Below are 72089 nucleotides of genomic sequence, written 5' to 3'. Positions count from 1 at the left end.
AGAAATCAATGGAATAAGATACAAATAAACAAAAAGATTGTGAAAAGGTCTGGTCTACCCAAAGCTACATAGAGATTTAGTGCAATCCCTATAAAAATGTCAATGGTAATTTTTTACAGAAATTAAAAAAAAAATTCTAAATTCGTATGGAATCACAAAAAAAATAAACCAAAACAAATAACCAAGACAATCTTGAAAGAGAAGAACAAAGCTAAAGCAATCACACTTCCCAAATTCAGACTGTTTGCAACCAGTGAAAATCAAATCAGTATGATATTGGCATAAAAACAGACACAAAGTTCAATGCAGTGGTACAGAGAGCCCAGAAATAAACCAATCCATATATAGATAATTAATTTTCAACAAAGTCGCCAAAAATATAAAATAAAAAGGTAATAACAAAAGATAATCTTCAAAGTAAATGCTGTTGGAAAAACTGGATGGCTATATTCAAAAGAATGACACTGCATGCTTATCTCATATCACTTACACAAACCGACTCAAAATGGATTGAGAACTTGAGCATAAGACCCAAAACCATAAAATGCCTGGAAAAAAAAAAAAAATGGAAGTAAGCTTCTTGTATGTATGTTTGCAATGAGATTTTAGATTTGACTTCACAAGTAAAGGTAACTATTGTAAAAATAAATAAGCAAGACTACATCACACTAAAAAGCATCTGTGCATCAAAGGAAACCATCAACAAAATGAAAAGGTAAATTATAAAATGGGAGAAACTATTTGCAAGCCATGTATCTGATAAGGGGTTAATATCTAAATTAAACAATGAAATCATACAAGTAAATAGCATAAAGAACTAAATGGCTCTATCAAAAAATGGGCAAATCACCTAAATAGTCATTTTTCCAAAGAAGATATACAGGTACATGAAAAGATGTTCAATATCACTCATCATCATGGAAATGCAAATCAAAACCCCAATGAAATATCCCTTCACCCCTTTGCAGATGACACTATCAAAAAAACAAGAGGTAAAAAATGCTGTGAGGATGTGGGGGAAAAGGGAAGCCTTCTACACTGTTGGTGGGAATGTAAAATAATATAGCCACTATAGAAAACAATGGAATGTATGGAAGGGTTGAATATGGAGGTTTCTCAAGAAGTTAAAAATAAAACTATCCATATGATCAGACAACCCCACATGAGAGTTTATATACAAAGGAAGCAAAATCATTATTTATTTTTTTAGTGGGAGAGTGCAGAGGGAAAGGGAGAGAGAGAATTTTAAGCAGGCTCCACACCCAGTGTGGAGACATAGGACCCCATGCAGGGCTTAATCTCATAACCCTGAGATCATGACCTGAAACAAAATTTAGTGTTGGATGCCTAAATGACTGAGCCACCCAGGCACCCCACAAAATCATTACTTCAAAGAGATATCTTACTCTTGCATGCATATACATATGTATATGCTTATATTTATAAATAAAATATTTAACCTCTAAAAAGAAAGAAATTCTGCCATTTTTTTTTACAACATGGCTTTGGTTGAAACCAAAGGACATTATGCTAAGTGAAGTAGTCAGAGAGAGAAAGACAAATATTGCATGTTACCTTTTTTTTTTTTTTTCCTTTAAGTCAAACTCAAAAACAGAGTAGAATAATGTTTGACAGGGACCAGGGTTGGGCAGTGGTGAGGAAAACAGAGAGAGATTGGTAAAAGCGTACAAACTTTCAGTTATAATATGAATAAGTTCTGAAAATTAAATGCAAAACATAGTGACTACAGTTGATAATTCTGTATTATAATTCAAATTTGCTAAGGAAGTAAAACTTAAATGATCTTACCAACATAAATTTTAAAAAATAGCTAAGTATTTGAGGTGATGAATATGTTAGGTAACTTAGTGATGGGAATCCTTTTACAATGTGTAATATATCAAATCATCATGTTGTATGCTTACCATATATTACAGTTTTGTCAATTATTCCTTAATAAAGGTAAAAAAAAAATCATCTAGGGCCAATTTTGAAAATGAACTTCTTGGCTGCTTTTTTGTATCTCTAGGGAAAAAATGCATGTGAAAAAATTGAAATGATCTTTTAAACAAAGTGTGAAAACTACTGGCATTTTTCTCTTCCTGTGTCTATACTAGGATGCTGAGATTTGACAGGCCTAATTTTACTGTATAATCTCCTATACATAAGATTTGGCAGGTCTAACTTTAGTTTTTGCTTCATTCTGCATAAACAAGGAAAATGGCATATGGCATTAATACTGGTTTCATGAAAAACTTGTAAGAATTTTATAGGTTTATCTTACTCCCAGTTGATGAGTTCAAAAATTCAGGCCCTTCATCTGCCACTAACATGACCCTGAAATTAGCTTGATCACCTAGTAAGTTCAGATAACACTTCACTCCCTTCTCAAAACACAACCTGGGAGGAAAAACAAATTTGAAACAGCTTCAATGTTTGGTTTCTTTTAGAAGATGCCCCAAAATATGAGTGGATGCCTCAGTTTGTCCAAATTATTTTTCTACCGAAATGCAACATAATCATTAATGCATGAAAAAGTGTCTTTTTGCCTACAGTTCCCACACATGCTGTGCCTTAAGGAAGAAGATGAAAAGGATGAGGGAGAGAAGCCTTGGATCTGTTAGTTCCCTCACTTTGAAAAGCCTCAAATCAAGAAAATGACATGTAACTTCTTTTACAGTGGGATCAAAAGAAACCTACAGACAGCTGTGTTTTTGTGCACATGTATTTTTTTAAGCAAGTTTATAGTGTGAATTTTAGGTTTCAAAGACCAGATGTTGGTGATAATAGAAGCTCCCACATATACTTGAGAGGAAGAATGAAGGAGAAAGGAGATGCTTTATCCACTGAAAGCATATTTATTTATTTTTTTAAATCACAAATGGTAACAGTAGAATATCACACAACAAATAATTATTTAAAAACATGAAAATCCACCAAGCCCTTGGTTCCCAAAAACACACAGGCAGAGTCACACATAAAGGGATAAGATGAGGGGTGCCTGGGTTGCTCTGTCAGTTAAGCTTAGGACTCTTGATTCCCACTCAGGTCATGATCTCAGGGTCCTAAGTTTGAGTCCCACATTAGGTGCCACACTCAGCAAGGAGTCTGCTTGTTCCTCTCCTTCCTTCCTGCTTATGTGCTCTCTCCTTCTAAAACAAGCAAGTAAGTAAGTAAGTAAGTAAATAAATACTTAAAAAAAAAAAAGGATAAGAAGATATTAGCCACAATTTAAGCAGGTAGGTAGAATTGTCAGTAAGCGTGGCTTTGGACTTCTGCATAAGATAGGACACACTTAGGTTTTATTTATGTGTTCTGCTGTGTGCTTTTTTTTTTTAACCAAGAAAGAAGAAAAAGGATCTGTCCAGATGAATTCTTTCCAAATTTAGGGGGTGACATGAGAAAAGCTAGGAAGAAGAGAAAAAAAGAACAAAAGCACATATTTAAAGTCATAGGGTTGCAAAGAAGAGAAAAGACAACTGGATAATAAAATGGAAGCAGAGTTTGGAAGGGAGAAGTTCAAATTTTGTAAAGGATCAAAGGTGAGAACAGCAACAGCTTGGATGTATAACCATGGGCAGTTTTAAAATGGAAACAAAAGAATATCTGTTTTTTAAAACCCTAACATTATTTTTATTCCCTATCTTAAGGATGGTGAGTGCATCTTGACTTAATTTGATTAGCAATGCAACTCAAAGATAGAGAAATGATGTTCGAAAAAACATTCCCACAAGATGCTGTAATTTTGATTAGCATCAAATTCTTAGATCTTCACTTTACCTTTCATAGTTTTATTCCATATGTACATACAAAAACACTTATGAAAATACACCTCCATTAGACTTGAAAGTTGCCTTCTCAATGTATTTCCAACATATTATAATATTTTCATTGAAGGCCTGAAAATTGGATAACTATTACATACAAATGATACCGTCGTTTCCCTTAGGAACTAGAGGAAAATGTTTACTCTTCAAGGAGGAAGGAGCAAGGCAATATATTTGGTTTCCTATGCCTCCAGCATCATTAACTTTGTTTCTTAAACCAACTGCCAGACTCTGAGTTTCCATGTGAGTAGTTCTTAATTTGCTGGAAGGTTGGCTTACATGCTAATCAAGGTTGTTAGAAAGAGTAAATTAAAACAAAACAAAACAAAAGCTGGGAATATGCCTTGGAATCAGAAACCATTGTCCGTTATTATATAGGCACTTTATGATTAACAAAGGAGAAGGTTCACTGATGTTTGACAATATCTTCCATGATATTTAACACCAAGAACTATGTTAAATAATAATAAATAGACAGGAGGGGCTTCTGAATGGCTCAGTTGGTTAAGCATCCAACTCTTGGTTTTGACTCTTAGGGTTGTGAGCTCAAGCTCTGCATTGGGCTCTGCATTCAGCGTGCAGTCTGCCTGAAATTCTTTCCCCCTCCTTCCCCCTCTGCTCTTCCCCCTGCTGGTGCACTCTCTCTCTCTCTCAAATAATTAAATAAATAAAATCTTTAAAAAGATAGATATTATAGGAGACAGGTGGACAAATGGACAGTCACATAGATAGGTGATAGACAGATAGGTGGATACAGATGCTGATATAGGTATGTGCCATTTTATTCCCATCTGTTTAGGTAGTAATTTATTGGGGAGACTGGAATTTAGGGAAACTCAAATCTTAACTTTCTCAATTTCACGCAGCTATGAAATGAATAAACTACTTATCCCTAAATTCCACTGTCTTTTCTTAATATCATAGGAGTCAGAAAGTAGGTTCAAATAGCACACATTTGTTATTTCTTATGATTCTCTGGGGCAGCCAGGTGGCTCTCTGGGACTGGACTGGTTCAGTTGGCACATAGGTGGGGTTCACCTGGCAAACTGGGTATGCTGGGCTAGCGGGGACAGCCAGACACCCCTTCGTGCAGTTTCAGGCCCATCTGAACGCATTCCCATGATGGCAGGAGACTTCCACAGAGAAGCACAGTGGCAAATCTCAGTACCCAAACCCTTTTCAAGGTTCTGCTTGTGGGGCGCCTGAGTGACTCAGTGGGTTAAGCCTCTGCCTTGGCTCAGGTCATGGTCTCAGGGTCTTGAGATCAAGCCCTGCATTGGACTCTCTGCTCAGCAAGGAGCTTGCTTTCCCCCTCTCTCTATCTCTCAGCCTGCCTCTCTGCCTACTTGTGATCTCTTTCTCTGTCAAATAAACAAATTAAACTAAAAAAAAAAAAAAAAAAAAAAAAGCTTCTGCTTGTGTCACGTTCGCTAGTGTCTCAATAACCAAATAAGTCAGAGGGTCAAGCCCAGGTTCAAGAGCAGAGAAACAGACTACCTTTTGATGGAGAAGTGGCGATTGGATGGGAGATGTCATGGTCATTTTTGAAATCTACCAGACATCGACAAGACCACGAAACCACACTTACGTTTTGGATGAATATATAGGTTTTGTACATTTATGTTTACATATTGTATATTTCTATGTGTGTTTTGCTTAGGGGGCTTATAAGACAAGGAAAGGAGACAGGGGAAATGTTTCCAATATCTTGCATTGACATATATAAAAGAACAAAAGTCAGTAAGGAAGCTCACACTGGAGTCTCATGCCTAGTACTTGAAACGTCCCGGCGATTGTGCATGCATGCTTGTTTTTGTCGTTTCTTCTTTTTACTCCCCAGAGAGCTGGCCCACACACTTTTTATTTTGAATTATTGCTAACATTTTAAAAATATGGAAAGTACATGTAAAAATCTGGATTCCTGGCCTTGTTTGAAATATCGACAGATCTGGCAACACGGGCTCATATGGCCACATGACAACAATTCACTGAAGATGAGGGTTCTTTAAATGAGGGGAGAGACCCATTTTACCAGCCTCTGAAACATTTCCTTTTATTATCCCACTCCCATGGAGGCTGAAGATTTTATCTTATTTTTTTTATTTTATTTTTTCTAAAGATATTATTTATTTGACAGAAAGAGAGAGAGCACAAGCAAGAGGAGTGGGAGAGGGAGAAGCAGGCTTCCTGCTGAGCAGGGAAACACAAAGGAGGCTGGATCCCAGGACCCTGGGATCATGACCTGAGCCGAAGGTATATGCTTAACTGACTGAGCCATCCAGGAGCCCCGAAGCCAAAGATTTTAGAAAAAGGGCACACATGGGTGACTAGAGATTGTTTTAAAATGCATTTCTAGCTTCAGTGATTCTTGCTGTAATTATCATTAAGACCAGAAACCCCTTACCCCTGACTTAAATAATACTACATGGTTTGTAATTAACATCTCTTGAACTTGGCATCATCAATTTATTAAAGGTAAGGTTTTGTTCTCTTGGGAATTAGTAAATTGCATATAATAACTCTTCTGTGCTCCTGCCAGTGGAGGGGTGGAGAAGATCACTTCATAGAGAGGCAGGAGATGAGAGCTTCCAAAAAGTTCTGCCTCTGTCAAATCTGAGCAAATCACTTATCACTAGCCTATTTCCCCACCAGTTAAATAGGAATAATAAAAGAGACTTCATAACCTTCCAGGGATGACTTTGGTCTTAAAAAAAAAAAAAAGATGGAATGCACATATTTTGGGGAAGAGGGGAAGAGGGAGGGAAGCTGAGAATCTTAAAAGTGTGCTCAGATTCTGTTAGGTTTAGTCATGCTATTTGAACTTAATGGCAGAATGAACATAAAGAATCTTTACCAGCTTCTTGGCTTGTCAAACTGTGCTAAGCAAAATAGCGAGGCTTATCTGATTGCACCCAGACTCAGGTGCATAGGTACTAAATTGCCAGACAAAATCAGAGGTTTGTTTTTTGTTTTTGTTTTTGTTTTTTTTTTCCATTTTTTAGGCCTGATGCATGATAAGACAATTTCTTACCCACATCCCCCATTTGTTTTGTTTTGTTTTGTTTTAGCTCTACTGTTTACTTTCTCAGCATTACAGAAAGATGACAACATTCTAAGGCTAAGTATGTGGGCTCATTCTGTAAGTCTATCTCACTGGTGAAATGCACCCATATGATATAGGGTATTTTTGAACAATGTATTCCTTTCATTTGAAATAATTGTTTATTTTAAATAAGACTATGATTATTTATATAATCATAGTCTTAGCAATAATACTAAAATATGTACTATATATATTTTAATATATTATATATTATCTAATATCATATCTATATCTATATCTATCTATCTATATATCTTTGAGTCTTGAAACTTGTGTATCTTTACACGAGCAGTGTTTAAATAGAAGTCAAAAATCAAACTTGGAGAAGCAAATATTTGCTCTCTAGGGCTAACTTTTTATCTGGTTTTGGTTTCTTGAAGCTGTGGTCGATTAAAGATGACCCCCAATTCTTTGCTACTTACTCTTGAAAAAATGAGCCTTCCTCTTGGATTTGGGCTGCTTTGCTGACTGGTTTTGACTAACGGAATGGGGTTTTGACTCTACAGAATTGCAGCCAGGTCACTCTTAAGGTCAAGCCTTCAGTGATCTGAAATGTCTACTCTCACCCTTCCTGGAATGCTCCTTCTTGAAACCCAGCCACTGTGCTGTGAAGAAGTCAAAGAAGCCCATAGAGAGAGCCATGTGAAAGACAACAGAGGCTCAGCCTGAAGTCCTAGCCTGTAGCCAACACCATCTGTTCAGCATATGAATAAGGCCACTTGGGACCCTTCAGGAGTCCTTGTGCCCCAGCTGATACCACATGAAACAGATGATCCACAGAGCTGGGACTTTGCCCACATTCCTTACCTGCAGCATCATGAACAAATAAAATATTTGTTGTTTTAGGCCACTCAGTTCAGTAGTAGTGTGTTACACAGAAATAGAAAATGAAACCCTCCTCAAAATGTTTTTTTGTGGGGGCCGGTGAGAAATTGGTTGCAAGAAGGTGATTCTCATTTCTATAAATGGGATGGTGGTTACACTTTATGTCTCCTCTTATAGGAAGGCACAAAGTGGTTGATCTTCATACACACTCTGTATTAAACTTACGAATCTGACAAAGCAGGTCCAAGGAATTCTGGACTTAAGAAGGATAGTTGCTTTAATTTACTCAATCTTTGAAAAGGCATTCTTTTTTTCTCATGCAAGCTAGTATGTCTTGAGGAGAGGAGGAGAGGACCAGTGTGGGAGGAGGAGAGGTTGGCTCACGCATTTCCAAAGAGTAGCTCAGTTTAAATGGTCCTCTGGAGACCCATCTGCCGGGACAGGATTGGGACCGTCAAATCAGAAATGAGCAGTCCTATTTTCCTATATCTTCTTTTGGCAGCAATCAGCAAAACAAAGACCCTTATTAGTAACTCCTGTCTGAAATGCGTAAGCTTACTGAAAGAAATCTGAAGGCCAGCGAAGGTGTACAACAGTTCTGTGAACTCACACATTTCTTTGCTTGCAACCAGTAAATGAATCACATAATCATCTTTCCTTTTATATGAACATTTCAGCTGAGAATAAAACACACAGGGGTTCAGGCAGAAATTCAGGATGTAAATTTTTTTTTTTTTTTTCCCAAAACATAGTATTTCCAGCCTACGTTGTGGCATCTGTGTTCACCAACTCAAAGCATAACTTGGCAGTGAACACAAATACATTCACATAAGCAGACGAAGCCACAAGCAGGAACAGGCTGATTCAAAAGCAGGGTTTTCAGATAATGGGTGTATTTGGTGTAATGTTGATGTCTACATTGCACTGGAAACTGTGGTTTCGAAATTACTTTGTTTTCCTACTGCTGTAAACTCTCTGACTCGGCAAAACCCTCAGAGGGACAATACTTCTAAAGTAGGTTTCAGATATTAACCGGGACTTGTCAATAATGGAAAGTAGAATCCTTTTATAAACCAGAAGGCCGAGGCACGGGCAAAGGTTTGACAAAAGGAGTTGGTGGCCACAGCCAATGAAAAGAAAGAGTGTTGGGGAAAAAAAAAAAAAAAAAAAAAAAAGAAAAGAAAGAGTGCTTCTAACAATTTAGATTCTTCTACTTTATCTATTAGAGCTCAGAAATTGCTCCCCAATTGACCATTTCTTCCTAAAATCCACGCACTTGTTTGTTGATGACTCTAAATAAGTTTATTATCTCTTTCTTTTACTGAGCAATAAGCGATTTTACCCTCTCCAACCTAGGGATTAAAATTCTCTAACTTTCATTATCGACAAAACTGGAGTTAAAAATCAAGGGTGTAATTAGTCTTGAATAATGCTTTAATTATAAAGTACAATATGACACCCAACAAAAGAAAGAAAAGCTCAGCCTGGTTTTAACTTTCTTATCTTTTTAATTTGTTAATAATGAATTAAATAAAAATCTTATTCAGATCCACATGGCATTTAATTGTATATTAGGAATGCTTTAGCCTAAGAATTTATAATACTACATAACTTTTCTGAGCTTTCACTATGCACCAATTGTTTTATGTGCTTTTTCCCCCTCGTTAATTCTTAATAAGAATGCTTTCAGAAATTGTTTTTGTCTTTTCTTGTCCATTGAGGAAACTGAATCTTCACAAGTTCAAGTAGCTTGGCTAAGTTACTCTCAGTAAATGACAGAGTTGCAATTTGAACACAGACCTCCTGACTCCAGGATTATTATCCTAAGTCTCATTCATACTCACTGCCTCCCCATTGCTAGCATGGACACTGGGTAAAACGCTAGGCTTCTCCTGGTTCAGTTGGCAAGTGAAAACAGTTATTTTTCACCCAAGGTATGTTAAAAAAAAAAAAAAAAAAAGAATCACTGATTGTTTAGGAACACTTGAAGATAACTTGATGCTTCCAGAATGGAATCCTACATTCATTGAAAGTGGGATACTGAGTAGTTTGGAGACATAAGACTTTGGAAGTACAATTTCAGTAACCATTTTAGCAAAAGAGTGACTACATGTGAGCCCAGATGTATTTTCTGTGTTATTACATGAGCTCACATGGAAATACCATGTCCTAGAGGAGTTGAGACCTGCTGCTGGAATTCCCATGGGCACTGACTCCAGGCCCCATCCCGCTGCTCCAGATAGCCTTCCAATAAGCTGCCATGCGGCTCTGGGGTGGTGCTGACCTCCTTTTACCTAGGGCGAAGAACCATGTCTGTGTTTGACATCATCATTATTTTAGACTTGGTTATTTTCAGAATGATGGGGTTAATCTGGCAAAAATTCAATCGGGCATGCCATGAATCCTGGTAACATTAGGCACTTGAAACAAATAGAACAACTTTGTGAAATCTGACCAGTCTGGTGAGTGTGTGAGCATGTCAAGTGGAACACTTGTCCTTATTTGCCCCTTTCATTGTGTCTCATCAGCAACATGAGCTGTTGTTTAGTAGCCTCTTCTTACTCTCATTGTCATTGCCTAGAAGTAGAGCATCCAGCTGGCAATTTGAACACTTGATGTTTATAACCAACTTTACTGCTCTTTGATGAGAGACAAAAAGAAAAAGAAAAAGAAAAAGAAAAGAATACATGCAGAAAACTAGTAACTGAACAGAAAGGATATCCATTTTGGTGAGAGAATATATCCCAGTTCTTAATAAGCAGTCAAGGTAACAAGGTTTTAGATACTTAGTTACAAGTATATAATAATATACATACTCCCCTACATTGCAAATTAACATAATTTTAGTGTATTCTCATTTCACATGCTTAGTCTTGAGATTAAGAGGCTATGGCCTGCTTCTGTATTATTTGAATATCATCCAAACACTGAACTTGTCTGTAGTCCCTTGTCATCCTCACCCCAAACATCCAAACGAACTTGTGTCAGTGGGCATCAGCCCTTCGTCAGGTGGCTTTCATTGGAGGATTCTGCAACTGTAGGACTTTCAAGGCACATCCCTTCATGCTAAAGTAGCCTTTGTTTTAGACAGCCTTTAGTTCTGCAATCATCTAGGTATTCAGTGTTTAAGGTACCGCTTTTGCTTTAAGTGCTCAAGATCCAAAACATCAAACTTCAGATTAACCAGTAATTCATGAAGTGGGGAAAAAAAAACAAAAACAAAACAAAACGAAACAAACAAAAAAAACCCTCGAAACGGTGGCTGACACACAATAGGGATTCCAAAAGTATATGTAGCGAATAGATGCTTTTTATATAAATAAATAGGACACTGTCCTCATTATTCTGATACAGGAAAGGGGTGAAGGAAAGAATAGGAATGGGTACTTCTGCAAACTGCGTTTTCAGAACAATGAAGAGTGGGCTTGGTGGAGGTGGGAACATTTGAGGAGATGACTCAAAACAGGCATTCCTTTGGCCCCTGTGATTGACCAATCTGACTCTTAATATTCCAGAGAGTGCTGACTATCTCTAATGCATGAGTGATGGTTCGGCCAGGTGTCTGAAATGATTATCAGAAATTTTCTGTTCAAATGAGTTTTACCAACTTAAAAAGATAGTGGAGAAGTCAGGGAGCCCAGTGCTTTAACACTTACAGAGGTTGGCACAATGCCATGGATGATGAAACACTTATTTCTATAACATTTTGCTAATTTCAATGAGCTCACATACGTTTTTTACTCTCAAGTAACACAGGGAAATAAGCTGAAAAAATATGTATGTCCTGTGCAATGAAGGAAGAAACTGGGGGGTCAAGGAGTTTGGACGTAATGAGTTATGTTAGGTTATCACAACAGGGAAAATATGAGAGGTATTTTCTTACTGATTAGTAGGATAACATGACAAATGATGGAGAATAAATTAACCCTTAGACATATCTGATGATATTTTATTATTTTTTAAGGATTTTATTTATTTATTTGACAGACAGAGATCACAAGTAGGCAGAGAGGCAGGCAGAGAGAGAGGAGGAAGGAAGCAGGCTCCCTGCGGAACAGAGAGTGGGGCTCAATCCCAGGACCCTGAGATCATGACCTGAGCTGAAGGCAGAGGCTTTACCCACTGAGCCACCCAGGCGCCCCTCTGATGATATTTTAAATGAAGAGATTTTTGCAATTTAGATGTTGACAGCCACAACAATAAAATAAAATAAATGTGACAAGTCGAATCTATACTTCAAAGTGTTCCTTCCAGAGAATTCATTAATTGAGAATGAGACAAAATACAAATGTTTGTCCTACTTAAAATATATGTTTTATCTCACATTTCATCTGCTCAAAACCTGTAACAGTTTCCCAACTCAGTTGGAGTAAAAGTGAATGTTTTACAAATTGGTGCTTCTTAACCACTAACCTTGTTTTCTGTTATTCCCTATTTTTATGAGTGTTGTGGTGGTTAACTTTGTGTCAATTTGACTGAGCTAGGAGACACCCAGATAGGTGGTAAAACATATTTTTGGGTATCTCAGCGAAGGTATTTCGAGACAAGGTCAGCATGTGATTCAGCGGACTACATAAAGAAATTCCACCCTTGCACTCTGGATAAGCGTCTTCTGTTGAGGACACAAATACAACAAAAACAGAAGGAATGGTGAATGATTTCCTCTTTTCTCTTCTTGATGTGGGGTGTCCATTTTTTCCTGTCTTTGGACATCAGAGCTACTGGGCTTTTAGACTCTGAGATTTACACCACTGGTTCCCAGGTCTTCAGGCTTAGACTGAATCATACTGCAGGCTTTCCTGTTTCTCCATCTTGTAGGCGGTAGACCATGGGACTCCTTAGCCTCCATAAACATGTGAGCCAATTCCCATAATGCATTTCCTCTTATATATATCTAAGGTATGCCCTGTGGTTGTGTTTCACTGGAGAAACCTGACTAATACAAATGTCAAGCGGTTACAAATATTAACTCACTAAATTTCATAATAAAATAATCATGGTCTAATTATTATTCCCATTTTATAGATAAATAAACTGAGGCACAGAGCAATTAAGAAATTTGCCTGAGGTCACCCAGCACATGAGAGATTGACACAGGCACAGCCAATCTGTCCGCAGAATGCATGCTCTTTGGACCCAGCAGCACTGTCTCTATAGCAGTTAGCTTCTCCAGCTATACTGGACTTCTTGCTGCTGTTTAGACATACCAGACATCTAAACTACCATTCCTTCTGTCTGGCAAATCCTTGCTTCTACATACCTTGTGGGAACACGCCCTCTTCTTCATGCCTTTGTCTCAGTGATGTCTTCTTTTGTTATTCTATCTGAAATGAAAATCTCTAAGTCCCTCTCCCTCTAGTAGGAGTAGACAGGATCAGTTCACAGTTGTATCACCAGTACTTAGGACAATTACCAGGTACATAGTAGACAGACAGATATTAGTTGAATGAATTAATAAACTTGAAGATGCTACAAAGTCTTTCTCCAGAAATTCTGATTCAGTATGTCAGAGGCTGGCCACATATATTTGGGTTGAAAAACTCAATGAAACTAAACATCAGCCCAGGTGATTCAGAAACAAGTGATCCACATGTTATAGAACTTCATGTATAGGCAAAAACAAACAAACAAACAAACAAATAAATAAATAAATAAGTGAAATCAATTAAAAAAGAAAAAAAAAGGAAACTTTCTGAAAAACAAAATGTCAACTCCACTTATGTTCCTGTCTCTATGTTTGGGTTTTCTTACACAGCTTTTTTAAAAATAAGGGCCTGATATAAAGAATTTTGATTAGCATACAAATAGAGTAAGAGCACTTGATTTGGCATTTAATAGAGAGATTGTCCCAATGCCTTAGTTGTACCAAGTAAGATTTAGTTATTTCTGAAAATACCCATGAATACCAAAGGAAATAAGCAAAATTTCCTAGAACTAGTTCTTTGGATTCAAAATTAATTTAATGATTATCTAATAAGAATCCTTTTTTCCCTATAACTGAGGGCAATTGATGAATTTTCAGTCAAAACTATAAGTAGGAAGTCCATATTGTCTGAAATTGTTAGCAATGATATAAGATTACATCCAGATTTTCTCAAAAACTATGAGAAGAACTTGTAATAATCAAAAGAATGCCCTAACAAGGGTAAATAAAAAATCCAGGGGGAGGGGTGTGCATGATGAAAAGAAAAATTGAGTGGACTAGAGAACAAGCAGCCAAAGAAAATGAAAATTTTTAAAGAAGAAAATTTATAATAGATTGTCTTTTAAACATTGTTATAACACCAAGTTTAATTTATCACTTTTAAGATACTCAAGTACCATATAAAATTAGGATCTGACCCACACGGAAGACTTAAACAGAATGAAGTTGCTAAAGGTTCATATTTCCCCTGAGACGCTAAGGGGCTGTAGAGTAGAGGAACAGGGAAAGTTTTGCCACTCATCTCAAGGAATGGGAGGTAATATTTTTTTGTTTTTGACAAATTAAGCCCCCACTTTCAGTTTGGATCATAAGCAGAAAGTGATATTTCTCTTCATCTCAACTTGTAGAAATCTAACCAGATATAACAAAACTGGGAACATGGAGCACACATACAAGATAAAGAACAGATAGAGAGATAGAGAGAGGAGACCACTACACCATTATGTATCCACACTCTTTAGTGAGTACTTGTTGAGTCTTAAAGTGGTTGGAATCATATAATGGAATACAATCAAAGACTTCCATAAATAACAACTGGGAAATGCTTGATAGTTATTGAACAAGTGTATATATTCCACGGAGGACTTATTAATAAGTAAATCATCTAAAAAGTGGCTTCAAAACAGAACAGTTGGTGATAAAGTTGAGGTGAAGGTCATTCTGTTGGCCAGACTAGTTGAGAGATACAAAATTTCATAGGGAGGGGAGCACAGAGATTAAACCAAAGTCTACTGAAGGCTTCCTTTTTAAAAATGTGTATAAATGTGGGGCACCTGGGTGGCTCAGTCTTTAAGGATCTGCCTTCAGCTCAGGTCATGATCCTGGGATCCTGGAATCAAACCCCGCATTGGGCTCCCTGTTCAGCGGGGAGCCTGTTTCTCCCTCTCCCACTCCCTCTGCTTGTTTTCCCTGTCTTGTTGTCTCTTTCTCTCAAATAAACAAATAAAATCTTTAAAAAAAAATAAAATGTGTATAAATGTATGATCTAAAATACATATATATGTAAATGGATACATAATTCTCATTCCAGAATTTGACTTCTGTCTTATTTGATAAATCATCTTGGTAGCTTCTTGATAAGAAATTTATTCTACCACCTGAACAGGTGGTGGGTGATGGGGAGGGCACGTTTTGCATGGAGCACTGGGTGTTGTGCAAAAAGAATGAATACTGTTACGCTGAAAAAATTAATAAAAGGGGGAAAAAAAAAAAAAAAAAAAAAAAAAAGAAATTTATTCTAAAGAAATATCTTTTGAAGTGGGCATATACAACTTATTTTTTTTTTTTTTTCATTATAACAACTTAGACCAAACAAAAATGAACTGGTCAACAACCAAGGAGTTTGGAGAAGACCCTCATAGCTCAGAAGAGAGTATGGCTCCAACTAACACTTTGGTCATATAAGACCTTGTTATGGGCTAAATAGTGTTCCCCCAAAATTTATGTCTTAAAGCTCTAACCTGTAGTACTTTAGAATGGGACTGTATTTGGAGACAAGACTTTAAAGGGAAAATTACATTAAAATGAGGCTGTTAGGAAACATGATCAGAATCATCATTATCAGAAGAAATTAGGACATAGGAAGAGACACCAGGGAGGCATGTGTCCTGAGAAAAGACCATGTGCAGATACAGAGAAGATGGCTATATGAAAGACAAGAAGAGAAGCCTCAGAAGAAATCATGGCTTCCAACACCTTGATCACAGACTTCTAGCCTCCAGAATTATGAGAAAACAAATTTCTGTGTTTTGGTCTACCCAGTGTGTGGTATTTTGTTATGACAATTTCAGCAAATGAATGCAGACCATGAGTAGAAAACCCAGTTGAGCTTTACCCATAGTACCTATAGAAAGTATGATATAATTAAAGAGTGGTGTTTAAAGCCATTAAGTTTGTGATAAGTTATGCAGCAACAGAAAACTAATACAACCATAATCTCTTGGGTCTTACAGTTTAGTAGTACATAGTAAATAAATAGGCTTTTATTAATGTCAGCCCCTAAGACACAGATGAGAAAATTACATTGGATATTAACTCACACATCTAATAACTAATACTGTTAGAATTGAGATTTGGACCTTATCTTTTTAACTACTATGTATGTGTGTAACCACTATGTACACATACACATGAATGAGTGGATATATAACCATTTTTCCTTCAGTAAGATGAGACATTAGTTTTACAATGTTTGTATATTGTTTGGGTTCTAAAATTCCACCTTGGGTATTTTGTCATAATGGCTGTTTTGTCAGGTAGCATTCTATTAATCAAGACTCTTTTAATCATCATTCTGTATTAGTGTAAGAATATACATAATTCATAATGTTGACCTTGAGACATTGTGGGATGTTTCACATCTTTGAATACCATAAAGACATAAAAATTATATTCAGTAGAACTTGTACATAAGCAAATGGCGATAGATAACCTTTGTTTTAGTATATGGGATAATTTAATTAGCAGGAATATGTGATTTTTGTAATTACACTGTATAATAGAAATATGTTTATGTTTGTCATTAGTTACTTCAGAAAAAGAATCTTAAGAAGAAGGGGCTAGCACTTTTTGGAAGCCAATCTGCAGAGATAATTTTCATTCTAACTATGACCCTCAGAAGTAGCTGAGTACAATGACCAATATGTATTGGGTACTTCAGTGGATTAAGGGATGTGCTGAGAGTTTTGCTTTTCAATCATGCCAACAGTCATATGGGCTTGACACAATTAATATCACCAGCATTCAGATGATGAAACAGAGTCTTAGAAAATTTCAGGAATGTTTCATTGCTGGTAGGTGGTTACCTATGTAACACATCTATCTCTATATCCAAATATATCTGTGATTAATGTTGGAAAAATACCAGAATCTAGAAAATACAGTCCTCTAAATGTTTAGAAGTCATCCAGAATTTGGTACAAAAAAAAAAAAAAATCAAGTGTAACAGCTCCAAATTTACTTGATCATTGGCTTTTGAAAGCCATGCCCGAGACCCCATTAGCCAAAGGCTATAGAGTACCATTCTGCCTTTGAGGAGGAAGCTGAAATGTTTTCAGAAGGAAGACTAAATCATGGCTCCCTTCAGCTCACCCAAACAGCCCTGTGCACCATCATCCAGTTACCTGGAGGCTCACACATTCAGAGAGCGGCCGTGAATGGGAAAGGATGCCTCCCACGCGTTGGTCAAACCAAATGTTCTGAGCGTAGACAGAGACTCTGTAAAATTGGCCTAGGAATTTGGAATTTTCTTGGAGCAGTTTTTCAAATTACCTCTTTCCTTTCTTTTGTTTAAAAAAGGCAATGCAGATATAATTCTACAGAATTCATTTCCCTCTAAAACTTAAGAGGTTTTACCAACCAGAGGTATTTGAAGGAAAGGTTATCCTGTGAAAGAAATAATTGTCCCTTTGAAAGATTTTTTTTTTCAAAATTCCTTATTGTAGAAAAAGCTCATTGAGCACTAGTTTCTCTCTAAAGAAATTAAGCTCTGATAGCTTATGAATTCAAATGCAATGCAGCAGACTCCCAGACATTTTAAGATCCATTAGGTTATCGAGCTTGTCCTTCTGTAGCCTGCTTTAAATTCTCTCTGCAAGGTGATTAAAAGTAACATTTAATAACAGGTCAGTTGACGAGTAATTATTTAGCACCCACGGGGTGCAGAGCTCTATACAAAATGCTCTGAATTAAAACCTTTAAAGTTACATAATGGGAAGGGAGACAATAATGTCTTTTTCTCTGAGCATAAGAACATATTCAGTCCTATTTTCTCTCATATTTTGGGAAGATAAGCTGTCAAAAATTATGCAAAAAGTTAATAATAACTTACACTTTTACAGTATTCTCTCTTTTGTCAAAATTCTCTTACATTTTCTGGTAGGATCAAAACATTCTTTCTATGAAGTAGAGAAGGCATTATATTCCCATATGTCAAATGAGGAAACTGAGGCACGGAAGGATAGGATGACTTATACATACACACAGATGGGAAGTGACCTGGATTCTTGTCTAGTCTCTAGTTCTCCTTCCAGCTTCCTTAGATGATAGGACACGGTAGTGCACAAGAATTTGTAGTTGCAGTGAGAGGTCCACTTGCCCTTTGAAACTCTTCTTGAGCATGATCTGGAATCCATGCTCCACATACCTTGGCTCTGGTTGATAGTCCCCTGCTCTGCAGTTCAGCAGTGCCTTGTGTGTAAACCTTGCTGTGTCACCATCACCCTGTTTCCTACTGATGCAGCCTTGGTGCAGTATCCTATGCACGGTCTGTGTATGCAAGATGCGGTGTGTCCTTGGGATGCAGGAGTCTCCAGACTGCCCTTGCCTTTACTCTTGTTTCTTTCCTATCCATTCCTTTTTCCTTCTGGGGGCTGCAGACATCTTTTAAATGCAAATTAGATTCTCAGACTCCTCTGCATAAGGGTTGAGGGCTTCTCTAGAATTTTAAGATCAAGATGAAGATCTTACAGAGGGCTTCAAGGCCGTCCTTTGCCTGAAATGCTGATCCCTCTACCTTATTCTACTCCCACTTCAGCCCCACATTCTTACAAGTCCCAGAGCCAGCAATTTCCCTGACATGGATCTCCCCATCCGCAATATCCCACTTACCTGCTTTTTCATCCAGCTCCTTCCTAGTCAACCTTCCACTTGATGAAGCCCAAAAAAGATCAGATGATCCCATCTATTCTGAATTCCCTTAACACACTGCTTTTTTTTATAAGTATTTTTTTAATAAAATATTTTATTTATTTATTTGACAGAGACACAGTGAGAGAGGGAACACCAGCAGGGGGAGTAGGAGAGGGAGATGCAGACTTCCCGCTGAGCAGGGAGCCCCATGTGGGGCTTGATTCAGGACTCTGGCTGGGATCATGACCTGAGCCAAAGGCAGAGGCTTAATGACTAAGCCACACAGGTGTCCCTTTTTTTAAAGTACTGATCATTGGCGTGAAATCGATTGATGTGCTTGGCTCAGGATAAAGGACCAGAATGGCAGGGCAGGGATCATCTTTTATGTTTTGCTCACTTTTGCTTCTCAGTGCCTAGCAAAGTGCTTGAAGCCTTGTAAGATTTCAATCATTGACCAAGAAAAGAGGCAGTGCTGAAATCGAACAAAAGCATGTATTTGAGGTCTTGGAACTGCAGCTCATGGAACACAGATTCAAGTAGCACCCAAATTGTAACCCACTAGGGAACAAAAGTCAGGGGGTTTTAAAGACAAAAAGGAAATGATTGTACATGTTGTTTACCAAGAATTCAGATTGGTATTAGCAACAGAAAACTAATCTTGGCCAGATATAATTGGTTGCTAAGGTTATCAACCAAGCAGAAGTCCATTACTATAGCAAGTTGAAGGTTTCTGTGCAGAGACCTTGTACTATTTGGTGTTTTGCTCATTTCAAAAGTTCAGAGTTCTACCCAGTGAGGACGTGCATAAGATCCAATGCCTTAATGGCCTTCCAGTTCCTTAATGAAGTTCCTTAATATGAGTGATTTTATATTTTATTTTATCTTTCACATAATAAATATGGTTGGAATGTTTAAAAAAATTGATCACCATGGTTTTGACTCCAGTTGGGCTGCAAGTTATAGAAGGCCCTAAATGTCTGTTTTACCTAGTCTATTGGCACATCTCCTGTTATTCAGTGTAGGGGCCTGGTTGGGGGAGGGAGCCCTTTTGTTGTGGGCTTGGATTGACCCTGCCCCTCCCGGAGGAACTTGCTTGCAGACCCAGGATGTAGGGGCGGGCCAGCTGGATGGAGATGTCCAATCAGTGGGGCACACACATATTTGCTGTGGTGGATTGGAATTCTATTGGCCTCCTGTATTGCTGACCGAGCGTGACTGTGCAATTTTCCCTATGTGTTGCAGTCTCATTGGCCATATGTGTGAGCCGGGCTCAACCACCTCTTTAAAGGTTAGTCTGTGAGGCAGGGGAGGGGTAGTAGGAGTGATAGCATCGGAGCGTCAGGAGTGTCGGGAGCAGCAGCGTTGGGAGCATTGGGTTCATCCAGAGCAGCATCATAGGGGAAGCATAGTCATCGGGAGCGGCCTCGCCAGGAGCATCATGAGCGGCCTCGCCAGGAGCATCATGAGCATCTCGGGGGAGCTGCCTCGCCAGCCAGGGAGTGGCCTCGCTGGGGAGAAGCGCTGCCGGAGTGTCAACGGGAAGCGGCCTCAGTCAGGGAGCAGTGCCGCCAGGAGTGTTGTCGTCGGGTAGGGGAGCCATAGGGTAGCGGCTCGGCTGTCCTCGGGTAGCTGGAGTCGTCGGGTAGCAGGGGTCTTTGGGTCGTGGGTTCGTCGGGGAATCCTCGGGTAGGGGGAATCATGGGGGAATCATTGGGTAGGGGGAGTCCTCAGGTAAGAAAAGTAGTCGGGGTCGATATTCTGGTCATCCTTGCCTCTTTGTAAGAGACAGCCCTGACTGGTTGGTTTGATTTTCGATGTTTGGTGCAAAATAAAGCTTTGCTTGACTTTCGCTTTGTGTCAGTCTTGTTCCTTTGATCACGGACCCTAACATTCAGCACATTGAAAATGCCCAATAAAACTTTGTTTAACGAATGCGTTAAGGTTGAATGCATTTCCCAAATATAATACTCTAGTAAGCCTATCAGAAAAGGACATGTGGGGGCGTCTGTGTGGCTCAGTGGGTTCAAAGCCTCTGCCTTCAGCTCAGGTCATGATCTCAGGGTCCTGGGATCCAGCCCCGCATCAGGCTCTCTGCTCAGTAGGGAACCTGCTTCCTCCTCTCTCTGCCTGCCTTTCTGCCTACTTGTGATCTCTGTCAAATAAATAAATAAAATCTTAAAAAAAAAATTAAAAAGGACATGTGGCAAACCTGTTTGCAGTAAATTTCTGCTAATGGGTATTATTTCCTTGTTATTTATTTATTTATTTATCTATTTATTTATGTTTGAAACATATGCAGTTATCTTTGGTATACATAAAAATTGTTGAACATGGGGCAGGGATGGCTGGGTGGCTCAGTAGGTTAAGCATCTTCCTTTGGCTCAGGTCATGATCTCAGGGTCCTGGGATCGAGCCCTGCATTGAGCCTGCTTTTCCTCTCCCTATGCCTGCCATGCTGTCTACTTGTACTGTCTCTCTCTCTCTATCAAATAAATAAATGAAACCTTTAAAAAATTTGTTGAATATGATCAATTTCATCTAGTTCATCAACCTAATATTTTCTACCACCCACTTAATCTACCTGTTATAGTGTATTTGCCAACAAAATGGAAAAAACATATGCCACACTTTTGTTAGAACTATAGGATTGGAAAGTGAAAAATCGTGGACAAGGAGGGGATCTCCAGTAGATGAATGGATTCTGTTTTATACTGTCAGTAAAATAGATAGGGTCTTAACATGACTAAACTGAGCTCTGAACTTTCTGATGAATAAGACAAGAAAGAAAAGCATGATTTAAAAAAAAAAAAAAACAAAAGCCTGAAAAGCAAAGCATGATAGATTCATGCTCCCTTTAGAGATCAAGTTCAAGTGTTCATATCCCAAACCAATAAATAATCCTTTATAAAATGTTGTGGTGTTTAAATATTAAGTTCTACATCCATAGCCTCTCCCTTTGCAGTGGACTTTCTCCTGGAAATCACGTTTTCTCCAGAAATCTCCCAGAAATCAACTCATAAACAAAACATTGAACTCGAAATAATGCTCCAGATATTAGTACTATAAAAATCTTTTATTGAGACATAGGTTTATTTCCTGATGAGCTGATTTGGCTTTATTGTTCACAAATATGACGTTCACCAGATAAATTTATAATTTTGTTTTGGCTCATCATCTTTACCCAAATATTTTAACAGAACTAGAAAATGTTCTATAGAGTCATGGACCTAAAGACCATGAGCTATGCTTTGAATTGCTTCTCACAGTAGTCCTACCTTCTCAGTAGCAGTTGAATTAATCTATTCCTCCAAGGAAGATTTAAAGCCTCTAATTTAACCCTCAAATTTAAACCTTCAAATCCCAATCTTCTCCCATGGTAAAAAATAAGATGTATACATTTTTACAATATGATGTTACAAGATGTGGAATGCTTTTGAAAAATTAGACATAAAAGAGGCTCAAGAAAAAGAAGAAAAAATATTCAATAGAAATGCATCCAGTTGGATAGTGTTCCCTCTGAATTATGCCCACTCAAAAATCTATGAATGCGACCTTATGTGGAAATAGAATCTTTGCTGACATAATCAAGTTAAGATGAGGTCATACTGGGTTAAAATGGTTCTGGATAGAATGACCAATGTCCGTATGAAAGGAGGGACATTTGGACACAGATGCACACAGACGAAAGATGGCCATGAGAGGACAAAGGCAGAGATTAGGGCTGGACTTCTATAAACCATGAAACACCAAGGATTGCCCAGGGACCACAAGCTAGAGGAAGAAATGCAGGATTCTACCCTAGAGACTCAGAGGGGTGCCTGCCCCAGCCAACTCCTGAATTTTGGACTTCTGGCTTCCAGAAATGCAAAAGGATAAATTTCTGTTGTTTAAAGATAGCTCGTTTGTGGTAACTTGTCAAAAATGGCTTTAGGAATGTAATACAAGGAGAAGAAATTGAAATTGTACTTTATTTTCTTTCCTTTTCATAGATTTCAAGACGAGAAACACTTCTAAGGCACATCAGGTCTTTCTGGATCTCTACACACGAGAAGAATCACTGATAATTAGAAGGGCACAGATATACAAAAACAAAACAAACAAACATTAAAAAAAACAAAACAAACAATAATAAAAAAAAAAAAAAACTTGACCCTGAGGTTATAAGAATGGATCTTTGAAGCTGTTTCTTAGATTTATTGTAATTCCTTCCAATTGGTGGCACTTTCTACTAATTTGATCCTTGAGGCACCCTTAGATGAAGATAAAGCAGATAATAAAATTCTCAAGTGGCAAATGAAAAAACAGGTTCAGAGAGATTAAATGACTCGTCCAAGTTGTTCAAAAAATCAATATAAACACTGGAACTTGAACCTAGATCTTCTCACTTGGTGCTTTATTTTTATGATTCTGCCATGAATCTCACAAATGGGTATGAGTAGCTTATGATTTTCTGACATTACATTTGACCTTCTCTTTAAAACTTGGTACCAGCAAACGTGCAAGCTGAGTTGCTTAACCAGGGAGGCCCTTATGGGGTTACAGAGGGAGTAGGGGATTCCACTCTTTCTGTCGACTCACACACATTGAGAATCTGTTGTAAAATATACTTGAAAGCACTGCAAAACGCATGTGGGTTGGAAATTAGATCCCTACAACAGGCAAAGGGCATTGAGGAAATGAGAGTTTAAAAGAAATGGAAGAAAAGAGTTTAAAAGTTGTTGAAAGTGCTCTTGGGAATATGATTTATGGCATGAAACATAAAAGGCCCATAACAAACAACAGAATAAAGAACAGTGGCTCCCAAGTGTCAGGCCACGGAAAAGTGCCAGGCTAAGAACAGGAGAATTTTCTGAGGAATTTATTAAAAATAACAAGACCAGAAATCCTGTCCAGGGGATTCTGACTCAATGGATCTAGAGTCAAGTCCCTTGGGGGATTCTGATGTCTAGGTAAGTTTTGACATTATTGGTTCAGAAGAGGTATCAGATTGTATCTGTAGCTTACCTGGATTGTTCTAGTCACATTCCTCTTGCCCTCATCTATACTTTTTGATGATTGCCTAATACCCTCCCCATGAGCCAGGGCCCAAGAAATGTCAGATACATAACAGCAAATGATAAGGAAACTGAGGCTGAGGATTTAGTCTGATGTCTTTCACATCAAGTACAGAGGTAAAAATGTCTGGGTTTCCCTGTGCAATGTCTCTAGAAGCCTTGACTTTCCTTTCCAGTAGAACTGAGAGGTTCTGGGAAGGCATTCTTTGTCTAAAATCAGTCAGTCAGTTGGTGAAATTGTAAAGCAGGAAACATATAGGACTTGTCAATGACCACTTCCACTACAATTCTTCTGTCCAAGTTCTCTCCAGCCTGCCCTTCAGAGTACTGGATGGGCAGGCAGAGTAAATGCAGAGGACACAATATAGTAGGACTGATTAATTAGCTCAAAATAGGATATAGTATCATTAGCCTTTGGAATTTACTAGACCTATGCAATCATTTTATTCTGCTTAATACATGACAGGGGTGGCAAAATCTTTTTAGCTTTTATGGGTTCTAAATATCATAATCAAGGCTATTCTTTATATCAGCTGCCAGTTTCCAGATCTTCTGGATCAGTCTCTCTGTTTTCAACTGCTGCTTATGTTTTCAAAGTATCTCCACTCATTCTGAGATGAAATTAGCTTTGAATATTATTTAATAAATCAAGTCATTTGGAATAAATGTCATAGACTACTTCTTCCAGAGGTGCTTGTCGTAGGGTGCTTTTTCTATTCCACCACAATTTTAGGCATAAGTGGCAAATCTGAGGAAGAGCTGTCCTCAGGCCTTCTTGCTTTCCATGGGCTCCTTAAATTACACTGACAGACAGCTGTCTATCTTAGCTATTTTGGAAGCCTCTCCCAACTACTACAAGGGGGGAAAAAAAAAAAGAAAAGAAAACTTCTGCCTCACTTTTTTTTTTCCAGTTTTTATTTTTTTTCCCTCATGCTAATGAGCTTGCTTTAGTTGTATGTTGATTTATTAAATGCTTAAATCGATCTCGTTGAAGCTCTTCTTCATACTTTCTTTCCTTCTTTCTTTCATTCTTGCTCTCTCTCTCTTTTTTTTTTTTTTTTTTTTTTTTGCTTTGCTTTCAGGAGCTTCCTTTCATTTTTATTTATTTCTTTATTTTTATTATGTTATGTTAGGCACCACCATACAGTACACTGTTAGTTTTTGTTGTAGTGCTTCCTGATTTATTGTTTGATTTATTGTTTGCATATAACTTTCATTTTAATTATTAACTTCCTTCAGTATTGCCTTTCCAAGGATTTGAAATGATTTTGTAAGAGTTAAAAATGATAATCTAGGGACTTGAATATCTTCTGAGAAAGCCCTAGGGCTTTGATATTCTTCAAAACTTCCTGTCTGCAGAGCCCCTGCCTCTTAAAATTTTTGCGGTATCTACAACTTCATTGGAAAACAGAATAATTTATCTTGTAGATTTTCATCTTTTGCTGCTGGTCCCAGTCAGAACAAGAAAACAAAGAACAGAGATTTAATTTGGTGTTAAGAAGCACAGAAGATGCTTGGTATGGAATTACAGAGACAGTCAAGGTCTTTTTCTTCTCTCTCTCTCTCTTTTTTTAAATTTTCTTCTTTGCCTTCATTCAGTTGTGCGCGCACACACTCACACACACGGACTGAGAGAGGGATTGAGAGAGAGAGAGAAAGGGAATGTGGGTTTATAATCAGGGCAGAAAGCAGTTAATTTCCAACTGTTGCATAGACTGAAAATCATTGTAAATACTAATAAGAGAATAAATTTGGATTCTGGATCTTCAAGTTTTGGAATCTGTCCAACGTAGAGTTAACAATAGAACAATAGGTAACACCTTAATGATGGCTAATTAGACCCTGCTTTGGAATTTCAGTTCCCATAGGACGTTTCGAATCATTATTTTCCATTACCATTACCAGCAGAGGCTTGTATAACTCGAAGGGCTGAATGTGATGAAACTAGCTCCTTCCAGATTCTCTGACTTTATTATTATCAATGGATGTTTTATAAAAGCAATGAAGCACCTTTTCCTAGCTTAGACCTGAGAGAATATAACAAGGTGCTTCAAGTATGCATATATAGGTTCCCACCAAGACACACATAATTGGAAACAGTTAACCAATTTGACCAAGAAACAGTCTTCTATAAAGAAGATTGGATTGCCTAACATGTATAGAAGACAGGCATAAATTTTGTCCAGTATATGCAATGGAATTTGCATCTTTAGATTGGGACAGGCTGAGCTAGTTAACCAAAGACCCTATAATTTACAGTAGTTGTCTTTAATGAGGCCATTGAGAGATTTGGGAATGTATGCAGAAAGCAGGGGGAGTGAAAGTGGTTCTATAATAGAAAACAGAGGTTTCTGAATGTAGTTTGGGAAGACAGAGAAGGGTATAGTAAAAATTAGCATAACAGCCATGTCTATAGAAACATTCCTTACTTCTAAGCTTTCACTAAATCAAATACTAAGTGGCAATTACTGAAATACAATAGGCACATTCAGGCTCTGACAACTCTTAACCTTTCTGGGCTTTATAAACCATTTGTCCTGAGTCATGTGATGTCCCCATCACATGAGGCAACTCTTAGACCATAGGCTTCAGTGCCCTGTGAAACAATCTAGAGTTCTCTGAATGGCACAATTATTTGGGGGTAATTCAAGACATCTCTATTGAGGCGTCCAGGATTCAATGTGTGTTTAAATAGACTCTTGGGCCCTGAGAAGTATGAGCTTATGCAATGTACAGGTTGTCATCTGTTTCAGAGGGAATAGAACTACTTCCTGAATCAGAATTGTTAAACCGGGGGCACACACATAGGAAAATGTGCACAATGAAGCCCCAAACTGTAAATACTTATTACTCAGTGGGGTTCAGAGAGGCTTGCACTAAGGAACTGAAAAGTAGGCAAGCAGAATAACTCGGCTACATTGCGTTTTTGCTTTCCAGTTAACTCTGCCATATTGTTTGATGCATAGTCACTTAAACAATTCTTAAAACGTTTCACAACCATATGGGGTTCATCAATAATTGCATTTATATTTGACCAATTTGAAAACTGAGGCTCAGACATGAAACTGACTTGTTGAGGAATTAGTCCTAATGTAATGACATTTCTCGGAGGTTAAAAAGAAAGGAAGTTGGAGTGGAAGAGTTTTCTCACAAGATAGTCACAAATCTCCATGACCTTTCTGTCCTTGGAAACTGGAGGTATCAGACACACTGAACAGCAAGTCGCAGAGACATTAGGGGGCGCCAGGCTTACAAAAGGGTCTTAACATAGACTGTTCATCTTAAATGTCCAGACATAGTCTTGGTCATGGTCTGGAGAGAGTTGAGGTGAGTTTGGGGAACAGAAAGCAGAGGCTTATCACTGGCTGGTCCTAAGTAGTGAGGGAAGCTTATGTCAGAGCCTTTGGGGCTTAAAGCACCAGCAACATACTCTGCCCACTTTCCTTCTCTTCCACACACACCTGGCACACTGTTCTGTTGTGAATTCTTTTCTCATTAAGGCTACCCTTCATGATAATGTTCAACAATGTTTAGCCTATAAAACTTCTTTTGCACCTTGAATAGCATTATAAAAAGGAAATGTGGAAAGATTCATCTGGAGCCCAGGCTTGATCAAGCCTCTGCAAATTGTTAAAATTTCCTGGGCTCCAGATGAATCTTTCCACATTTCCTATAATCCCAGATCTCAGGTCCACATTCTTGCTTTTGGTATGTGTCCTCATTTATCTCCAATCCAATTCAATTTGACTAAGCCCTTCACATTTCTTCTGAGCAGTTGTTCAAATATGTAAAAATGTACACAGTGATGGAATTCAAGAACGACACTGAGGGGAGATAGGAGAGGGTTAAAATATATATATATATATATATATATATATGTATATATATATATGTATATATATATATATATATATTACAAAGTTTTTGGTAGATATTGAAGAACTATAAGAGAATCAAATGAAAACCATGTAATTAATTACCAGTGTGTCCATGTGTGTATACATGTGTGTGTGTCTGCATGTATACACACACAGAGTGTCTTTGATGATGGGAGCAATATATAACAAAACCCTCTGGATGAGTCCAATTTTAATTCTATGAGTGCAGAGATTAAAACTTTCTCTTCTCAGAACTTCCACCAGTGTCTCCTGGATTTGCACCAAAGGTCATACAGCCTTTTCTCTCCAAGAGTCAGTTGTTGATGTCAATTCTCACTCAGAAAATTCTTCAAATCCATGTTCCTAGTCTTAGGATTCTTACCTTCTTTCTTTTCTTACTTTGCACCAGTAATCACCTGGCTTAAACATAATCACCTGAGAAGCTTTTACAAAACTTTATCATTATGAAAATTTTCAAACATATGCCAAATATAGAGAATAGAAAAATCAGCATCCATACATCTGTTTCAATCATTTTCAGTTCATAACTAACTTGTTTCTTTTAAACCCACTTTTACTCCCCAATCGCCAAATTCATTTGTAGAAAATCTCAGTTATTTCTTTCCATCCAAAAATACATTAGCAAATATCTTAGAAAAGAAATATCTTGAAACATAATTACATACCACTACATACTTAAACGTAGCATTAATTCCTTGATATCAGTATTAAAATTTAAATTAAACATAATTATAATCAAAATTGATATCAGTTTTAAAATTAACCATATTGTTTCATGAATTGTTATTTTAGGAGCACCTGGATGGCTCAGTCAGTTAAGCATCTGACTCTTGTTTTTGTTTTTTTTTAAGATTTTATTTATTTTATTTTAAGATTTTATTTATTTAATTATTTATTTATTTATTATTTTATTTATTTATTTATTTATTATTTATTTTATTATTTTATTATTATTTATTATTTTATTATTTATTTATTTTATTTTATTTTTATTTTTATTTATTTATTTTATTTATTTATTTATTTTATTTTATTTATTTTATTTATTTATTTATTTATTTGACAGACAGAGGTCACAAGTAGGCAGAGAGGCAGGCAGAGAGAGAGGGAGGAAGCAGGCTCACTGATGAGCAGAGAGCCTGATATGGGGCACGATCCCAGGACCTTGAGATCATGACCTGAGCCTAAGGCAGAGGCTTTCACCCACTGAGCCACCCAGGTGCCCCTGACCCTTGATTTTGACTCAGGGCATGATCTTAGCATCATGGAACCAAGTCCGATGTCAGGCTCCCTGCTCAGTGGGAGTCTGCTTGGGATTCTCTTGCATGTTCTCTCTCTCTCTCTCTCTCTCTCTCAAATAAAGAAATAAATCTTTAAAAATAATAAATTGCTATTTTAAAGCTTGTTTGATTCTATCAGAATTATAATAAGGATTATGTATTCTAGTTGGTGGTTGATATATGTCACTTCAGTGTCTTAAGATCTCTCTTTATCCACTCTTCTCCTGGTCTCTCTTTTTATGTCTCTCTTTCTTCCTTACTATTTATTTGTTGAAGAAACTGGGTTGTTTCTTTTGTTTCTCACCATCTGGAGTTTGCTTACTGGTTCCTCAGCTGTTATTTTTTATTTACTCCATCTCCTGTTTTTTCTGGAAATAAATCTAGATGATCCATCAGTTTCAGGTTTGAGTATTTTGGAAGGCAGAAGTCATGTCATATTTGGGGGTCTCTCTTTTTATGACATAAGAAGCAATTAGTGATTATTACCTAGATTCATTACGTTGGTTAAAGTGGCAAAATAATGGGATTATAATTTCAACATTCTTTCTTCGTTTATTATCTAGATTACTTATCTTAAAAAAATCTACATCCAGCTAATCTTTTACTCTGGGACACAATAAATAGGGAAAGTTAAAGATAAATGCTAGATTAGAGGTTTTTTTTCTTGTTCTTACCAGTTTCTAAAATAATGAATCATGCACTAGCATCCGCCTAGGAGGACAACTGTGTTGTGTTTTCTTTTGTATTTATCTTTTTTAAAAAGGAACCAAACAACAGACTTGTCTTTAGCCATTTCTCCAGGAGACCTTGGTTCCTTTACCAGAGAAGTGGTATCGAGACATCACAATCTGGTGCTGGTAATGCTAATTTCTGCTGGGATTTTATGCATTTTCATTAGCTAGAGTTAGAAAGTATGTACTTATTTTTTTAAGATAAATACATTATGACTAATACATAAGTTTTACTGAACCACATGAGTCATATAACTGAATTTCATTATTTTTTTTACATCCTCCAAATCCCCATTCTCAAAGACATAAGAATAATTATGCATTTATATTAGCTCAAAATGCACATACCACTGTCTCAGAATAGCACTATGCCACAGCCACCACTGATAGGATTACTAAAAACAGGAACCCTATTTGGCACATACATGTCTTAATCAGCTCAAGTTGTTATAAAAATATACCAAAGACTGGATCGCTTAAACAATAGAAATTCACTTTCTCTTAGTTCTGCGGACTTCAAGGTCCAAGATCAAGGTGCAGGCTAATTCAGTTGCTGGTGAGAGCCCTCCTCCTGGCTAAAGACAGTCACATTCTCATGATGTCCTTCCATGGCTAAAAGACAGACATCTCTGTCATCCCTTCCTGTTCTTTTAAGCTATCAATTCTACCATGAAGATCCTATCCTCATGACCTCATAAACATAATTTTCTCCCAAAGGCATCATCTCCAAATACCATCCATTATATTGGGAATTAAAGATTCAACATGATTTTTTTTCCTGGGGTATGGGTGTCAGTAGGTAAGCACAATTCAGTCCACAGCACATAGCTACATGACATTACCAAATTTTTAAGGCCACTTGGACTGGATTGTCTGTTGTGCCACCAACTCAAAACATAGATAACTATATTATTCCATTTTTCTTTAGATTTTTAGGACATATTATTTTATTTATTTATTTTTTGCATTTATGTAAACATTTCCATGAATCCAAACTGAATTCCACACAACTAGGTATCATCACAGATTATTTTCTACTCTTGTTCTCTTTACAGTATTTCTTCCCTCCACATAGAAAGGCATCACAAAAGGTATTGCTTATCCTTTTAGAAAGCATATTTAAGAGACATATTCTTAGGACTTACTTTCAATCCACCAAGTTGCAATAGTCCTCTTAGGCCTGAGGATTCCGATGCACGACTCTGATTATGACCCTACATACTCTACTTCAATGATTTCCCTTCTTCCATGCTCTCCATTATAACTTAAAAGCCAGTGACTAAAAAATCTATTTCCAACCTTCAATCTCTTCTGGATAACAGATTATTGGAAAACCCTAAGGAGAAAATATAATGTCATCCTCTTTTATTACATTCAAAGTAAGTTCATTTGTTAAGGCCGTCTAACTTACTATATTGACAAATTTTTAGATGTCTTTGATTCTTTCTTTTTCCTTACGTTCTCTAACTCCTTCAAATTTCTTCTAAATTTTTCCTCAAAGTCAGGCTTCTCTCTGTCTTTACTGGCATAGTCTTTGGAGGAGGGTTTTTAACCTCACCACTACTGACATTTTGAACTGTATAACTCTGTCATGAGGGGCTTTCCTGTGTGTTGCAGGAGGTTCAGCAGCATCACTGGCTTCCAGTCACCAGATGTTCATGTCAGTTCCCTAGACAAACAAAAATGTCCCTGGACATAGCCATCTGTCCCTTGTGTATATGTGTGTAGGTGGTGGGAGTTGAGGGACATGGGGGAAGGAGGAGAATCTGCCCCAGCTGAGAACCAGCAATCTCTAGCTTATCATCTAGGTCTTTGACAACAAAAACCATGTCCATTTTCCTGGCTTCTAATATCATCAACCATCCCCATTGCTGTTCAAATTATCCTTTATGTTATAAACTATGTTCCTGTGGCATTTATACTTCAATTTTTTTTTCCCTGCTGGATGTACACAAATTCCAGAGGGGGCCATAAAGTTCTTCACTAAGAACCCTTTCTACCATCACATTCTGTCTCTCACCTCCCCACCCCATTCTACTTGTTTTTATTCTCTACGTGGTGACAGCTGATTTATTCGACTTCTCCAAATCTTCCATTTTTTTTTTTTTTTCTGTTTTGTTCCTCCACACTTAGACTCTTTCCTTAGCTGCATGCTGCCCATTTTCTGAAGATGGAAATCTCTTCTTCCTCCTTAAGGTGGTTCTCAAAAATTGTATGACAAGTGACCATTTTCCTGACACCCCCCCCCATCTTAAAGGAAGCACCAGACACATTGGATTATAATTCCTTGTTTATACTCCATCTCCCTCCTTTTTCAGGTAGCTCCCTGAGGACAGCTGGGTTTATCCACAAAGCTTAGCACTGTGAGCAGAAGAGCCACCTACTTGAATCTTCATCCATACCCTCCATGTCAGTAGTAGTCGAAAAAGGACCTGAACAATGAAGTCTTTCATTGGATGTTTGCAGGCTGCTGGGTTTAAAGGTTGATTGACTGACAGCATGTGACCCAAAGTTCAATATAAGGAAAAAAAAAAAAAAAAGAAAGAAAGAAAAAACTTCTTTCAGGGTTATTCTTAACTTCAAAATGGATTTTATGACCACTAGAATTTGAAATAAAAGTTAGTAGTCCTTAACATGAGAAAATGGCACCCATGGCATTTCTAAAACTGATTGCAGAGTGCTCAGGTGGTACCTGCAAAAGACCGTTTCTCCTGACAGCACAACCTCTGATCTGTAATACTGAACCTCACTACTCACCTGTGCCTTTCAGGGGTGGCTGCTGTCTGTTGGCCCATGCACACCCTTGCACGGATTCGGGAGAGACAGTCAGGGCGGTAGTGAGACATTGGCTCTGTTAGCCTGTCTGAGGAGAAAGTCATACTTGATGGGGTGGATGTGAAGGGCCCAGAAAACCAGAGAGAAGCGGGGGAAAAATTAACTGTATTTGAGTCCCTTGTTAAGCTGTATATGGAAAAAGAACATTTGCAAAATATAGAAACAAAAGTGAAAGAAAGAAGGATTGACCGTTTGTGAAGCGCTATCTTTCTTTATGAACGTTTATTCTTAATTCTAGCATTTGCTATTCTTGGTATAAGATATGTAAGCTTTCTATTTTCTAGATGAAGTAGAAAGGAAAGGAAAGGAAACATTAGCTGAATGTATTTGATATGTCAGTAATAATGTTGCAAAGTATATAACATCTCTGTGTTATCTTATTTAGAAACTGAGTCTTAGTGAGGTTAAGAATGTGCCTACGGACATAAAATTGGTATGTCCTGATGTACAATTCAAATGTGATTCTTCCTGACTCTAAAGTCTGCATATATTTCAGTTACTTCTTTCTTCCCCCTCTATTTATTACTTTGAGATGGAATAGTCTTCATCCCACCATGCTGGGGTTTAGCACCTAAGACTATGTTCGTGTGTTCATTATGTCACATGGATAGAAAAATCTCCTTCCATCTGTTGTTCTTCACACCTGGCTGGGGATGGGGGAAGCCAGTGAAGGATTACTCAAAAAAAAAAAAAAAAATTCCAGTACTTGCTACAGATTAGGGAATGATCAGAATTATGAAACTCCAGTTCATATGTAAATGTTCTAGGAATAGTTATGTCTAAAGTGGGTTATGTTTGCTGGAATGGAGTTTGGTTTTGGATTATGACATTTTGAATTCATGCTCCCTGAGCAGAGCAAGGGGACAGTTAAAAGAATGGCAGGATCCATTCTTTACAGACCCTTTCCCGGATCTATAAATAAGAATAGGCAGCACATAGCTCTGCAGTATGTCAGAGCAGGGGACCCAGAGTGAACCCTGGAGAGAAAACTCTGACATTGGAGTTTGAGAAGGTGAATTTAATCAGTCTGTAGGGAACATTTCACCCTCCATGCCTAAGGAGAAAGAAAAATGAGGGAAGATAATACCCAGCAAAAAAATGTAGAATAAAGGAGGCTGAAGATGCAAGATTTCTATGTTCATTTTTAATTTTTCTAAGAACTTAATGAAAACAAAGGTATCATTAACAGCCACCTCATGCCAGGTGAAGATTTTAGATATGGCCATTTCCCCATTTCCACTCTTCTGCCATTAGTCCACTATGTTGATTAAACACATGTAGTGTCCTGTCCAAAATAGTTTTGCCAGCACTGGTGAGCCTTTTTCACATTCCAGAATTATCTCAAATACTTGTGAAAATTGCACATTCCTAAACTACCTTCTGCTGAATCAGATTATCTCGTAGCAAGTCCTAGGAATCTGATTTTGGTAAGCTTCCCTGTTGATTCTAGAACACACACAATGTTTGAGAGCTCCTGGCTCAACTGATATCTTCTCTCAGCTATTTTTAGCTCCATTATTTCCTTTTTGAGGTGCGAGTCTCAGACACAAATGCATGGTCCAGAGTTAACTTCATCAGCATATACCTATTAGGAAATGCGAGAAGTTTGGGTAACTCCATCAGCTGTATTTCTATGGAAGATATTCTATACCCATGGAAGTATTTAGCAGACTTAGGAATAGTTGCCCATATAAGGATCTAGGCATGCTCATTAAGTATACCGGTAATTGCCGCAAAGCCCCCCGTGAGGCATATCCAGAAAAGAGAATAACTCCAAAGAACACCAGGTCAGCTTTAAGAACCAGGACAATAGGCTAGATTCAGAGGGAGCCATGGGGATGGATCTTAAATCTATTCATGATACACACACACACACACACATACACACACATACACACATATGTATGTTGATTCCTAAAAACACCCATAGGGTAACTAAAACTGATATAATCATCTCCTTTTTATAGAAGCAGAAACAGCCTCAGAAATAAATATACATTCCCAGAAATATACAGCTTGAAGAGCCCAAGCTCAAGCCCTTTTCCATCTGAGCACGGTGTTTTTACACAGTTGGAAAATAGTATTTCTGTTGGATGTTGATATGGGACTTCCTACAGATGCCTCTTGTATGACCTTTGGACACATCAGCATGGACAGGTACCTTTAAGAAACTCTGTGGTTTATTTACCAGGAACAACAGGTCCTTACTAAATTTCATGGGGGGGGGAGAGATTAATCTATAAGAAATAATAACAATAAGGCCACATCTTGGGATCACTGGTAGGCCTAACAGTAATATTCTAGGGAATAATTCTCCTTTGATTCATTCAGAATTTAATTTTGTTGAAAGTCCCACTGAATCATAATTAATGCTACAAAAGCAAAATTTAACAAGCGCTCTGGGGCAGCCTTTTAAATATACAGTAGCTAATTAACTATAACTATACAATTTACAAACACATCTATTGAGAACTTGAAAATCTACTGGTAGATATATCCTTTTATTGCGTGTAGTAATTGTCACACTGTAAAATTATTTTCAGTCATTTGCCAGTATTTTAAGACTTTCATTACAGTTAAATAACGTGCTTAAGACAAAATTTTTCTTCCTTTAAAATGACAAGAAAGGGCATCTAAGGTTTGATCAATATTGTTTTATGACACTTGGAAATGAAAGCTGACTGGGGATATAAAATGTTTAAGAAATTCAAGCTCTTAAGAAGGTTACCTCTGGTAACTGCCCCCTTTTCCTAGTGTGAAAGGGTTGTAAATTCTAATGATACCAACAGACATGCATGCACACAAAAATATGTATTTTCTGGAAAAGAACTATTCAAATAGTGACTGCCTTTTACATGCCACAAGCCACTGTATTGAAAGATGTTCTGTGTGTGTCTGTGTGTAACTATGTGCACGTGTGTGTGTGTCTCACTTGCTTTGTCATTGCATTTTTAGCACTAAAGAGCAAGAATTTAGCCTGGTTTGTCTTTGTGGGAAAAGCTCCTAACGCGTGCCGATTTATAGTTCATATTCAATAAACATATGATATTTGATTGACTAGTTCTCAATCCAGCAGTTATTATAGTTCATGGTGCTGTTCAGGACAATTCAAAAACTCACATGAATGGGGAAAGAATTGGTGGAATAATGTTCAAGTGTAGGCAGATTATATACAGAGAAAAGGAGGCCTCTAGTACCTACTCTAATTTTGCTATACAAGCTTATTTTTCTTAAGAATAAATATTGATTTATTGAGCTTATAGCATATATGAGGTCCTGGGTGAAGAGTGCTACATTGGTCATTTCATTTAAATCTTAATTAAAAAAAAAAAGTCTTCTATGGAAAATATAATATCCCCATTTTATGAGCAAAGAAACTTCTTATTCAGAGGGGCTAAGTAATTTGTCCAAGGTCAAAATCACTTAATTTAGGGGAAAAGTGACAGCAAGAGAAAATTATGATTGCATGGCCAGCCCCCAGTTCTCTTTACAGTCCATCAATTCCTCTTCTTTATGTTGGCATAACATTTTCAGGCTGCAGTTCTGGAAGGAGAGGTCAAAGGAAGAGTCGATAATAAAGTAACCTGCGGATTTTAAATTCACTCTGATCTCTACTGATTGCGCTCTCTGATCCTATGCTCTTCTACCAATGAGCTTAACTTCTTGGGTTCCCTGATGCTCCTTCCTCCTTGAGTTCTGAGCTCATTTTCCTTTTCATTGTCTGATTCCTTTCAGACTGAGATCTCTATGCCCATGACTTCTACTTGCTACCCTGACTCTAATCTAATTTTGCAAATTTGATTTGTTTGCTTTGTTTGATTTGTTAACATCGATCAATGCACCAACTACCATGAATTCACCCTTTGCAACTCAAGTGAAAGTCTGTCTTTTCCCTAAAAACGAAACAGAACATAAGTACCTAATTAACACTAGAATTTAATTTCCATTTAATACTCAGGGAATTTTGATCCCTGTTCTTGACTTAATGCTCACTTGAGTATGTTCAAGCTTTCCTCTTGGATTTTCTGCTCTCCCTGACATTTCACATGTAACCTTCACGCTCCTGTTTCACTTTTCTCTCTCTCTTTTTCCCCCATGACTTCTCCTTCATTTTTCTATACCATTCACAACAGTTTCAGTTATTCCATTTTGATAGAAAAACCCATACCCCCGGGGGGACTACTTAATACAAGAAGTTCAGGCCTAGAAAAGATTCTCCTGAGCAAAATCACAGTGTTAGTTGTAAAACTAGTAGGTAGTGGCAGTTGTGATATAATAAACAAATATTTATTTTATGATTTACTGTGTGCTAGGGAATTTGCTAACTACTTTGCATGTATTATCTCTTTTAAGTTTTATAATAACTTCCAGATAGATAGTACCTCATTTTAAAAATGTGGATAAATGAATCTGAAACATGTTAATTGCCTAAGATCACACAGCAGAGTCAAAATCCAAACCAATGTTTATCTAAATCTAAACATAGGGCTATTAGCCACTGAAAACTACTTGTTTTTATAGAATCTCTCTCTACAGCATCCTCATTTTACTGGGAAAAAAAGTAATAGTTGTGTACTTCTAATAACATACTCAAGACCACACAACTAGTATGTAAAAGGACCAAGGTATCACCATGCCTGCCTTAATCTTTTTATGACACAAGGTGAGAGCTTTCTGAAAGGGATGATACTTAAAACTATGACTGTTTTTATAAATTGAGGGTATGCTGTGATTTAAAAAAATGTTAATTCCCTAAGAATATCTGGTGTCAGTTCAAAGAAACAACTCTTATCACTCCTTAATTTTTTCTAAGAAATTATTTATTTATTTGAAAGAGAGAGATCACACGTAGGCAGAGAGACAGGCAGAGAGAGGGGTGTGGGAAGTAGGCTCCCCAGTGAGCAGCAAGCCCAGTGAGAGGCTTGATCCCAGGACCTTGAGGGGGCTTGATCCCAAGACCCTGAGATCATGCCCTGAGCTGAAGGCAGAGGCTTAACTCACTGAGCCACCAGGCGCCCTAACTCTTTTATCATTCCTAGAGCTGCTTTATTCCACAGGCAACCTGAGTCATCCCACTGAGCCAGCAGACAGCCATTCCAATGCTTATCTCTATGAGTGTCCTTTACAGTCCAGCTGAGGGGTCAGTCAGAACCCTGCCAGATATGTAGTAGGCAAAGCTTCTTTAAGGAAACCAATAGGAGATGTGTGAAAGATTGCAGAGCCTCAGATGGCTCTAAATTGTCTTGTATGTCACTATAAGTGATCCTCATTTCCTGGAAACAGAAGAAACAAGACCAAAGAATGAGATCCCAGAGTCTCAAACTATAAATATGATATTCCAGACATAAAGTTGGAAGATCTGTAGTGTTCACTGTATTTCTACTTGGTCTTTTTCTTTAGGACCTTCAGAAAGCTTTTTGCCCTAGGATATAACATATCTGGAAAAATAAATCATTGCCTCCAGAGAGATCCCTCACTAGCAAGTGGTCACTGAATAAGAGTCCGGGGAATCTGTAAGGGAATTGGCCTTTTTCAGAGAACAACAGGGGCATGAAACACTTCTGTGACAGAGCCAATAGGTAGTTGGTCTTGGTATTAATTTTTTTTTTCCAGACAAAAATAAAGACTTCACTTATTTCCTTACTGTGACCCTTTCATTTTTTTTTTTCATGAGACTAAAGGAAGGCATAATAAAGTTTAACAGAGTAATCGAGGTTCTTAAATTCAGTGAAAGGTTGGTGAGATTCCTAAATATTAAGATGTTTTAAGACCTTGGGCAGGACACTTGTTCTTTCTGAATCTCAATTTCCCTATCTGTTGAATGGGGAGAAAAAAAACAAGTATTTTCTTTTGAGTTTAATGAATTGTCTGCTAAGGGAGGGTGTGTCTTTTGGTGTTAAAAATGCTCAGCTCTGGAATGCCTTGGTGGCTCAGTTGGTTAAACATATGCCTTCAGCTCAGGTCATGATTCCAGGGTCCTGCGATAGAGTCCTGCATCAGGGTCCTTGCTCAGCAGGAAGCCCGTTTCTCCCCCTGTGGCTCCTCCCCCACTTGTGGTCTCTTTCTGACAAATAAATAAATAAATAAAATATTTAACAATAAAATGCTCAGCTCTGGCCTGTGTATATCCATACTACTCAAGTCACTACAGGTGTGTACCTGGGTGGTAGTGACCCCTGTATAGCTCGTCATAGGATATTAGGTTCATCATTTCTCAGGTGAATGACCTTGGACTGGACACTTAGCATCCCCCTGTCTCCATTTCCTCATTTGTAAGATTGAGAGAATAGTAATAACTATCACAAGTAAATTAATATGTATAAAGTGGTCAGAATCGTTCCTGGGAAAACTAGTGCTTCATAAATAAGTGTGAGTATTTGGCCAGTTTTTGGAAAAGAATCTAGACTGTATGTTCCACCAAAATGGGCAGAATGGCTCTGAAACTTTTACGGAACATGGACTCTCCAGTATTCTGTTCACCTGACTCACCCTTGTTACGGCCAGATGCTGGATAGCTTCAGGTGTTTGAGTTTGTGGCTCTTGCCAGAATGGTTATAATCCCAAAGATAGTGCATTTTCACTAAAGGAGGTGTATCAGCTTGGTTTACAGGAAAAAAATGAGGCTCTAGGTTTATATTCATAGGCTCTTTCTGGGAATGGTGGGATTTCCCATCTCTAGCTTTGCAGCTCATTAAAGTAAAGTAAGCCTGCTCCTATCTGCCTTGGCTTCTAAGGCAAGGATGTGTAGAGCATTAGCTCCCACCCACATGCCCATGGAGGTGATAGGAAGGATGCAGGTGAGCTAGGGTAGGGAAAGAAGAATCTAAGAGAGGATTTCTGTTTGATTGTCTGATCTGACAAAAGCCTGGTTGAAAACCATAACAGCAATTCTTATATAACATTTACCGGTGTCAGACTCCATTCTAAGTATTTTTCATATGTTTATATTCACAATGACTCCATGAAGTAGGTATTACCCCTGTTTTACAGATGAAGAAACCGAATCAGAAATCTTAGAATAATGGGCCAAATGGTAAAGCCAGGATTAGAACTCAGGAATTCCAGCTTGCACACACACGTCCACACATGGAGAAACTCAGACACACACACTGAGACAGAAATTAAAAGATAAAAATAGATATTTGGTGAAAGGTCTATGGTCTTAGTGTCACCAACTTGGCTTGAACCCAGATACTTTTCTTCTTGGCTGTGTGCCTTGTGCAGGATACTTAATCTCTCTGAGCTTCCCCATCAGTAGAAATGAAAAGATTCTGTTTGACTTTTATGATTATGAGAATTGAGACAATGTTTAGGAAACAAAGTAAATGCTCAAATAACTCTCTGCTATGACAAAATAACAATAAGGGTATTAATAAGTAAATATTATGACTGTGTTGTAGTGTCTAACGCAATGCTCAGCTCTTAGCTAGTTATGAATATAGGTTCATTTCATTACCTTTCCAAAATGATGTGTTGACTATCCTCATGACAGAGATGTTTCTAACCAAGATTAAAGAATAACCTGAGGAGAACAGACTAAGATTCTCAAGGGGGAAAAAAGAAAAAAAAGCAGATGGGAATGCAAGAAAAGATCACTTCTCCAGAGAGAACATTTCTACAGTGGTGATATTGAAGAAAAGAACTAGTTATTCACGTTTAATGGATGCAAACAAATCTTTCAAGAGGATGCAGTATTGGAATCAATACATCTGGTCTCTCAAGGGGTTTGTATTCTTTTCAAACGGTTAAGTTCTATACAATTACTTTCTTTTCAGGGTGTAGAAAATTTAATAAGATTTTACAGTGCCAATGCTCAATTCAGAAACCAAGCCCAGGTAACTGTTATACCCCGAGGGGAGGCTTGCAGGCTCAATTAACTGAGGAGCAGTTCCTGAATTCTCTTGTAATCAGTACATAGGTAACTTCATCATATTCTGAAGTCCTTTAGGAAGTGCCTTTCTCTGCCTAAATGCATTGTGGGGCTCATTGCCCACCTTCCCTTCTTGGGTGTCTATCAGAACCCCTTGTCCACAGTACCAATGGATCATTCTTATAGGCATCATGTTGAAAAGAGAGCCAAGTATTTTCTTTCCTGATGTAGTGAAAATCAGTTAATTAGAGCCTCACCAAGATTCCATATTTTAATTATTTATTTATTTATTTGTCAGAGACAGAGAGAGAGAGAGAGTGCACAAGCAGGCAGAGTGGCAGGCAGAGGCAGAGAGAGAAGCAGGCAACCCGCTGAGCAAGGAGCCCAATGTGGGATTGATCTTAGGACCCTGGGATCATGACCTGAGCCATCCAGGCATCCCAAGATTCCATATTTTAAAAATATATATGCCAATCCATTTTCTACATAAAATTAATATTTAGGAATTAGATCAGTGTTCTCTGCTTAGGGTCTCATGATGCTGAAATCAATGTGTCAAACAGGCTGTAGTTTCCTTCTGGTGCTTGACATCTCCTTCCAAACTCACATGGTTTTTGTCACAATTCCCTTCTTTGTGGCTTTAGAAATAAGGTTCCTGGCTGCAAGATGGAAGATACTGTCAGTTTCTAGAGGCTTCTTAGTTTCCTACCTAGGTACCTATAGAACCTTCCCCAGGCATTCTCACAGCATGGCAGCTTACTTCTTCATGGATCATCACTTTTTATTTCTGATCTTTCTTGAGTGGAAGCCTACACTCTGTTTTAAGGATTCCCTTTATTAGGTTAACCTCACTCAAAATAATCTCCCTTTTGATTAACTCAAAATCAACTGGAAAAAAAAAAGAAAAAAGAAAAAAGGACAACCTTTAATTGTACCTGCAAGACAAATTCACCTTTACTAAAGAACATTAAAAAATTATAAAACGATTATTCTATCTATACACATGTTCTGTCCTGTACATACTCATGGGGAAGCCATTATTCAGGGTATGTATACCAAGGAGGGTGAGGTCTGGAAGGCCATTCTAGAATTCAGCTAATCAGAGGTGTCAGTCAATCTTTCCTAGATTCAAATTTAAAAACCATTCGGTAAATATTGCTGAAGGATCATTTAGCAGTACAGTTGAATAAGGACACCCAGTAACTGGTTATGGCATTAGGTGTGCTCTGGGATTAATTTGGTTCTTTATATACCTTCATGAGATGGATAACTTGTTCATTGGTCTTTTTTATTTCTATTTCTTCCTTCAGTTCTTATTATTTCTTATATGTATTATTTATTTCTGTTACTGCTCATTGATTTTATTTTCTGTTATGATGTCTTTCTTGCATCTTTTCATTTTATGCAATTAAAATAAATTTTATTTATTTTTATTTATTTTTATTTTATGCAAGTAAAATAAATTTTACTCTAAGCACAGTGCTGGCTGCTTTACATATGTTTTGATATTTCACTATCATTTAGTTTCATATAATTTCTTTTTTTTTTTTTAAAGATTTTTATTTATTTATTTATTTGACAGAGAGAGATCACAAGTAGGCAGAGAGGCAGGCAGAGAGAGAGGAGGAAGCAGGCTCCCTGCAGAGCAGAGAGCCCGATGCGGGGCTCGATCCCAGGACCCTGAGATCATGACCTGAGCTGAAGGCAGCGGCTTAATCCACTGAGCCACCCAGGCGCCCCAGTTTCATATAATTTCTAATTCCCATTGTGATTTCTTATTGATCCATGTAGAAGTTAGAAGTGCATCTTTTCATTTGTAAACATAAAGCAGATTTTACATTCCTCTTTTTATTTTTTTATTTTATTTGAACACTGTGGTCAGTAAACAGTTTGTATGATTCCAACCATGTAAAAATGTATTAAAACATGTCTCAGATACCAGTATATAGTTAACTTTTGTAAATATTGTATTCATATTTGAAAAGAATATATATCCTGCTTAAGTAATGATATTTATATGGGAATCATATATATAACAATCAAGTCAAATTTGTTAATCATTCTAATGAAATATTTTTTATTCTTAGTGACTTTGCCCTTTTTTTTTTCCTATTCATTACTGTAAAATGTTCCACAATGGATGTAGATTTGTATTTTTCTGTTCTTTTTTAATCTTTTTTCTGCTTTTTTTTGTATTAGTTTTTGTCAATTTCATTTTAATTATTTTGAGGCTCTTATCATGCCTATATAGTGCCATCTACCACCCAAAGAGAGAGGACTCTGAAGAAATCAACCTCATCACCAACTTGATCTCCAACTTCCACCCTCCAAGACCGTGAGAAAATAATTTCCTGTTGTCTAAGCCACCAGTTTGTGATATTTTGTTTGGCAGCCCTAGGAAACTAAAACAACACCAATTTTAATTATTTTATTTAGACTCCCTGTGTGTCTGTATTGTTTGTTCTTTCTCTTGGTTTTCATTCAAAGGATTCTTCTTGAATACTTTTTTTTTCTTGTCACTTCAAACATTTTTTATATATTTATTAAAAGCAGATACAACACTTTGGTTTTTGACTTACCAATCTTGTGAATCTATAAAATATAAAACTTTACTGAAATAAAATGATTAATTTTTTCTATTAAAACGCTGATGATAACTATAACACTTAAAAGCACATTGATTTAAAAAATATTGACATGTGAATACCTGTGTAGAACCATCTTATTTATGATATAAAATAATTCCCAAAATTATTGAAACTCATGTACATCCTTCTGATGATATATCCCTACTTTATGCCACAGACATCTTGTTTATCTGTAATCTTGCCAGATTTGTACCCTAAATAACTTGTTTGGTGCTACTGTAGAACTGTTCTGTAAATTATATTACAGCATGTGTTTTTCTGTGACTTGATTTTTTTTAACTCAATGAGACTGATCCATGTCACCGTTCATAGGTACAACTGTTGTATAGTATCACATTGTGTGTGTGTGTGTGTGTGTGTGTGTGTGTGTGTTGTATGCTAAATTTATCAGTCCTCTCACTGATGGGCATTTGAGACTATTTCCAGTGTTTTTCTCTTATAAATTATTTTACTACAAATGTTCTCATAGCTGTTTCTCTGGGACATATATGTATGAGAGCTTCACCAGGCCACATGACTACAAGTAAAATTATCAAGTATAGATGAAAACTTTTCTTATTCTGATTACTAGCAAATGCTCTATCTCTCCTCCCTTCCTTGACTATCCTGAGGGAACATGAATTCTCATTCCTGTTTAATCTATGGAATGGACTTAACATGTACATTCAAAGACTTTGAGAGGGAAATAGAGGAAGAGGAGAAGGAACAGTGAGGGGTTTTTAAGCAATGGACTGTGACTTTTAGCCAAAGTCTTGGGAAATCCAAGGGGGGCAGGTCAAAGCAAGGTGAAGCCCCCCCCACCAGTTTTGTTAAACATAAGTGTGATGTTAGGCTATGCTGACTGGAGACAAGCCTCTCAGGCTGCAGTATAGTTCATGTCACAGATTCTATTGGGAAGTCACTGTTATCCTGTGAAACATGTAAATTAAAAAAGATTAAGTTTCATTCTGAGAAAATGTAGTTTTATTATTATTTTTAAAGCTGCTAGACTGGATATAGCTTAGTCCCCATCCTGCTTTGTTATTATTATTATTATCATTATTATTATTAATATTATTATTATTTTATGTGTGTGTGGGGGGTTTATTTTGTGTTTTGGTAGTCTTCAAAAAATACTGTTTCCTTGGTCTCTGATATCATGATTCTGGTGACCTCAAACCCCCCATCATCTTCTGCTGACTGCCTGATGACCTCTGTATAGCTCTTCTCCAATTTTGAACATGATGCCCACCTCTGTATCATACGCAAAACAGTGGGCTTTGAGGTTCTTTAATAAACAGCCGATTCTCCGGGATCCTATCTTGTGGGACCTGGGACCCATATTTGCCTAGTAGAACTGGCTTCAAAGTCCACTAAGAAAGAGTCCCTCTGGGTCTGTTATATTTAGGACCTGGGGCCATGTTTATGTAATAGGCCAGATTTTTATTTTCAACAATTACCATGCACATGAATTTCTTAAATTTCAAAACCTGTGACTATTTTTTTTTTTTTAATTCAGTAAGATGGGTTTTGCAGTTCATAAAGAAAGAGCAGCTGCTTTGGAATTCTTAACTAGTTGTAGGTTGGTTACTCATCAAAGTTTGAAATCATCTAGACTCCTTTGCAGTGTATGATCGGTGTTTTTGTGGGAGAAAGAGCTGCATCCTTTCGTTACTGGGCTTCTTTGACCTATCTTTTTGTTCATCCTTAATAGTAATAGTTCCATGGTGGGCTAAGAACCAGCAAAAGTTAATATCAGAGTAGACTTGTCCTCCCATCCTATAATGATGAACATGTCTTCTGGTGAGAGTTCTTTTCCCTCTTCCCTTGTATGCCTCAACAGGAGGTTGAGAGACTCTGAATTCCATCCTGCTCATTTATGTAGCTTTTATCCTATAAAGTTGAGACAGAGAGTTTCACTGCTTGACTGGTAGGCTGTCTCTGCAAACAGGCTTGCTGGTAGTCTCTGCTCCTGCAATCACCACAGGCAATGCATTCTCTGTGGAGAGACTGGAACTTCTGCTGGTATTCTGGAACACCCTCTATCCTACCAATGCTGCGCTTATCTGTCTTGAATCTGTGGACTCAGTCGCTGCAGACTTATTGCCTACTAGGGTGCTACCCCTGATGCCCTTTCATCAAGTACTGTAGGAGTCATGGTTAGGAAAATGTGTGCTTTCATGAACACAGGATGTCTGGCAGGTGTATTAGATTCTTTCCCCACCAGCATAACCAGAAAAGGAGGCCCCCCCAAAGGAACTGTGTTAAGACTCTTGATGCTTACCTGATCTTGATGGCTTTCTCCATAGGGCTTCATGGTGCCCTCTTGTCCTCTGCCTCAAACACAGGTATATCCATTATGACCCCAGCTACAATGGTCTATAGGGATGTAAATCTCCATTGGTGGACTCAGGAAGTAGACAATTTGGTCTCAATAAATGGAAAAAACAAACAAACAAACAAACCTACTATTGCTTTGGAAAGGGAACACAACTGAAGGTAAAAAGAACTGCTGGAGGCAAGCATTAGAGCTATTTTTATGATCAAATATGAATGCAGGTTTCTACAAATTTGAAGGGAAGCATTCCGGATAGTTCTAAGGCTATTGTAGGCTTTGGCCTCTTCCCTGAATGGCTGGATCACACTGGATGTACTCTTCACGGCTTGTAGCTCATCACACCAGCAGCATGACATCAGATAGCATGAGGCTGGGGCTAGTTGATGCTCGCAGTCACAACTTAAACTTGGCCAAGTTGAAGATTGGGCACTTTGATTACTTCCCTTCTTTGCTAACCTGCATGAAGTTGGTCTCCGATATCAGTGGGTAATTAAATATAGTAGAATTTCCCTTACACAACTGCAGGTATTTCCCCATGGAGACATTGAATATGCCCACTGCAAACTTTGCATCCTATAGCATTGGAACAGGATAAGCTGTCTGTGCTCTCTTGTCAGGACAGGACATCTCACAGGTCATTCCATGTTCCTCTCACTTTTCTGGCAGATGGGAAAGCAGCTAGCATCTGCAGATTCTCTTTCTGCCTTCAAGTCCCTCAGAGGGAAGTTCTGAACTACCAACCACGAGTGTGTACACTGGTTACCAACCACTCAGTCTTTTGCCCCATCTGGGACCCAGGACCCAAACCATGCCCACGTGGTGTGTGAAGATGTGAAGATGTGGGAGCATGTTCTAGAGAGTTCCCCCAGGAATCCTGACACCCCAGTTCATCAAACTTTTCTTTTGTCGATCCAACAACAACATTTCCCTGTGGAGTCTCCACCGCCACCGAAACCACCCCAGTGGAGGCTCTTTTAAACTCCCTCTGCCCATTGTGATTGGTCACCACCACACACAGCTTTGTCTTCCTCCCTGCAGTGAAATCCTCAGGGCAGGGACACCACCCTCCTCATTAAAAGTGGCACCAGCCTACAGCAGAGACCTGGCTGAGGAATGACAATTAACTGCCCACTGGAAGGGTGCTGGTTAAATGGGATTTGTGTGGAATCACAATTTCCATGGAACTGGAGATTTGTTGTTGTTGTTGTTGTTGTTTGCTTTTCTTCTTTTACATTAAAAAAAATAGTATTGTTAAATGTTAGACACTATTTGAAAGGCTGTAGAGATAATTCAAGGCTCTGGATGTTCTTATAATCCCTAGAGATAATTCAACTTTACTTCTGACAGGTGGTCAGGCTAAGAGACTAACATTCTAGGATCACCTTAATTCTCTCGCTCTCAGTCCTTGCAAGTGGTGTTCTATGGCTTCTTTCGTTACTCCCTACTTCATGATCCCAAACCAAGGTGAATCAGACTCTTTCTTTCAATCTTTCCAACCTTGGTGGCCCTGAGCATCAGTTTCATCTGCCACTTCCTGTGAGACTTCCAAATAGTACTGCTCAGTTCTTCTACCGTTTAGGCAACGTTTTTGGGATCAGAGAATATCACGATGAGTAGAGTGCTCCCAGTCCTGCTCTTTCTCACCCACACAGCCTCCTCATCCGGGATTTGGCCTCTTGAGTCACCACAACCATGATTTTCTTTTACGTCTTCGAGCACTTGTTTTATTTTTAATTATCTTAATGGTTGTCATTAGAACTAATTCAGAAGTTTATTTGAGTTAATCTAGTCCAGAATTGCCAAAAATAGAAGTGTCTACACTGTCTTTGCCATCTTAGAAAAATCAGTTAATTAAATTACCCAGCAAATAAGTGGCAGAGCAAATATTAGAGCCAAGATCTTCCTGAGCCCAAAAACCTGTGTTCTCAACCATGCTACTAAAGGTGAAAGGTGAAGGATCCAGGAACATATTAATGGATATAATTGAGTGCTGGGCAAAGTTGCAATCCCATAGATTTCCTTAAAATGTCACATCAAAAACAACTTTACTGCAAAGTAAGCTATGTGACCTTCCTATGGCATGAATATCAATTAGCTTTGTAGAAGCTACCATTCCATGGCTACAGTGTATCTGTGGACAATAGGGAATAAATTGTTATTGTTGAGAGTTCCATGGAGATTGTGATTCCACGCAAATCCCATTTAACCAGCACCCTTCCAATGGGCATTAAACAGAAAGATGGTCAGCACAATGTAGGGAGAAAAAAAAAAAAATGAGACTGGTCTAAAGCTAATGTTCATCATGACAAAATAATCAAACTCGAATCCTGGTCATCTTCAAAATATTGGTAAAGTGGGTTTGGAAAAAAATATCTAATAAATTATTTTAAAAAGGGGGTGCCTGGGTGGCTCAGTGTGTTAAAGCCTCTGCCTTCAGCTCAGGTCACAATCCCAGGGTACTGGGATCCAGCCCAGCATTGGGCTCTCTGCTCAGCGGGGAGCCTGCTTCCTCCTCTCTCTCTGCCTGCTTCTCTGCCTATTTGTGATCTCTGTCTGTCAAATAAATAAATAAAATCTTTAAAAAAATAAACTATTAAAAAAAGGGGGCTGGTTAATACATTCAGTGAATCAAATGAGCAGTGAAGTAATGAAAGTCTTCTATAATGCTAAGGGACCCCTTTAGCTTTACATAAACGAAAGAAGAATTTCATGATGACAGATAGGGTCCAGGGGTAATGTGCACTACAATCAAATATTTTATTGAATTAATGCAAATTGAAGTCCTTTTGAGATACCAAAGGGGAGAAATTGGTAAATAAATATTTGCCAGAAAGAAAAACACTGGATCCAAGGAGGAAAGTGATATATTTAGTCTTCCAAAACTACTCTAAACATGGAAAACTGAAAAAGTTTAGAGTATAAGAAGGAAAGGACTTGGTACCATCCATTAAGCTTCTCTTAAAACCATGCTGCTTAGAAAACCAACCTAACAGTCCAAAATGTTTTTAAATACTAGTAAAAAAAAAAAATTATAGAGCATACTACCTTAAGTTTCTGGTTAAATATAAACTGAATGGATGTAAAATTGTACTCAAACAAGATTCTCCTATGAAGAACAGAGAGCCCTTGCTCTCTGTGATCCAGACGAATGAAAAAAAAAAAAAAAAGAAGAAGAAAAAGAAGAAGAAGAACTTCAAAAGAATTTGCAAAACGAAACCATCAGTAAAGCATTTTTCATGCATTTGTTGTGGTATTTACTTGGCATTTTAAACATTTTCTCCTAGTGTGACACATCCATTTTGCACATATGGGTTATTTTATTATTAACACATAATGGAATAGTTAGGCAATAACATTTCATGCATAAGCATGTGAAAATTAATCTAGCCTTTCAAATAAATCTATATTTGTTCCATAAATTCTTCTTCCGCTTTCTAATTCCCAGACTTGTACTTTTTGTTGAGTTCAAATTCCTTTTCCCTGTATTTTCATACACTGCAAATAAAAGTAAAAATTACTCTATTTCTTCTAAGATAGAGAAATCTATTTAGTCTAGTGGGCTATTCTTAAGCAAAAGCATATTCATTTATTTAAATTATTTTTTTAAATCAATGGTCTTGAAAATAACATAAAGAGACACATTCGTTCTCTAAGTACCCCAAATGGCCTTATCAATTTTTATTCACTTAGCGAGCAATGTCTGCATCATTAGGATTTGAATGGTACCAAAAGTTAGCATTTGTCAAAAAGAAAATGTCTTCCACATTTTTGCGGTATTACTAGAAAGTTCTGCTATTGTTTCTCCTTTTCACTAACCTTCTGTCTTTAGAAGGCTAACATTTGAAAACACTAAGACACAGAGAACAAAGTCAATTGAGTCAGCAATTAAGCCATTAGTACATTAGCAGAGCAAAGTTTCGCAGATCAGCTACTATGTTTAAAATGAAGATTCAGAGAATGAGGCTGGGCACATGCAAGTTGTAACTGCCATGCAGTGAAATCACTGGGTCCACATTTGGAAAGGTAAATTTGGAACTGTTACTCTTTTGCTTAAATCTTTAAGCATCTGGAAACTTACTAAATTCAAATTCTTTAAGGTGGCAAAGAGACCCTCCAACATATGGTTCACCCCTACTGCTTCCCCCATCAGTCTATATATCATTGCTCAGTGCCTTGGATTTGACACTTCAATAATATTCTCTTTGTTGTCTCCTTCATGGCCATACTGCTTCATGCCTCCACCTTTGCTCCATTCTCTGCTTGAAGAATTCTTCTGGAAAATGTGATTGTGTTTTCCATATAAGATTAGATATCCTTTTTTTATATTTCCATGGTTTTTAATGAATATTTATGTAATGGAAATTACTATATTTTATTACTTCTTATGTACATGGTTTCCTCCTCACAAACTATGAGAAAAGGGACTCTCTTTTTCTATTTTGTACCCACTTGAGAGATAGTTTATGACTGGAAAAAGATGGCTGGTGTAAAAAATAAGTCTGGTGTAAAAATAAGCAAAAATAAGTAAAAATAAGCAAAAATCAAAGACAGGGATAAGGGAGATTTCTTCATTGGAAAACAAGGGTGTGTATAATCCTATGTTTCTTTGAAATATATATTGAGTCCTATACTTTGCTTGGCAAGGACACCATACTACTCATTTGTAAGAGAAACAAAGTCCTGCCCCTATGAAGCTCCAATTCAAAAAGGAAACACTAGTAAATAAGTGAGACCAAAATAGTACACAGCCAGAAGGTTTAGGTATTATTAAGCTGAGTAATGAGGAACCATATTGTTGTTGTTACTTTGGAAAGGTTGTTTCAAAGTCAAAATTATATTTGAGCTAAAGTTGTCCAATGCAATAGATTATGAAGAAGAGTGAGTTCAAGTATCAAGTATGATCAAGTATGAGCTTTTTTAATGTGTTAAGAATGTAGGGAAAGAGAAAAATCTAAAATCCTGTTTCTGAAAAAGAAGGTTTACTGAATTCAAAAACAACCTTGAAGAAAATTAAAAGAGGGCTCTGGGGGAGGGGACACTTATATAAGAGAAATAAAAACTGAAACAGGGATTTTCAAAATGGAAATGAAGAACAGTCAGAGGAGAAGAAAAGTAAGGCTATGGCAAGTTGGTTGTATTAATGATGCCAGTATTTTTCTGTCTCTCTATGTCTTTTCGTGATGTCCTCCCACTCTGACTCTGGGGTTGGCCATAGGACTTACTTTGGTAAGTGAGACTACCAAATTTGACACAAGCAGAAACCTGAAGTGCTGGATGTTTCCACATCCTCTTTCCCTTCTCAGCCAAGCCTGCTTGAAGATGAGATGGAATGAAATCAGCTCAGATGTCCCCGTCATGATCCAACATGTGGGAGGACCCAACCAAATCAGGAAAGACTTCTAGTCTACCTGCAGCTGACTGCCAGAGAATGAGACCCCAGAGCCCAGCTCAGATTAGCAAAAACCTCCAGCCAACCTCTACATTTGTAAATGAAAAGAATGATTTTCACTGTATGTTAATGAGGCTTTATAGCTGTTTGATACATTCTTCCTGTGGGCATCATGGATGCCAAAGAAGATACTTTTGGTAAAGGAACATATTGTAGGTTGAATTGTGTTCACCAAAAAAGATATATCCAATTTCTAATCCTAGTAACTGTGAATATGACTTTTTCTTTTTTTTTTTTTTTTTGGAAATAGGGTCTTTGCAGGTGTAATGAAGTTAAAATGAGATCCTTAGGGGAGCCTTATTTCAAAATGACTGGTGTCTTTTTTTTTTTTTTTAAGATTTTATTTATTTATTTGACAGAGAGAGATCACAAGTAGACAGAGAGGCAGGCAGAGAGAGAGAGGGAAGCAGGCTCGCCGCGGAGCAGAGAGCCCAATGCGGGACTCGATCCCAGGACCCTGAGATCATGACCTGAGCCGAAGGCAGCGGCTTAACCCACTGAGCCACCCAGGCGCCCCAACTGGTGTCTTTTAAGGAAGCAGAGGTAGGCTAAGGGGAGAGCACCATATGAACACTGAGCCAGAGTTTGAGTGATGCATCTGTAAATGCAGGGATAGGAAGCGTTGCCAACAACCACCAGAAGCTAGCAGGACAGGACTGGGAAAGAGTGTCCCTCAATCTCCAAGTAGGGACCAATCCCATCAACACCCTGAATTCTGACTTCTAACCCCCCAGAACAATAGGGAGACAATAGGTTTTTGTTGTTTTGTTTTCAGTTACCCAATTTGTAGCAGTCCCGGAAAACTAATAGAGTATATGAACAAGAATCAATGGCTTCAGAAAACTAAACTTTATTGAAAGAAGCCTAAAACATAGGCAAAATATTGAGCGAAGGCCTAGGAATTCTGACATATTGCTCCAAAAGGAAAAAATACATATGTGTGTATTATACCCAACATTAGTAAGAAAGACTATGATCTTTATAACAGAACATGTAGGTATCATTTCTTTTCTTTTTTTTTTTTTTTTAAGATTTTATTTATTTATTTGACAGAGAGAGAGATCACAAGTAGGCAGAGAGGCAGGCAGAGAGAGAGGAGGAAGCAGGCCCCCTGCGGAGCAGAGAGCCCGATGAGGGGCTCGATCCCAGGACCCTGAGATCATGACCTGAGCCGAAGGCAGCGGCTTAATCCACTGAGCCACCCAGGTGCCCTGTAGGTATCATTTCTTTTATGAAATTCAAAATCTGTTGCGAAATGGGGTATAATCAGAAATTTTCACTCATAGTTTCCCTTTATTTATCTCTACACATCTGGCTTTCTTATCTTACTTTCTTCCATTTTATGAGGTTCTTTTCCTCCTAGGTAGAAACCATTTTGCAAAGTCTGAGCTAGAAACCATATTTAAGTTGCCATATCATTCTGTGTACTCACAACACTGGTCATTTTGTAACTGCCTTTTTCTGCCTATTTTCTGCCATTGAGTTCTAAATGCTGTGAAGTCAGTGCTATGTGTGTATTCGGCTCTTAGTTTATGGCCTTAGACAGATGCTCAATAAAAACTATTAAGTCGATTATATTATTCATTTACTAACACAGCTTTGCTTAAGAAACAGCTAGTCCTGAACTTGTGTTCTTCATTCCTAGTTTATCATCAACTATTAGATTTTAAGTAGGATAGGAGGCAACCCTTGAATATTTTCATCACTCAAATAACCTTAACCTTGTTTTTCCCTTTGACAGATAGTTTACCATTTGAACAGCTCATAGGCAATCTTTTGTCAAAGATAAGCAAACATGAATGCATAGCATAGTGATTAAAAGAAATGTTTCAGAATGAGACATATCTAGTTTGAATCTTTGGCTGGGTGGCATATAAACTGAGTGAGCATGGCCAATAACATAAATTCTTAAACTCATTTTCCTCATACATTTGAATTAATAATGCATCAAGCATAAACTTGTCCTAAGAATCAAATAAGAACATATGCAGAGTTATTAAAACATAAGATCTTGAATGCAAAACTAATGGTTTTGAAAAAAAAAAAAAATACTGTGTGAATTCTATTGCATTAGTTTGCTAAGGCTTCCATAACAAAACACCCAGTCTGAGACTAAGGTGTCAGCTGGCTTGACTTCTTCTGAGGCTCTGTCCTTGCTTTGTAGATGGTTGTCTTCCAGGGTCCTAATCTCCTCTTTTTATAATGATACCAGTCATATTGGATTAGGTCCCACCCTCATGACATAATTTTACCTTAATTACATCTTTAAAGGCCCTGCCTACAAATATAGTCACATTCTAAGAGTGAAGACTTCAACATATGAATTCTGGGGGGATATAATTCAGCCCATAACATCTTTCCAGTTTCATGTTGTCAGATCAAAGCAGAGTTTTATTTATGTCCCATATCATGTTTAGTTCATTATCCTAAATTCTGGTGCCATGTGTAAAATTAAAGGTGTTTAGCTTTTACTATTTATTTATGTGTTTACCTTTTAATATATCACTATGTCAGAAAATGACTGATAGGGAACATAACCTTTATTTTTTTTAAACAAAAATTCTACTCTAATCTTCCACTTTAGAATGGATTTTTGACAAGTTATATAACAGTTGTTAGAATATTATCACAATACTTTATATGTCCCTGTGGGTATGGAGTCTTTCTCTTTCTTTTCTATTTCCATCACATTTTATTTATGCCCTTCAATACTGTGCACTGGCATAGTACCCATTAGGGCAACTTGTGTCCCTACGGGCTACCCGCCTATTCAGTTCTGTAAAATTTTTCTCCCTGCTTCCCCTAGGACATTGCAAAAAATATGTTTCTTTTTGGCAGTTCGCACTAGGTGAATGTATGAATTGTGAATGTCACTAAATCTACTCCATTTCAGCATTTTTAAACCTAAATATACTAATACCTATTCCTACTGAACAAAGTTCATAGGGGTCTGTTGCCAGCCAAGTATTGGTAATTAAAGTATAGTTGTAATAAAATCAGGACCTGGTGTTTCATCCCAGGATATTGGATCGCATCATCACAGGGAGTCTTTAGCAATTTTCTTTGTTACAGTGAGGGATTGAACTGCCAATTCCAGCCATGTAAATTTAATCAACTAAAATGCTTTGAATATGTACTGTGGTCTGGTTTTCAGCTTCAAGGTATGGGTGGGTCACGAGGGAGAGTGACTCAAAAAACATCTGTCCTATCACATAGGAAAGCCCAGGCCCAACACATGATGGGTCAATAGCGTATTGCAATACTCTCACTACAACGGTCATCAGCATGTCAACAGTTGTCACATGGGAAATTATCTCCATTTAGACTATAGTAAAAATTTATGCATAGATTTTTTTTTTGCCTTATGCAAAATTATAGCTTTAACTAAAATAAATTTCCATTTTAACAAAATTTCCATTTTTTAACAAAAAAAAATCCATTTTTGGAAATTTAATTTGTACACAATATATAAGTACACACAAGTTGAAAAAATGGATTCAAATTTAACAAAGCTTAAATTTTTTTCGTGGTTTTTAGCTGTTTTTTTTTAAATATTTTATTTATTTATTTGACAGACAGAGATCTCAAGTAGGCAGAGAGAGAGAGGAGGAAGCAGGCTCCCCACTGAGCAGAGAGCCCGATGTGGGGTTCGATCCCAGGACCTTGGGATCATGACCCAAGCTGAAGGCAAAGGCTTTAACCCACTGAGCCACCCAGGCACTCCAATTGGCTGTTTTTGTATTGACTATTTTCTTGGATATTTAGTGTCACCCAGTGAAAAAGCATCATAATTATTTTATTGACAGATCCTTAAATCTCAGTTTACCTAACTTTCCCCATTTTAACACCTCTATTCTCTAATGAATAAAATAGAATTGGGAAAAGAGGCAATCTATTGGGGCAGGGAGAAAATTAAACTGGCTTCCCATTCCGCCTTTCTTATGCAGTAGTCAATTTTCTATAACTAGAAATTTGTATGTAAAAATGAAGCTATCAATAGGAAAGAATAGATAATTTTTCTTTAGTAATAATTAAGATAAAACTTTCTAAGCAGGAAAAAATGCCTAAATGCCCCTAAAGAATGTAGCCAGTTGAATTATATAAATGTTTATCATTTTTGTGTGCTTATAAAAAAAGTTCCCTTCGAAATACCAAAAGGCAATTAACAGAGTCATGTAACTAATTGATTCTAAAACTCAAGTTGCATTTGAGACATAAAAATATAATTTTCTTAATATAAAAATAGTTTTCAAATAAAAAATGAGATACCTGAGGAATATATGCAAGAAACATAGTTTAAAAAAAAAAAAAGAAGAAAGAAAGAAAAGACGACAGGGCACCTGGGTGCTTCAGTCAGCTAAGTGTCTGCCTTAGACTCAGGTCATGAACCCAGGGTCCTGGGATCCAGGCCCGTGTAGGGCTCCGTGTTCAGTGGGGAGCCACTTCTCCCTCTTCTTCTGCCCCTTCCCCTACTCTCTCTCAAATAAATAAATAAAAAATCTTTAAAGAAAAAAGGACACAGAAAAGTCAAAGGAACAAAATTTCCAAGCAAATGAAAAGATGTTCAACTCCTTCTCACAATAAAAACTAAAAATAAAAACATATAAATTTTGTAATATTTTTTACAAAGTCAAATGTTTGAAAGTATGCAGGCAAACATATGAATTGGTATAACTTTCCAAGAGTTCATTCAAAATCAGTATGTAAAAAAGTAAAAAATACATGCTCCCTTTGGCTTAACATTCCCACTGGTAAGAATTTGCTGTAAACAGGTACATAGGATGTCTGTTGAAGGAGTGCTTTTAATAGAGAAATCTGGGAAAACTTTATTGTAATTAAATACATTGTGAAAAAATTCCAAATAACCCAAAAGAACAAAATTCAGATAAAATTTTTTTTGACATGACTGATAAATGTCAACTTTCCTTTGTTTTCCAAAATTTGACATTGATAAATAACAGAAAGGAAAGGAATTTTCTGATTTTTGTAACCCTTTCATATTAAGTGAAAAACTTAATATTAAGTGAATATTAAGTGATAATAACTGAAAAAAAATCTTACAGAAGAAAAGAGACCTTAACTTTAGAAAATATTTTTTCCTTCCTTTCTAGGTGTATATTAAACTGGAGTTGCTCTTGGAGTGGGACATCTTTTTGCATTGCATAGGATGAAAATATACATTCATTGCAGAATGAAATATATTGACTTTGATCTTGTTATAATGAGAAGGGCTAGAATGGGCATAAAGTTCCATTCATCATCTATTTACCATTAAGGCATTAAACAAGATAACCTCATGTCCTGTGTAGTGAAAGCTGTAGATCAGGAAACATACAGAGACAGTTTCCGAGGAGGACATATTTTCTGGAGATACTCTGTATTCAGAATCAAAAAACCCCGTGTCCAATGCACCTCATATATTTCCAACCCAACATCTCCATTTGTGTTTCCCAGAACTACAGTTAAAATGAAATATTAGCTCATGTTGGGTGATGTTTAAGAGCACCCCATGAAATAGCCTGGCAGCTGTGAGCTTTCTAGAATAGTGTGGGGAATCATAACATCTGCCAGTGGAGATAAAGTCACCTCCAGCCCCCGCAGATCTGGCAACCTAAAAAATGATGGTTTTACTTACCAAGTGGCATCCACTTGAGGTTCTTGAATGGTGGTCAAGATCAAGATCCATCGTATGTGGAGGGCACCTGGGTGGCTCAGTGGGTTAAAGCCTCTGCCTTCAGCTCAGGTCACGATCCCAGGGTCCTGGGATCAAGCCTCACATCAGGCTCTCTGCTCAGTGGGGAGCCTGCTTCCCCCCTCTCTCTCTGCCTGCCTCTCTACCTACTTGTGATTTCTGTCTGTCAAGTAAATAAATAAAATCTTTAAAAAAAAGATCCATTATATGTGTATAAATAACATTCAAAGACAAAATATCAGGAAAAAGTCTACATTTACACATCCATACTCATAGCTTATTTTCAGCTCTAAACTAGAAGAGATGTTCTTCACAAAATGAAACTCTTATAGACTATACACTTCCATTAGCTGATTGCCGCTATTTTTTTTTTAAATTTTATTTATTTATTTGACAGACAGAGGTCACAAGCAGGCAAAGAGGCAGGCAGAGAGAGAGGGAAGCAGGCTCCCTGCTGAGCAGAGAGCCCGATGCAGGGCTTGATCCCAGGACCCTGGGATCATAACCGAGCTGAAGGCAGAGGCTTTAACCCACTGAGCCACCCAGGCAACCCTCATCACCGCTATTAACATTCCGTTCTCAGCTGAGTTGTTGGTACATTATTGTCAAGGGCTCAGAGAGACTACACCTGTCTCTTTTCCTTTGTGCTGTGCCTATTCTTTAGCAGCTACCCATAAACATGCTACTATTCTACAACTATACTTTCTAAAAACAGAATTTAAAACTGTGTGAGTGTGATACTTCGGTTTTGGCATCACAACTGATGACCTGCTTAGGAAAAGCTGCTAGATTGGACCGCTTATTCAAAAATCTGCCATAAATACCTATTTTAACTGGTATAAAAGATTTTAATGTGAAAGTAGTTACTAACATTGATAGTTCAAGGGTTCACTTTATCTGCTTGTTACTGCATTATCAGTGCATTAGAAAGATGTCCAAGAGTCTTAAAAGATAGGTTTATCTTGCTCAAATTGATGGTTGAATATTTTTGTCAAAAGGTGATACATTTTCTTAGTGGTCAAGAAAGAGGCATTTGCATTAACTGACCTGGCTTTGACTTGTGCCTCTACAACTAACTAGCCATGTAATTTTGGATTTAAATTTGATTTAAACAGAAGAACTCTTCTGATTCAAAGTTTTAGAAAACCAAACTTTCACTTAAAAGGAAAAAAAAATGTTGGTGACATAATGAGAACACAAAAAGGCATCAGTGAAGCTAAATGGAAGAAGGATTGGATCCATGGTGTCACCCTGTCTATATCTCTCTTTCCTTTCTTTGTCTCAGACTCTCTTTCAGTACAGACAGGCCTTTTCTATGTAGGAAAAAAAATATGCCATGAATCGTGTCTAATGTACAAACATAGAATTTTAAATCAGAAATGCAGAGAAAAAACATTTCTTGCCAAACTCAAGCCAGAGAAATCCATGAGGATGACTCAGGTCCAGCTGGAGAAAATGTCCCTCTATGAAAATATTGGAAAATGATAGGAATGCTACAACTAAAGCCCCAAATCTCCTTTGGCTAGTGATGCGTCTTCTTTCAGTAGAAGAAAGGTACAGAAAGAAATGCTGGATTTAGGTAATTTCCACTTTCATTTCCCCTCAGCTTCCTCATCCGTAAGATGGGGATAATGATACTTATTCCAGAGTTTCTGTCGGATGTCAATGGCATAATGTATGTGATCCTTAGCATGGAGTAGAATCAATAAACGGTAACTATTGGGGTGCCTGGGTGGCTCAGAGGGTTAATGCCTCTGCCTTCAGCACAGGTCATGATCCCAAGACCAAGCCCCACATCGGGATCTCTGCTCAGGGGGGGAGCCTGCTTCCTCCTCTCTCTCTCTGCCTGCCTCTCTGCCTACGTGCGATTTCTGTCTGTCAAATAAATAAATAAAATCTTTAAAAAAATTAAAAAAATAAACAGTAACTATTATTATGACATTCATGTTGAAGGAGGCATATGAGATAATTTTCAGTGGCATGATCAGTCCTTTTATTACGTAAGAGAAGACATAGTTACATCATTTGAATCTCATCCTAAAACAGATACCTTTCTTAGGCTTAATATTTTTGATCTGCTAAGCATCTTCATGTGCTTTTTGGTGTTGTTCAAGCTTATTCATCTTCAATAAATGTGAAATATTTACCTGTGTTTCTGGTGACATGTTGGTTTTCATTTCAATGGTTTATTTAATAATATTTATTGGCCCCTTAAAATCTTTGAATCCCTGTACATTTTTAAAAATGCTGTTAGTGCACCAAAAAGAAATCTAACATTTTTAACATGAAATATGAAACAAAAGGTGGATGAATTTTTAATGAAGATAGAAATCATCAAATTGACAACTCATTCAAAGAAGGAGACATTAACAATGATTTGCTTATTATTAATGACTCCTATCTATTATATATACTTATAATTTTGGCAACAAATATTTAGCTACTTGTTACTGTACACAAGGAATCAATAAATATCATCATAATAATAGTGGCATAAAAATAAAGTCACTCTTTAGTAAGCATGTCTTGTATTTCAGAGGCTATGTTAAGTTCTTTACAAATAGTCCTCTGTTTTCTCTTCTCAAGTTCTATGGATTTAGGTATTATTATTCTTCATTTTAACATTGAGCAAACTGAGGCCCACATCAAGTAACTTGTCAAAGTCACCTAAGCCAGTTAATATATTTGAACACAGCTCTTATCTGAGTCTAAAGCCTATACTGCTACAATAAAGCACTGAGAAAGGGCTTATAACTGAAAACACCAGGGCTGGTGCATCTGTACGTTGTTTCTGAGATCCTTACCGTAACCCATTCTGACTACCTCTCAATTCAAACCACTAGGCTCCAGGGAAGGTAATTAAGAGTTATGACTTCAAGGACTTCCTGCTAGGTCACCAGCTGGATTTCCACGTGCTAACAAAGATAATGTGAAATGTAAATACACAACATAATTAGGCAAAAATGGGTGTTTAAGTTCAGAGCAAAGGGCCCAATTTGCTGGGAATATGCACAATGACAACCAATTACCCATGTGGAATGTGCTGACACAATTATTTCCCACCATATCAGACACATGCCATTGCTTATAAAATCTTCTGTTCTTGATTTTTACATTTTTTTTTTTTTAAGTGCCGTTGCTGTCCAAATCAAAAAGAATTTAACACCGAGGTAAAGCATGCATGTCGTGGTCCTTCTGCTTATACAATTTCTGTCTATTCTATTTGTAATCTCTTTTGACTCTAACTTGGCTTTCTTGTCCTACTACCGGCACTTTACCCCACCAAAGTGATATGAAGTGTGGGACCAGCATTTTCCGACATGTTTTACAGAATGAAAATTCTACCGGACATAATTGGCTGTGTAGCAGAGCCATAGTTAGTGAGTTTTAGAAAGACTGGGAGATGTTTGGAAAGATTTTGAAAAACGTCTCAAGGATATTGATATATACATAAGTATATACTGAAAAATAATACAAAATTCAGTGTTTCCTAGATATAGCTGGCCCCGAAACGGTCCTTCTTGGAACATCTGTCTAGCCAGTGGTCCATTACGCTCTGAAGGAAACACTGATCAGAAACACTTCAGGGTTCTTGACTTGCCTCTGTGTCTGACTCCTGTCCATCCTCCATGTTCTCGCTCTGTCAACAGATTTAGCTGTCTGTAATTAATATGCACTGTGACCTATATAGGTAACATGTATTACATACTTAACTATGTGAGAGATTCTCAGCTAAGAACTTTTACTTGATTTAACTCAAAGCAATCTTCTGACGTACTGTTGTCAAACCCATTTTACAGATACGGAAATTGACCATTTGAGAGGTTATAGAAAGTGTCCAAGGTCACTTGATTATTCAATTAATGGTAGAGTGGAGATAGGCCCTCAGGTTACCTGATTCTCTTGTCAGAGTTCAAACTCCTTATCAAAGTATGTAAAGGCCTCATGTTCTAAACCCAACTTACTTTAAACTCTGATACTGAGCCACCCACCTTTATCTTATTCCCTACATCAGTCATTCAGTAATAGAATGTTACTAACATATGATTCTACTGTAATGCAAATGAATGTATGTGTCCTTTAATTATTAAATAGTTAGTGAAGATTTTTTTAATTATCTGGATCATTAGCCTTCTTTAAAAATATTTTAAATTCTATCTTACAATGAATTTAATACAAAACTCTATAATCTGTAAATATATGTATGCATGCACACATATGTTGCTCTATGTGGGAAGATAAGAGTAGCAAAAATGTGTGAACAAAAATATTACAATTGACTTTTTGATCTCACCAGCTTTAACCAATTTTGGAAACAAAATGCATTTATTGCTGTTTAATCCAAACTTTCCATAAAGTGGATTGTGGAATTACTAGCTGCACATTCCCCATGTTGGTTTATGTAGGTCCTTTCCTAGTATGATTAATATCACATACCAGGAGAAGCTTGAGAAATTTCAGTCTTGGGCAGTTTTTTTCATATGATGCAGAGAAACTTCAAGCATTGTCTCTGGCATTGCTGAATATCCATGGGAAAACAAACAAACAGACAAGGTGTTTGAATACAATTCAAAGAAATAATGAAAAAAATGTATCATATGTCCTAGTATGTTAAGGGATTTTGTTTTGTTTTGTTTTTAGGACAAAAATAGATTTATTAATTGCAATGTGTGTCGTTCTTTCTCTGAAAAGCTTAGGAGTTGACAATTAGGCGGATAGAATAAGGTTGCCATTACAGTAACAAAAAACGCACTCTGGGGAAAGCTTCTTTCCACCAAAACATGGTTTTGGTATTTCCTGCTATAGATAGTAAATTCAAACTCCATGAGGGCAGGAAATTGTGTGTGTGTGTGTGTGTGTGTGTGTGTGTGTTTGTTTGTTTCAGGCACTTAGAATGGTGCTGCCACATTGTAGCCTCTCAAAAAGTGTTTGCTGAAGTTGAATATTTAAGAACAATATAACAGATTAAGATAAAATATATAAATTGTGAGAAAAGAAAAATTATTAGTTGGGAAGTGATTTGTTCAGAGTTATACTTAGGAGTTCTAACAAAGAGGGTTTCCTTAGTGCCACGGTTCCCAAAAATTATCCCCAGACCAGCAGTACCAGCAGCCCCTGGAAATGAAAATTCTTGGGACCCACCTCAGACCTCCTGAATTGGAAACCCTAGGGGTGAGGGCAAATAATTTTCATTTAACAAACAAATAAGAGATTCTAATGCACCAAAGCTTGGGAACCTTATGCCCAGGTCATAAACAATCACATTCTCAAGGAACTCACGCTCCGACAACAAGTGTGTAAATCTGAATCCACCCTAGACAATGTCACTTGTCATTAAATGAAGCAGAGGTCTTTGATGGTCTTTGGACATGACAGCAAAAGCAATTATGTAATAGAACGTTTGACCTGGAAGTCTTATTATTTAAGACTATGCTTTGGATAAGGACAAAAGTCACTGAATTTGATTGATCACTCCTAAGAAGAACTTATTCAAAAGGATATATCTCTCTGTATCTTTGAAGAAAGATTCCCAGAGTTATTTAATGTCACTTCGATCCTTGAACCTGGTAAATAATCTGGTTTGATGTTGCTAAAATTTTCACCAGACTTCCTCTAATATCCTTATCCACTTACTCATCTAAGTAGTCAATCAACAAGTAAAATATTAAAGGTTTGCTATGTGCCATGCATAGTGTTAGGTGCTGGGATTGCCACTGTAAAACAAAGAACAGACGTGTTCTCTGCCTCCATAGAGCTTACTATCCAGTGGATGAAACCAGTGTCAGTTAAATAAATAAAAACATGTAAAATCTCAACAACAGCTACAAAATTACATCTCATTCCCGTTGATGTTCTGTACCATAAGAACATGTAATAGTTGGATTTTTCCATTAAACGTCAAGAAAGATGTTCCTGAGATCTGAAGGATAAAGTTTTTCTTGACTTTTGTATTCATTATCAATTTCCCCTTTCTCTGAACTCCTAATAGTTAAATAATACAGCACTGTTCATTGACCTTCTATAGTTGATTTGCAAGTAACCTAGGATAGTTTTTTTTTTTTTCCAGTTTCATTCTTCTTGTGTATTCTTAATCATGGTATCATGATATCATGGTATCACACTGATAGGTCAAAGTTCCAACAGGAATGAGATGCATTCATTTGGTATAACTAAAGAAACTATAATGAAAAGATCCATTACAAATGCTTGTGTAGGATTCCAGAGCTAACAAGAACTGGGAACTGTTACCGCCCCTAGATTTGAAGGGGAAAGGGACAGCATGGTCATTGGAACCCAGACACAGAGGAATATAGCTCTAAGATGGATGCCTAACAGATGACCTGGCAAAGGGTAGAAACACAGCGAATCCTAACCTGTGACCCAATAAGTAGTGAGTTTGGGAAAATATGCCCAACTTTACTTCTTACTCCCTTCCAACTTTCTAATTTCCTCCCAGTGCTTTCCATTGACTATCCCAGATAAAATCTATAAGGCAAGGGGATCTAATTGAGAAGGTAAAAGTCAGTTTTCAGGAACACATCATAGGATGGAAAAGGGTGAAGAGTGAATCTGGAGGGGCAAGTGGAGAATATCCAGCATAACCAATAGTAGATTGTTGGTTTAAAAATGTTCAATGATGATCTTCAGGCTTGGAAAGTTTTTAACTATAACCTAAAGTCAGGTTCCATTTAACCTTTCTGAACAAAAATCCCAGGTCCAGACTAACACGTTTTGGGGCTGCAAAGTCTGGAAATTCTTTCTTTTTTAATCTTTTCCAGCTACATAGCATTCCACTATTTTTGTGCTTCAGGTTTTTACCAAGTAGCTAGCTAGCAAGCGTTTGTATTTCAATGATAAGGGAGAGGGGAGAGGCTTTTCTTAATACTTACTAGAGCAACACAGGAAAGTAGTAAGAAGAGAGATTCATTGCCACAAATATCTTAGTTCATGATAATACACTACTGTAATTTTTAAATTTATCGAACTCTTCATAATGTTTGGGTACAAAAATATTAACTATAATCCTGTAATCATCTTCTTTGGAAAAGAAAATTTTGTTTCTGTTTGGTGGAACACAGAACTTCAAAAGAAGCATAATCTTTACAACTCAACCAATGAATTAAAGACTATGAAGAGGTAAAAATGTTTTTACGAGCTAATTTCTCATAGTACTTTCTTCCAAAGTCAATATTTAATTTTGTTTGCCTTACTTTTCCGATATCACAGTTCAACTATCTCTGTCTACTCAACAAAAAAGATGTTTTGAAATTTGATTTAGATTTCCACTCAACAAATAGAGACATCTAATGACTACTGAGCATCATTTATGTACTAGACACCATGTAAAATACGTGAGAAGTTTGAGAAAAAGTGTCCTCAGGTAATATTGGAAATTTATTGGAATTTTTTTTTCCTTTGGAGAATAGGATGGCTATACAGATATCTACAACACAGGTAATACAATGAGGCTTCAAAAAGGTAAAATCTAAGGAGCCTTATTTTGTGTGTTCTTAATTAATAATGCTTTAACAGTTGTTTTCAGTCTGAAGATGTTTTCATGTTTATTATCTCGTTTGTGCTCATAAATGTAATGAGTTCATTCCAACATAATTACAATTCTCGCTTGTAGAAGAAGAAACTAAGGCTCAGATCAGGGAGGTAATAAGAGGTTGAAACCAGACTGTTTGTTTCTTTGTTTTAATCTACTCACTTATCTTACTTCATCATGCCTCTTCTCAAAGGAAAAAAAAAAATGACTAGCTCTATCTGTGAGGATGAGAAAACAAGACAGTGTAATAAACAGGATGAATTCATCCAAGTCTGAGCCTACCTACATCAGTGCTAAAGGCCTACATGCTAGGTTTTCTAAAATATGCGCCAGTTTCTCTCTCTTATCTGGAGCAAGAAACATCTTCTCCATCACCTTGCCCAGAATGGGAGCATTAACAATGTGTCAGGAAAAATTTCAACAGCAGTAATTACATTTTTGTTTCTGTGTATCCATTAAGTTACTGCTATGTTCCCAAGCAAGATAGCAGCTCATGTATGGCAAAAGAAGTGACCCCCAGCTTTCTATCTGTCTGAGTCTGTTACTCATAAAAGTGCTTGGGGCGCCCTTCCAGGTGGCAAAGCATGTTTGTAAGGACAAGCTCATTTACTGTGAGCAGTCAAGGGCATGAAAGCCCCTGTGCTGAGATTCCCACAGAGATACTCTCCTTGGCAAAGAAAATGCTTCCCTTTCCCTCCCTCCTCTGCTTCCTGGAAGTGTCGAGGGAAACTGGCATCTGGAAGAGAGCTTGAATGCTATCTCCGAGCTCTCTTAGCTGGTGTCTACGAATACCGCCAGTGGGACTCCTGCCACATTAATTATAGCCTTTTCTATATAGCCTTTACACTTCCCAAGGCTCTAAGGAACAATTAGCCCTGGCCACTGCCTCAGATGGATTCATTCATAGAGAACTCATTCCTAAACTTCTTTGTTATTATTTGGTCGCCAAAAACACACTTTCTCTCCCTTGATTAAGTACTTGGCAGGAATATAAACTGTATTGCAGTGGATTAATGGCAGATATTAGCTACATTTTTAAAATAAACTTTTATTTGAAATTTATCAAAATACAGAAAGTCTCTCAAATCGTAGTAACACCACATTAACACACCATGTACCCACCACCCAAGTCAAAAAAAGAAAGCATTGTGGGCATCCCTTGTTTAATTATGCTTCACTCTATTGTGTCCTGCAGATATTGCTTTTCCTTACAAATTGAAAGTCTGTGGCAACCTTGCCTTGAGCATGTGTATTGGTGCCATTTTGCCAACCGTATTGGCTCACTTTGTGTCTCTCTGTCTCATTTTGGTAATTCTCTTAATACGTCTAAACCTTTCATTATTGTTATATTTGAATCGCTATAATCCCACAGTAAAACTTTAACAGATGAGTTTCTTCTTATGAATGAGTGACAAAAGTGGTGAAGATGCTGTGAAGGCTGTTGAAATGACAAGAAAGGATCTAGAAAAGTGCCTACACTTGGTTGATTAAACAGTGGCAGGGTTTGAAAGGATTGAATCCAATTTTGAAAGAAGTTATGCTGTAAGTAAAATGCTATCAAATGGCTTTGATTTGAGAAAGGGGGAGTTGATCAATGTGGAACACTTCTTTGTCGTCTTATTTTAAGAAATTCCCACAGCTACCCCAAGCCTCAGCAACTGCCACCCTGATCAGTCGGCAGCTGTCAACACTGAGGCAAGACCCTCCACCAGCAATAGAGATTACAACTCGCTGAAAGCTCACATGATGGTTAGAGTTTGGGGCACTGAACTATTTTTAATTAAGTTATGCATACTTTTTTTTAGACATAGTATTATTGCACACTTAATAAACTATAATATAATGTGACCTTTTTTCGATTTATTTATATATTTTATTTTATTATTATTTTTAACCAACTGAGCCACCCAGGCATCCCTATATTATTATTATCTTTAAATATTTTATATATTTATTTGTCAAAGAGGGAAAGGGTGAGAAAGAGAGAGCACAAGCAGAGGGAGTGGCAGATGGAGGGAGAAGCAGACTTCCCACTGAGCAAAAAGCCAGACATGGGACTCAATCCCAGGGTCCTGGGATCGTGACCTGAGCATAAGGCAGTTGTTTAACCTACTGAGCCACTCAGATGTCCATTTATTTATCTGTTTTAGAGGAGGGGACAGGCAGAAGGAGAGGGAGCGAGAGAATCTTGAGCAGACTCTCCACTGAGCAGGGAACCCGATGAAGGACTTGATACCATGAAGCCATGAGATCATGACCTGATCTGAAATCATGAGTTGGACACCCATTCGACTGAGCCATCCAGGCGTTCCATAAACATAACTTGTATGCACTGAGAAAGCAAGAAACACACTTGACTCTCTTTATTGTGATTTTTGCTTTACTGCAGTGGTCTAGAACAGACTCCATAATATGTCTGCCATGGGCTAGAAGCACTCTTGGAGTTTCTTCCCTGTTACTACACTCCAGGGGTAACCACCATCCTAACTTCTAATTCCGTAGGTTAGTTTGACCTATTTTGACTTTTATACAAGTAGAATGATACTGTTTGTCATCTTCTGTTTCTTCCTTTGATCATTGTTGTGTTTGTAGGATTCATGCATCTTCTTTTGTGTAAAGCAGTGATTTGTTTATTCATGCTCACTGTTGAATGGTAACCCATCATAAACCTTCTTCTGTATGAATTCAGTTAATTGTATGTATGTAATTATGCTGAGTATGTAATTAGGAATAGAACCTGTAGGTTAGAGGATATGTGTATTTTTAGCTTTGGTGGATTTTGCCAAATTTTTTTTCCAAAGTGATCTTACTAAATGACACTTCCAACATCAGAGTAAGAATTCCAGTGGTCTGTGTTCTGTGAGGACTGAGTCTGGTTAGCCTTTTCTCACGTAAGCCATTCCGAGGGTCCTGTAGTGATAGTTCATTGTGTTTTTAGTTTGTGTCCCTTCAGTCATGGTAATATTCAATTTTTTTTCCATATACCTATTGGTATTTATATATTCTCTTTTGTAAATGTCTTTTCATGTCTTTTGTTCAATTTTTTTTCCTTGGGTTGGTTATTATTCTGTTATTATGATTGAAATTCTTTAAATATTTTTGGTATAAGTCCTTGTAGGATATATGTATAATAAACGCCTTCTCCCACTCTGTGTTTTGATTTTTGTTATCGTAATTTTTTTTTTAAGCTGGAGTTTTTCATTCCAAGGTAATCTATTTTTTTTTTTTATTTATTTCTTTATGGTTGGTGCTTTTTTATGTCCACTTTAAGAAATGCTTGCCTACCCAAAGATATGAAGATGTTCTCTTATACTTTTTTTCTTAGAAAGTAGCAGATGAGGGTTTTCTTTTTTTAGGAAAATCTAGGGACCAAGCTTCATATTTTTACCACATGGATCCCCAGTTCTCCAACTAACTTAGCTCTGTCTATGAAAACCAAAACAAAACAACCAAAAAATACCCTTCCGTGCAGCACCTCAGTGTAGCTTTTGTTATAAATCGGGGGATTATATACGGATAAATCTGTGTCTGAACTTCTTTTCCATTGATCTAGGTAACCCTGCTTCAATATCACATATTCTTAATTTATATGGCATTATATTAAATATTAAGTCTTGGTGTCTGATATTATAAGTCTTCCAACTTTATTATTCTTTAAGATTGTCGTGGTTATTCTGGCCTGTTTCATTTTAATAAAGCTTTTGCATCTGCTCATCAATTTCTACAAATACACACAGATATACATATGCACAAATTCAAAACCTTCTAAAATATTTTATTATTACTGTATTGAATCCATAGCTCAAAGGGTACAGAATTAGTATCTTTACAGTATGGAGTCTCCCAAACTTTGAAAATGGTAAATATTTCATTTATTGAGATTTTTTATATGTTTCTCTCAGTAAGGGTTTAAATTTCATGTGTAAAATCCTCACACATTTTCATTAGATTTATTCCTATGTTATTCCTTTCTTTGCTCTATTTTTATGCTGCTATAAGTAGTATCTTTTCAGATGTACTTTCCTGATTTTTAGTTCCTGGTTTACAGAATACAATTTATTTTTGTATATTGACAAACTCAAAAAACATGCTACCTTGAATTAAGTTTAATATAAAATTTCTAGATTATTTTGGATTTTCCTCAAAAATAATGATGAGTTTGTAAACAATGGAAGTTTTATTTCTTCCTTTCATTCCATATGCCTTTTATCAAATATCATATTTTTGTAACTAGTATGGTTCATGAAATATCCTCCTTTATCACCTCATAATTTTCATTATTATAGTTATTACCAGTCTTATCATTGTTGTACTATATACTCTGTTCATTGGAATCTGCCCCCACACTTATTTTTATCACTGGTTTTTATCCTTCCTACATGCCTTTTTTCCTATCTGAGCCAATTTTTCTTCTGCCTGAAAAAAATTCCTTTCAATATCTTCTCCAATGTGGGTTTACTGGTGACAAATTCATTCACATTTTCTATGCCTAATGCTGTCTTTATTTTGTCATGACTTTAAGTTGTTTTACTGTACCAGAATGAAGATGAGTAATAGCCTCAATAATAGTAATGATAATAATAGCATTTCCACTGTAGTTTCCGTTGAAAGTTGGATGTCAGATTGTTGTTGATGTGAAGCCATGCATGTCCCTCCACACCCATCCTCTGCAGTTTGTAAGATTTTCTCTCTGATGTTGGAAATCAGCAGTATTACTTCAATGAAGTGCTTTTGGGACTGATAATGTTAGTACCTTTCCTCATTTTGGGGAAATTCTTTCCCATTTCTTTCCAAAGATTGCTTTTGCCCCATTCTTTCACTCCTATACTTCTGGATCTCCAAATACAAACACATTTCAGTTTATACCAGTCCTATTTATCTTTTATGCCCTTTTGTATATTTCCATTTTTTTTTTTTCATTCATTTATTTATAGTTTCTTCCTCTGGCATGGGGCTCGAACTCATGACCCACAGTTCGAGTGGCTGGTTCTCCTGACTGAGCAAGCCAAGCATGCCTATATTATTCATGTTTTTGCTCACCCAGGCTCAGACTGTAAATTTTCAGGCAGTTCATCTTTCATTTGTCTAACCGCCTCTCAGATTCTGATTTGCCTCATCTATTGAATTTTGAATTTCAATTACTGCAGTTTTTAGGTTTAAAAATTTCATTAGATTCTTTCACTGATTTAAAAAAAAATTTCTTTCTCTTCAAGATGAATATCCATCACCCTATACATTTTCCTGAGCATACTAATAACAATTATTTTAAAGCCTGTATCTAATTAATGGATTATATATCTGTTTTGTTTTTTTTTTTTTTTTTCTTTTTCTTGATCTTACTTTTTGGTATGCCTAGTAACTTTTGATTGAATGCAGATAAAATGTGACAAATTGTAGAATTTTAGAAGAGCATCTTCTCTCTACAGAGATAGTTCATGTTATTTCTGGCAGATCAGCTGGAAAGGGTCAGATAACCTTAATCTAATCAAGGAAAGAATTGACTGAGGTATTTTGCAGTGTTTTTAAGACTGCATCAGCCTCTACTGCTTTTAAGTTTAGTACTTCTTGTGTTTCAGCAGAAAGCCTGGGATTTTAATATGTTGGGTCCTGAACTACTTCTCATGTGCTATTACCAAGCATGCCTCCTGATTCGAGACACTCAGGATTTACTGCAAACACTCCAGGCCTTTATATATAAGTAACAATAGTAGTTCAAATACTTTGAAATAAGGAGTCAGTAGCTAAGGTTAGTTCTGTATTGACTATCAAGGTAATGAGAGCAATATGAGTCATCCTATGAAATACATTAACAGGGGCGGCTGGGTGGCTCAGTGGGTTAAAGCCTCTGCCTTCCACTCAGGTCATGATCCCAGGGTCCTGGGATCGAGTCCCACTTTGAGCGCTTTGCTCGGCCGGGAGCCTGCCTCCCTCTCTCTCTGCCTGCCTCTCTGCCCACTTGTGATTTCTGTTTGTCAAATAAATAAATAAAATCTTAAAAAAAAAAGAAAAGAAATACATTAACCAAAAATAACCCTCTAATATATTAATACTGATTTATAGGATTTATTCATATGGAATTTATTCAAGCAAAAAATAATGGAAACTGACCAAAGTTTCAGTGATTATTACAGAAATATAACAATGCAAACTCATGTACTCAGGGACATTTTCTATAAAATTTAAATTAAAAAATCTGAGTTTGTGGAAATTTAGAAATTGGCATGAATCATGGAATTTTGTGGTTTCAACTTCTATTCCCTCCTTGAATGAAAGGTAGAAGAGTTTTTGGTCAAAACTCACAATTGAACATGAAATCTGAATTTCATCCAGCTTCTTGAAGTTTCACATGTGGTCTGGGACTAGAATGGAAAATGCAGGAAAAGACATACCATATTGTTGAATCAAATTCACCCAAAGGTCAGAAAGTATTTTATAAGTAGGTAATTGATGAATTTTCAAGATCTGCCTTTGTAAATATACTAAGGTGACTAATTATTTCAAATGATTTTAAAATGATATGCAAAGAAGTCAGAGATCATTTGTAGAGAATGAGACTGCATGGCCCAAGGCCCCTCAATTAGCTCTTGAATATGTGAAATTTTAGATTTAGTTGTTATCTCCTGTAAGATTAATAATTGCTTTCCAGATAACAAGAAGCCTTTTATACTGCAGATAATGAGCACTGGTTTTCATCAACACAAAAGCGAGAAGATGAAAAAAGTGGATTGAATTTACCTGAATAGAGTTATTAGATGAGCTAACATGTAGAAGTTTCCCAAAATAATGGGAAATGTATTCTGAAAAAAAAATCCTAAGGGTGGTCACACAGATCATCCATATACAACAAACTAAATTCTATCCCTAATGAATAAAGTCCATTTTGGAGTTTAAATTTTTTTTATTTTTTATTTATTTATTTATTTATTTATTTATTTAAGGCGCTTGAAGAAGCAATAAAGGGATTGGGGGAGGGAAGGGCACATATCTGAATCTGAAATTCTGTTTCACCATTTACAAGAAGTGTGACCTTTGATAAAACATTTATAGACTCTAAGTCTCAGTTTCCTTTGTTACAAGATAGAGGTAAAGAGTGACTTTCTTGTATGTTTGTTCTATAATTTAGTAAATGAATTTGCAGGACATGATACATCATCATAGTTTAATATGTAAGGAGAGCTTACATTTAATCCTCATACTACAGTGTTATAAAGATGTTATTGGCAGTATTCCACATTTTCAGAAGCAGAAATTAGGCACAGAGATGGCATGCTACGTGCCGAAGGTCACACAGTTAATAAGTAATAGAGCCAGGATCTGAATTCAGGCAATCTGGCTTGAAAGTTCATGTTTTATACCACCTTTCTGAATAGACACTCATTAGCAATAGATGTTATATTGCTACTTGTTCATTTATTATGAGCATGCTAAAAAAGGCACATGAACTAATTGATGGTGACACAGCATTTGGTTGTTGCGATAAGGGGACCTTCTGACATTTATGAGAGGAGGTGCGGCCAGCATCCCATTAACCCCTTGGAAGAATGAGGTGATACATTTGGTCCTTCTCCCTATGCTAGTTCATGCCTGTACAATAAGTACAATTATTTTCACTGCTCTTTATCTTACTCTGCTTGCTGTTATATCCTTTCCTTCGTTTCAGGGAATTAAAGCTAAAATTGGGATTTTGGTTCAAAAGACAGGACAATATTCTCCATGTTGTTCCTAAGGCTTAAACTTTCTCCCTTTTTCTTCCTAGATCTGTGCATTTTTACCTAAAACGTGTTTGGAAAACTCAATTTTCTAAGTTTCTCATTGCAAAGCACCTATTCATGAATGTGATGTAACCATATGTCAACAGCCTATAAATATAATGCAAATATTGTTTAAGAAAAAAATTAATTGGAAGTATAACATATATATAAACATGCAGAAGTCATGAGAATATAACCTGATGAATTTTTATAAACTGAGATCTCTTGGAACAAAAAACCAGATCAAGAAAGAGGACATTACCAGCACTGTCAGACCCCAAATGTTCCATATTTCCCCTCCAGTTATTCCCCCTCACCCTCTTAACCTGTAACATTAGAAGTTACTTTGTTTGCATTGATTTTATTTTTTTTAAGATTTTATTTATTTATTTGAGAAAGAGAGAGGGAGACAGAGCACAAGCAGG

The sequence above is a fragment of the Meles meles genome, chromosome 6 (assembly GCF_922984935.1).
Source record: "Meles meles chromosome 6, mMelMel3.1 paternal haplotype, whole genome shotgun sequence".
NCBI lineage: Eukaryota > Metazoa > Chordata > Mammalia > Carnivora > Mustelidae > Meles > Meles meles.
This window is presented reverse-complemented; position numbering follows the sequence as displayed.